A 72089-nucleotide genomic window follows, 5' to 3' on the forward strand; every position below is an offset into this window, starting at 1 on the left:
AAGGAAGGTCCCCCATGTGAGTGCCCCTCTGCAGTTCTCCCCGCCAGCTCTGATGGACCTTACGTGGCATGACCCAGCTGTGGAGGCCCTCCAGCATGCCACTGTGTAGGGCCCCAGCCACAGTAGCCAAGGAGGAAGGGAGGGACCTCCCTCCACCGCGCTGCAACTTCAGGGCCTCGTGCAAGGCCACTCACTGACATGTGGCTTGGGCCCCAGCCCCTGTTCCGCAGGCAGTCCTGCCACCCCTAACAGCCTTCAGCCCTTCAATCTGGTGCAGCGAGGGAGAGGAGCAGGCTCAGTATCACCCAGTTTCAACAGCGCCCAGAAGGCCGGGGGTCACGCCCGGCTGCCACAGCCATCCCAGTCTCCCGACCCAATGAGGGCAGATCTCCTTCTTTGGGTCTCTCTGTACACGGCATCTGCCCCGGGGTTCAAGGTGGCAGGCACTGGGAAAGGTTGATGATGCAGTCCCCCTGGGTGTGTCTGGTCTATCCTGGCCCCAGGTAGGGGCCGGTTCCAGACAGAAGTTTGTTTTTCCCTAGGCCGGCAGCAGAGCTCTCCTAAGGTGCTTCAACCATCCTGCACGGCTCGCAATGCCCTCCCCAAGACTAAGCCAAACACAAGGACTTGACAAATTTCATGCAGTTCTGTCATAAGGCGCCAAAGTTATTAGCATGATCTGCTTCAAACTTGGCATACCAAGGAGAAAATAAACATGCTAAAGGATTGCCAAGTTTTACTCTGAATCGTGAAACGGTTTCTCAGTTATTATTAAATTAACCTTTTTTGTTCCCCTCTCCCCCCTGGAAATGTCCCCGCTGATGAATCAGCACAAATTTGAAAACATATTAGTGAGCTGAGCCTGCTAAATGTCTGCCACATTTTGTACAGATTCGTCAAATGGTATAATCTTGTAAGCTAGAAAAGGGGGGATTCAAAAGTGGAATTTACCATTTTAATTCCCCCAGGACAGTTTGCTATCGATATAGAAAAACTGTTGAATGGAATTAAACCAAATTTAGCATGAAGTTAGAACTTTACTCAGAGAGGGGACTTTTTTATTTGGTGTAAACACGCCCTCTAGTTTGAGAAATTAGCATTTTAAAAGGTGCCATGTGAGATTAACCTTGAGAAAAAGTTAGACATCCAGACCGTTAATTTGTGGAGGATCCACTGTACCAGTACTGTGGATCCTCCACAAATCTAAAATTGAGAAAATACTCAGGAGCTTTTTCTTCTGTCTACCATTTTGGTACAACAAATCCAAAGAAGGATCCGTAGTACCGGAGAGATCTGATTGGCTGGCCACAACATCGGGAGAAAATGTTGCAGCCACCATTACAGAGCTCGGGAACTTGCTCTGAGTCCAGAAGAAAATTGAGAAACTGTCCACAAAGTGGCAGGGTAAGCATAACCTGGCATATGTGGGCGGTGGGGTATTATTTTGTTGCTAGATTTGTGGTACTACAGCGGAACCCATTGAGGCCCCTATGTGCTCCACAAAAACTACTGCAGTACTGCTGGAGCAAGCTTCACTGCCATGGTGTTGCGGTTCTATGCAAGCTTCCATACCATAGTACTGGATCCGTCGACCCAGTTCTTGTACCACGGATATAGCACCAATGAAGGAAGCTTGCTCTAAGATCTGTAGATCCAAAAAAATGCAAAAGCCGTATTTGTTTTATTCAGCCTTGAGCAGCGGGGTTTGGCTGCCTGCAGAGCATGGTCTGTGCAGAGGCCAGACCCTCAGGCCAACCTCCACTGCAGCCAAATGCCTTGCACAGCAGGGGTGGGCATAAGGCATAGCCAGAGGTTATCCCCTGTGGTCAACCATTGATGCGCATAGCCAAAGGCTGTATACAGCAGGTGTTAGCAGCATGTGGAGTTTTGGGAGCAAGGCATTACAGGAGGCCAGGCCCTGCCACCAATAACCACTGCATACAGCCAATAACCATATACAGCAAGAATTTACCACATTTGGAGGTTTGGGAAAAGGGCCTGGTTGGAGGCCAGGCCCTGCCGCCAATCTTCAGTGCCAACGACTGAAGGCCATCCACAGTGGAGGAGGCCCTGCTGCCAATCTTCAGTGTCAATGACTGAAGGCCATCCACAGTGGAGGCTGGGCGCACCACTAACAGACATGAGGTGTAAAATAAATTCACCTTAAAATATAATCAGAAAAATAGACCCCACGACCAATCCACACTGTGCATGTTATTTTGCTGTGTGCAGTGGCGTGGGGGTTCAGAGCCTGGCCTTTTGCCTGACCAGGCCCTACAGCCAAATGCCTGCAAGCTGCCAATCACTACTGCACCTAGCCTTTTGCTGTACACAATCAGGTTTAGCTGCACAGCCTGTCCTACAACCAGGTACTGTGCCCAACCCTCCATGGGCCGTCAACCCCTAAGACATGCTACCCTTTAGCCAAGCACCGCAAGGGTTGGCCAGAGGACCTGGCTTAGCCAAACCTTCAATGGTGACCAACCCCTACTGTCCTACTATGTACAGCCTTTGGCCATGTGCTGTAGTGTAGTTCCTATATTCCCAATAGGCTCTGCGCATTGGAATAATATACCCTGTAGATTTGACGTAGGACTTATATCTACTAGGTCTCTATCGAATATATTAGACTTAATTGTGAGTGCCAGCTAGCTCAGAGGTCACTAGAAACTTTCTCAAGTTCACAAGAAGGGATTTAGTTTCTGACAACCGCATAAACATGACAACTTTGTTTCCCCATGATAAAACTGATCTTCAGAGTCGTGGAAAGAATAGATAGATATTTCACTCAGTCAATTGTGCATGCTTCGTTTCATCAGAGGTGCAGCGAAATAGAGAGACGGGCGTTTTCAATAAAAGTATTTATTGAACAGTCTTCTTTCTCAAGCATAAGAAATGAACTGTTACAATCGTAAGACTGGTTGCAAAATATAATGCATACAGTAAAAAGAGTAGAATAAAATAATACTGTAAGAGCATTGTATGGTTCCTAAACCATAGATAAATACATACATAAATAACAATGGCTAAAAAGTACTCAACTGGTGCTTCTAAAATATGCCTATCCCGATGTACCTAAACTAAGCTTAGTATGAGGGAAGAAGTAAGTGAGGTGTAGCATAAATTTAGTAATCTTTACCAATAATCTCTCCAAGATTTCTCTTAGGGTCTAATTAGCTCCGTACCTTGATTTGGAATGAAGGTCAGGCTCACGACTCGATTTCCCAACAACCCGCAAGGGTAGCTTGGAAACACTGGAGCTGGATTTCTCGGCAGGAGAAAAGACAGCGTCTCTCTCAGTGCGTCTACTGGAGGGTCGGCTTCCTTCGGCACTTGCAGTAGCAGGGCGTGTCGGGCAAGTAGATAGTCGAACTGCTCCAAACCACTGTGTGTTTGCTATGGCAAGTGTGGGCATATTTATACCTTGAAGCTACCGAGTTTGACGTAAAGGTGGACTGAATAACGTCATCAAGGAGTCTCAATTCTTTGAAAACTCCATGAGTTCTTGGACAAGTCAGTTTTCGAGCAAGGGAAATCCCTAGCTGCTGAAGCTGAGTTTTCCAAGAAATCGTTGTAGATTTTCAGAACTAGTGGAAATAGCCCTGCCGTATTTGGACTGCATGAGCTATGTCTAAATATGGTTATGATTCTTATGCCTATATAAGGATATGGTGATTTATACCTATATAAGGGCATGAATCGGGAAAATTACAATAGGGTCCTAAAATGTTATACAACAGTGCTAAGGGGTGGGCCGCAGGGTCTGACCTATGCAATACCCGCTGTGCACAACCTTCGGTTGTGTGCAGTTCTGGTTGGTCACAGGGCCTGCCCTTCTGCCAGGACCTGCATTGGAATGTTTGTGAGTGGCCAATCTGTGCTGCACATGTCCTTCAGCCCTGCACAGCAGGTAAGTTGAAGAGCTTCACCAATGGGCCAACCCTTAGCCAGCTAACCCCTGTTGTACATGGTCTTTTGATGTGTACAGCAGAGTTTGTCCACAGGTACTGGCCATAAGCCAAGTCTTGCAGAAGCCCGTTCTTAAGGGAGGAGAGGCTAAGCCCCCCACCACCACCTTTTGGCCGACATGAAGAGTGTCTGTCAGGCTGAGCAAAGATCAGCCTGACAGATATTCTTAATGTTCAAGTCAGGCAGCCAGGTGCTAGACATGCTCTAAATGCGCAGACGCCTGACTTCCTGAGCTGAACTTTGCCAGGCTGAAGATGTCACAGCGCTATGGGCGTGACCTCTTAAGCCTGGGAAGGTGCTTTGAAGACCTCCCGCTCATGACGAGGAGGAGCGTCAGTGATAGCCTCAGACACGGGCGCTTCAGTGTTAAGCCCTGCAGTGCTCAGGGCCAAGTATGTATAATTGACACCTCTCACAGAGGAGGGTGGAGTCACCAAGTCTGTGACAACATCCCACTTTGTGATGAGGTAGAGACTTCCGCCTGCTCGTTGGCTGATCGAAGGTCAGCCAATGAGAGGAGGTGGCAGTCTGTCCCAATCTTGCAGGAACCTCGAGGCCTAGATCTCTGATGGTGCTGGTAAGTTATTTTTAGGTCGCGCCTGGGCAGCGCATGCGCTGCTCTGCAAGGCATGTGGTATTCATGTATGGAGATGAAGCTCCGCTCCCTCTCCACTCATATTTTTCATTGGTTTGTGTCATTGTCTGTTGTAAACTGTGGCTTTTTTTAATTTTTATTTTTCAAAGTTTTTATTGAAAAGAAACAGACATACAGATAAACAAACCAAACCTCACAAGGCAGAGACATAATAATACATTGTCATGGGACCGTGCAGGCAAAGCTCAAAGGCTAGATGAATACAATGCAATCAGATAGAACGGGGGTAGGGGCGGACAAGGAAACAAGCGGAACCATTAACCATAGATGACGAGTGAATGCCAATTAGGGGGACGAAAACACATCAATGGTCACATCCTGTGGGGGGGTACATATATTACCACGATAAGCATTCCACTAGGACCAGATTCTACCCCATTTCCTGGGCCGTCCCCGGGAAAGGTACACAGTCTTCTCCCGGAACATGCACCAGTCCATGTTTTCTTTCCACTTGGATAGGGTAGGTGGTCCATGTGAACCCCAGAGCTGGTCAATGTCCCTCTTCGCGACCATATTTCCAAGGGTCGCCCATATAATCTGTGCTGAGCTGTAGTCATTAGGCTCCCAAACATTCAACAAACAACGCCTGGCCTCGGGCAGCAGGGACACACCCGTGACACTTTTCATGACATCATGCACTCGGGACCAGAACCTGACCATCTCCGGGCATTCCCACAATATGTGGAGAAAGGAACCAGACATCCCACAGCCACGCTTACATAACCCATCCAAGGAAAAACCCATTCGAACCAGACAAGGCCCAGTGACATACACTCGATGGAGAATCTGAAGTTGGATGAACCTCAAGCGAGCAGGAATGGTGACCTCCCTGGGCGAGGACAAAGCAGATTGCCAGTCCTCATCGTCCAATTCAAGTCCGTCTGCACACCACGCAGCCCGGAGGCGGACCAGGAAGTCAGCTCTGTTATTGATGAGTTTCTTATAAATCAAGGAGATCGTGCTGTCGGGCACATGGCCATCCAAAATGCGGTCTCCAGAGGGGAAGACTCAGGAATATCAGCACCCGCAGCAAACACAGACAACAGAGCGTGACGGATCTGGGCGTACCTAAAGAATTCATTGTCACTAAGCTCATACTCCACTCGCAGCACATCAAAGAACTTGACAGTACCCTTCGACCACAAATCGCCCACTCTGCTGATACCAATCATGCCCCATTTATCAAAGCCTTTCGTTTTCCACAGATGGCCCAAGCATTCCGAATCGATAATTGAAAAAGCTTTATTCGAGTTATGCACTCATAAAAGCACACACATATAAAATTGCACATTTGAACAACACTACACATACATTAACACTAGATTTCTAATTAAAATACACAGTATAAACACATAAAATATTCACCAAAAAGTTAATATAAGCTTTCTCATAGGGTACATGAGCTAAATGCAAAGTAAAAAGCCGAATCGCCCACAATGTGGATCAAAACCAAAATTGAACAATCAAAACTTGTTACGTACATTTAGCAACATATTATAGCTAAAAATCATAGTTATCTCACACAAATACTTAGCATTGCTATTCATACGAGCATATAGGCAAGAAAACAAAATAACAAGATTCAAAACCTATTCAGGGATAGGAACCTCCGCCTTATGGACCAGGCCCACCCCAGGTATTTTGCCGTTCCTATTACTATAGGCAATTCGGTTGAGGAACAAATAATTCTCAGCCCCTCAACACCACTAAAGACACCAAGGTTCCTACAAACAGGTGCCAGCCACATTTTCCTTGGATTTACATAAGCCTCACACAGGAATAGAAAATGTGCTATACTTTCATTGGGGGCGCCACATGTCGGGCAACAAGAACTACTATTAGATCCCCAGTTAGACATCAATGACCTCAAGGGGAGTGAACCTGCCCTTAGCTGGAAAAATAATTTCCTGTCTAGTGGTACAGTTAAAGTGTCCCAATACAATTCTAGTACAGGTCTTGTTTTAATTTCCATAAACCTACCGGCCATAGATTCTGGGGTCGCATTCCTCCACAACTTCTGGTCAATGTGATCCCAATATATAGCTTTTATAGTTGTTTTACTAGGGAATACTTCCCCAGAGGGATTTTCCCACAGTTTGGATAGACCAAGCTCGGCAAGAACGTTCCTGAGCTTTTTTAGCCATGCAATTTTATGGAAAACATCAGATTTAGCTAGGGCAGAAAACCCCTCGGCATAGTGTCTAATTTCTGGGGTCGTCCACAGCCGTCTCCAGTAAAGGATGGGCCTTAGGCGGGCACGATCGCTGAGCGATCTTCTTCCTAAATCCAGGCCAAGTGGTATTAACGGGGTACTTTGAGGGAGACTAGTTATCCCTCTCAAAAACCTGTTCTCCGATCTTTGAAGCGTATCAAACCTCTCAAAGCCCCAGACCTCAGCTCCATAAAGGGCTGCGCCTAAGGCTTTGGCGTCGTATACCATGAGAACAGGTTTAATGGGCCTGATTTTAGATTTTGATTGTTCCACTCGAAGCGCTCCCGAGATCTGCTGATGTTTCAGAACTGCCTTCTCAATGTGTCTTGTCCAACCAAGTTTACTTGATATCTCCACCCCTAGGTAAGTAAAGACATTTACTACCTCTAGTCTGATACCGTTCAGAGATACCCTGGGTCGGACTTGGCGCTTTTGCCCAAAGACCATCAGCTTAGTTTTGTTTACATTGACTTCGAGACCCCGTTCCTTACAAAACATATCGAATATATTCAAGGCTCTCTGCAGTCCTACCGGGGTTTTGGACACAATCAGGGTATCGTCGGCGAACATCAGGATCGGAACCCTGATGCCCGCCAGCGAAGGTGCGTCGACCCTCGCATCCAACATCCTATCGACAATGCCATTGATGAACAAGGAGAACAACAGGGGTGCCATGGCACAACCCTGCCGTACCCCCGCTCAACGGGGAAATTGATGGAAGATTCCCCGTTCCGAATCATACAAAGGGGTGGCCCGAGTAAACCTGCCACACCAACCCAAGGCCGCATTCGCATCACGCCACACTCTCACTGCAATCTTAGTGGGACCGGTCAGTGTTCCACGGAGACTATAAGAATACAACGCTCTGCTGAAGGTCCCCCCAGGCAAAATAAATCTCTCCATGGAGAACGCCGGGGCAGGGCCCGGTGCGTAGGTCGCATGATTAATCGCACTTAACTGGGAAGCCCAATAGTAACGTCTGATGTCCGGGAGGGCTATACCGCCATCATACCATGGAAGCGTGAGTTTAGAAAGAGCAATACGGGCACGCCCATCCCTGACCAGTTGTCTCTGTAGGCTCTCCACTTCACGAAAATAGCCCGAGGCAATCATCTTGAAAAGCGCCGCTCTACCGAGGGGTGACAGCGGCAACCTACGCCAGCGAGCCACATCAAGCTTGAGCCGCTGAAGAGGGGGCAATAAATTAAGCTCATAACGCCTGGAGGGGTCCAAGGAAACATAAATCCCCAAGTACTTAAACCCGGTCTCCGTCACGTGAATCGGAAATCTACGCGGCAGTGGAGGGAGATCTCCAGCCAAAACGTAGACGCAGGATTTAGCCCAATTGATAACAAGACCAGAGTTCTTACCGAAAGAAGTAAGAACATCGAAAAGCACATTAAGGGACTTTTTAGGGGAGGTGAGATATAGGAGGATATCGTCCGCGTATAACGAGACTCGATCCTCAAAATCAGGAGACCATCGGATAACCCGCATAGAAGATTCCCAACGGAGCCACTCCGCCAGAGGTTCGAGAGCGAGAGCAAAAAGCAAAGGGGACAGCGGACAGCCCTGTCGGGTACCCCGTCCAAGCGTAAAAACGCAAGACACTCTTCGATTATCAACTACCTGGGCCAGGGGATTTTCATAAAGAAGTTTCACCCAGGCTATGAAGCCCGGCCCAAACCCGAATTTCGAGAGGGCCGCCTAAAGGTAGGGCCATTCGATAGTGTCGAAGGCCATGGTGGCGTCAAGAGAAGCCAAAATGGCCGGTTCAGTAAGCGTCTCGGCTCTCGCGAGAACCCCGTGGAGTCTGCGCAGATTCAAAGCAGTGTTGCGGTGCGGGATAAAACCGGATTGATCTGGATGGATCAAGTCCCCGATCACAGTTACTAAGCGATTGGCCAACAGTTTAGCCAAAATTTTGGGTTCGGCATTGAGTAAAGAGATGGGTCTGTATGAAGTACAACAATCCCAAGGCTTACCCTCCTTGGGAATGACGACGATGGTAGCGAGTCGTTGGTCCAAGGGGAGGGAGCCAGACTCCAGGGCCTCGAGGAACATGTCTCGTAAATAGGGCGCCATTTTGTCGGGTCGCAGCTTGTACAATTCAATGGGCAAACCATTGGGGTCCATCGCCTTACCCGAGCGGAGGGAACGAATAGCAACCGCGATTTCATCTACTGTAAGCGGAGCATCCATGAGGTCTCTGTCAGAGTCAGAGAGGCGAGGCAAAGCAATGTCCCGCAACAGCAAACGGGAGTCTTCCTCATCCCTGTCACAAACGGAGGTGTACACTGTCTCAAAGTGATCCGCGAAACACTAAACGATCCCAGCAGGGTCAGTGACACACTCACCATCAAGCCTCGCAATCACGGGGACCACACGATTCACTCTCTCCGTCTTGTCCAACCACGCTAGCAATTTACCCGCTTTATCGAATGTATGACGTTACAACGCATACTATTACAACGCATACTTTTACAACACATTTTTAACAACGCAAGTACCATTACAACGAATGTTTTTACAACGCACACCATTATAACGCAAGTGTATTAAATTATAAGAAAGTGCTATTACAACGCATTACATTACTCCGCATACCATTACAACGCATATATATATATATAAAATTATATAAATATAATTATTTTGTAACCTAAAACCTGGCACGGGATGCAGGGAAAATAGGGGTTTTGGGTGGGGAAGTGTATTAAAACGGTAAAATGATTTTAACGTTATTTTTGTAATATAACAACGCTATTTCTATAAAATAAATACTCGAGTACTCAAATTAATACTCGAGTATTAAAATTAATACTCGGGTATATATATATATAATTTTTTTCTCTATTAAACCTATTCCAATTTTTCAGAACATTTGGATATTCACAACAAAAATACAGAAAACAATTCCATTCAGAGTAAACAAACGTGAATAAAGGTAGCCACCATTTTAGAAACTTAACAATACCACAGTCCTACAACAGTTTCCATTACACTACATGGAAATCAAAGCAAACAAAATGGATGCGAATTGTCGAACCAAAACAGATTAAACACATATTTTAAAACAATAAATTAAAATATACATCGACACATCTATTAAAACTAAATAAAATTGTCAAACAAACGATTATTTTATAACATTTTATAATGAGACACAATAAAAACTATAAATACAGGTGACCCACCATTTTGAACTCAGTGGTCGGATGACTACGAGCGAGAGCAGACGCATTTTACGCTACTGCTAACGTGACTGACACAGAAGTTCTATCAGAGCAGTTACAGTACAATTTAAAGTAAGTAAGATATTAATTATTTAAAGTATAAGGTATTAAAATCTGCTTATAAAAAATATTAATATAAAGGTATAATTTTTACAGTTTGAAATTGTCATCAAAACGAATTACTTGGAAGAAAAAGGAGTATACATCAAACCATTAAAACCAGTAAGCAGGAATTATTATTAAAATGTCTTCTAAATAGTAATAATGTGCAAAAATACCGTATTAATATGTGATAGAAATAAATGTGTTCAATATTTAATATTTATATTAATTTGAAGCCTACATTTCCAATTAAAATAATTTGTGTTAAAAATACTGTCATACAGTAATCTATTTTTAAATAATGTGTAGAAATGTACAAGTAATAGATATCTTATTTCACATATAAATTAAAGGTCCAAACTTAATGCTTCAAAAGAAGACTTAAAGAACTGCTTCCCAAAAAATCACAAACTACTGAAAAACATCGATAAGTTAAATTAGTCGGTAAGTCCAATTTTAATTATTTCTAAATTTTTTATCAAACTGATTTTTTCACAGAGATAACTATTATCTTCGAAATGTGTTTTTTAAATAATATGAAAGTATTCATGTGGCTGTATAGTGAAAATCTGTATTAAATGAAAATAATAAAGCAAACTAACTTTTCTAACATGTTTATGTTCAAAATACATAGGGAAACTAAAATGTAGAAATAAACATCTCTTTTTTTTTTACTCAGAATGAGAAAACTGCTCTAATCTTCAAACAGAACACCTAAAGAAGAATATCTCATTTTCGACAACAAAAATTATTACTACAAAGGGTAAGTTACCACATAAAACCATATATTTATTAAATTGTCAAATCAAATCATTGTATATATTTAGCGATTTATAGGTTGTAATGTCATACATTCATCACAATGAATTCCTAGACTAGCTAAATATTTTTATTTAAAAATTTCATTGCAAATAACCTATTAAAAATAATATTTCAATCCCATTAAAATAGGGTATTGTAAATCAAATTTTTAACAACATATATTTTTGGATTTCATTCTACAGAACAACTTTTGAGAAATAAAAAGCCAAACCAGACAAAGAACAGGACTTACAGACCAAACCCAATCGAATCAATTCGAAAACAACACACTTCAAAAAGACAACTAACCACAAACAAGGTAAATTTCTTCAAAAAGTTTTTTCTGATGCTAAATGTACGCTAAAAAGAGCTAGTAAATAAACATAAACCACAAACATTTTCAACAATTTTTGTTTACATTTTTTTCGTTTCAGATCATGTCTCAAGATAAAGCAGCAAAATATATTCAAAGCACAAAAGGAAACAGCCTACTACAATATTCAGGTTATATTTACTGCAAGGAAAGAATAAGTGAACCAAGGAGACATTGGAGGTGCGTGGAATATTACTCATCCCATTGCAAAGGCAGAGCGGTTACTCTTGGAGACATCGTTGAAAAAACAACTGAGCATAATCACTCTGCCTCTGCAATGGAGATTGAAGTAAGAGAAACCATCAATGAATTAAAAAATATTGTAAGCACCTCCAATGACTCCTCTGGTTCAATTTTAAGGGAGGTAGCTCAACATGTTCCAGATCACATTGCTAGTAGTATGCCTATAATACCTAATTTGAGACGTATAATTCAACGTAAAAAACAGGCAAGTAACCCTCAAAGAGTTACACCCCAAACATTCAGTGACATTGTAATTCCACCTGAAATCTCTCTTTCTATTTCTAATGAAACATTTATCCTGCATGATAACCAAAACACTCAAAAACGAATAATTATTTTAGCACACCCCGTAACCTTGTTAAGTTGGAAAATAGTGATATTTGGATGATGGATGGGACGTTTAAAAGCACACCCCATCCTTTCACCCAAATATACACTATACATGCTAAAATTAATCATACAGTAGTACCCTTAGTATACAGTTTGCTGCCTGATAAACAATCCACAACATACACTGAATTGTTAACAGTGGTTAAATCTAAAACATCCAATAAAAGTCCTAGGAAGATTATAATTGATTTTGAATTTGCCATGATAAATGTTATTTCCAAAATGTACACGGATACCCAAATTCAGGGATGTTTTTTCCATTTCTCCCAGGCATTTTGGCGTAAAATACAAAAATCATCCCTAGTTGTGGATTACATATCAGACAGCAAACTGCAATTTGAACTAAAAAAACTAACTGCACTTTGTTTTGTCCCTCCTACAAGTGTAGACGAGTACTACACCGCAATTACCGAATCTGAGTTTTTTACTACAAACGAAGACAAATTGGCACCCCTGCTAAATTATTTTGAAGACACATGGATTGGTCATCTAAGCAGGTCGGGTCGCAGGAGGAAGCCACGTTTCCATGTGGAGTGGTGGAACTGCTACACGACCTGCTTAGGAGAGCCAAAAACAAACAATGCCATTGAGGGATGGCACAACTCCTTCAACCACACAATTGGCAAAGCTCACCCAAATTTCTATCATTTCTTGGAAATTTTGAGGAAGGAGCAAAGTTTTCAAGAAATGAGAATGTCACAATCATTAACAGGTAGCCTGAATCCACGCATCTCTAAAAGAACAAAAGAAATGTCTGAACGACTATTGGCAGTTTTACAACAATTTTCGTTGTGTGGGGCTTCAGACTACCTAGATAATGTTGCACATATACTACACTACTAATAATTCCTTCTCTTTTACTTTCCTGTTTTGCCCTAAATTACAATATAACAGATTTAATTTGTTTTTTTAATTGGCTTTTTTTTAAAAAAAAATTGAAACAAATTTAAAGTCGGGTCACCTTACCTTTGAAGTCTTCTTTTTTCTATTTTCTTTGCCTTTAATGCAATCCAAAATAATCCAAATCCATGCTTGTTTTTTATTCTATTTTTCCAAACCCATAATAAATTCCAATTTTGAAGATCGATTTACAACACAATTGTAAATTTCAAAACGTTCTTTTCTCCAATTAAAAGAAATCTCCAACGCCAAAACAATCGAAAATATATCCATCTTCTTTCGGTTGTTGAAATCCAAACTCTTTAAAACCCCAAAGATAGATCCATCTTCTTGCTTTTCTCCAAAGAAGCTCTTCTTCAAATCCCTTTTCCAGAAAATGTATATCCATCGAAATTCAAACCCAAAAAAAAAAATCCAATGATGTGTACCATAACTCCTTAAATCCCACGCGATTATCGATCCATTTTCTCCACTGGAAATCTAAACTTCGTAAATCGATCTTCTTCCGATGGAATCTCAAACGAAAAAAAAGCACAAAGATATAGTTAAATACTTTGTTTAACTACTTTATTTAATTGTTACTGCATACATTGCAAAAAAGTTAAACACACACATGACCCGACATAGGCTTACTCTTTCAAAACGATCTTGAACATGCTGATTAGAACCTAAACATCTTTTTGAAATATTCTACACCTCCCTATTCTTTCCTTGCAATAAATATAATCCGCTACATTATAAAATATAAATAAATTGTTTAATAAGTTTCCTACCTGAGCGCAGATCTCCATACATCAGCTCTCTCCAGCGACGCTCCACAATATGGCTACCTGCGCATTTGACGTTAATGCGTATACGTCATCAAAAACTGTAAAAAAAGAAAAAGGACTATTTTTTTATTTCACTTCATTTAATAATAAACATTTTTTTATTACATTACTTCCTTGTAATAAAGTTTAAAAAATTTGAAAAAATGTCTTGAAATTTACTCTTTTTGAAAATAAATAAATATTTATTTTTTCAAAAAATAAATTGCTCTTTACATAATTTTGTCTTATTTATTTTAAACATAAACATTTTGTAATTACTTCTATTGAATATGTATAAAAATATTATATTACTCTTACCTTATCCACGCACTCCATTCAAAGTTTTACGAACCCAGTCACTCTTCAGCCTGCTTCACAATCAAGGTACGCGATGTCTACAAAGAGACCTATGGAAATAAATGTAGGACAATTCCTTCCATTGCAATCAATGATAAAGCGTGTGAACTTTTTTTTAAATAGATGTAGCATCCTTTATCTTTTTTTATTAAATCATTTTTATGTCATTAAATAAAAAATAAAAAATAAAATATTTTAATATTAAAATTTAATATTTTTAATTTGACAAATTACAAATATTAATAAAAATATGTATTTAAATATTTCCAACTTCTTAGTGTATGAGTTAATAATACTATTCTAACTTCAGTTAAAATTACTATACTAACTCCAGGGGAGTGTAATACTAGGGTAAGTGCTGGATAGTGTTCAGGTTAAAATTACTATTCTAACTCCAGGAGGTTGTAAAACTAGGGTAAGTGCAGGATAGTGTTCGGGTTTAAATTACTATTCTAACTCCAGGGGGGTGTAATACTAGGGTAAGTGCTGAATATTGTACAGGTTAAAATTACTATTCTAACTCCAGAAGGGGTGTAATACTAGGGTAAGTGCTGGATAGTGTTCAGGTTTAAATTACTATTCTAACTCCAGGGGGGTGTAATACTAGGGTAAGTGCTGGATAGTGTACAGTTTAAATTACTATTCTAACTCCAAGGGGGTGTAATACTAAAGTAAATGCTGGATAGTCTACAGGTTAAAATTACTATTCTAACTCCAAGGGGGTGTAATACTAGGGAAAGGGCTGGATAGTGTACAGGTTAAAATTACTATTCTAACTCCAGGGGGGTGTAATACTAGAGTAAGTGCTGGATAGTGTTCAGATTTAAATTACTATTCTAACTCCATGGGTGTGTAATACTAGAGTAAGTGCTGGATAGTGTACAGGTTAAAATAACTATTCTAACTCCAGGGGGGTGTAATACTACAGTAAGTGCTGGATAGTGTACAGGTTAAAATAACTATTCTAACTCCAGGGGGGGTGTAATACTAGAGTAATTGCTGGATAGTGTTCAGGTTTAAATTACTATTCTAACTCCAATGGTATGTAATACTAGGGTAAGTGCTGGATAGTGTACAGGTTAAAATTACTATTCTAACTCCAAGGGGGTGTAATACTAGGGAAAGTGCTGGATAGTGTACATGTTAAAATTACTATTCTAACTCCAGGGGGGTGTAATACTAGAGTAAGTGCTGGATAGTGTACAGGTTAAAATAACTATTCTAACTCCAGGGGGGTGTAATACTAGAGTAATTGCTTGATAGTGTTAAGGTTTAAATTACTATTCTAACTCCAAGGGTGTGTAATACTAGGGTAAGTGCTGGATAGTGTACAGGTTAAAATTACTATTCTAACTCCAAGGGGGTGTAATACTAGGGAAAGTGCTGGATAGTGTACATGTTAAAATTATTATTCTAACTCCAGGGGGGTGTAATACTAGAGTAAGTGCTGGATAGTGTACAGGTTAAAATAACTATTCTAACTCCAGGGGGTTGTAATACTAGAGTAATTGCTGGATAGTGTTCAGGTTAAAATTACTATTCTAACTCCAGGGGGGTGTAATACTAAAGTAAGTGCTGGATAGTGTACAGGTTAAATTTACTATTCTAACTCCGGGGGGGTGTAATACTAGGGTAAGTGCTGGATAGTGTACAGGTTAAAATTACTATTCTAACTCCAGGGGGGTGTAATACTAGGGTAATTGCAGGATAGTGTACAGGTTAAAATTACTATTCTAACTCCAGGAGGGTGTAAAACTAGGGTTAGTGCAGGATAGTTTACAGTTTAAAATTACTATTCTAACTCCAGGAGGGTGTAAAACTAGGGTAAGTGCAGGATACTATACAGGTTAAAATTACTATTCTAACTCCAATGGGGTATAATACTAGGGTAAGTGCAGGATACTGTATAGGTTAAAATTAATTAATCAATTTAAGTGTCAAAGTAGAAACAATACTAGAGTATATTTTTAATACTACAGTATTATATTTTTTAACTAGGGTAATAATTTTTATAATAAATAAATGTTACTATAAGATAATATATTAATAATTATTTATAATATTTTTATACTGTAAGGTATCATAGTAAAAAAAATTACTAGAGTATTTTTTTCCACACTACAGTATAATTTTTTATATTATATTTTTAAACTAGAGTAATAATTTTTATAATAAATAAATGTTACTATAATATAATATATTAATAATTATTTATAATATTTTTATACTGTAAAGTATCATAGTAAAAAAATACTAGAGTATTTTTTTCACACTACAGTATAATTTTTTATATTATATTTTTAAACTAGAGTAATAATTTTTATAATAAATAAATGTTACTATAATATAATATATTAATAATTATTTATAATATTTTTATACTGTAAGGTATCATAGTAAAAAAAATACTAGTCTTTTTTTCACACTACAGTATAATTTTTTTATACTATAGTAATATTTTAAAAAATTCACAATAAAACATAAATATATTATATTAATAAATAAATTATATTTTTTATACTTACCCAAACATGCGTTGTATAAGTATGCGTTGTAATGGCATCTGCGTTGTATAAGTATGCGTTGTAATGACATGCGTTGTAAAAGATCCTGCATTGTAAAAGTTGCGTTGTAAAAGAATTGCTGTTGTAATGGTTGTAAACCGCTTTATCACCCACATCATACAGTCGTCCCTGCTGCTCCCTATACATCACTTTCGCAGCATCCGTTACAAGAGCCTTGTAGTCAGCTTGTTTCAAAGCAAGGGAGTGCAACTTGGTACTGGAGACGCCCAACCGAAGATCATCTTCCAAAGCGGCTATCTCGGATTCGATGCGCACAACCTCCACATTTGCAGCCTTTTTAGCAGCGACAATCAAGGATAAAGACTGACCACGTATAACAGTTTTAAATGCTTCCCATAACGAAACAGCAGAAAAAACAGACCCCACATTGTCTTCAAAATAATGCTCAATAGCTTTCACAAGGTCCGGGCGGGTCTTGGGGTTATGAAAGTACCACGGGTTAATAGGAGCTACTCTACCCTCATCGCCTGCCCCTACCTCATATTGGAGCCACAAGGGGGAGTGATCGGAAATACCCCTAGGGAGCTGACGAATTTCTCTGATGGAGGAGGACTGGACCGCCGGCATTAAGAAATAGTCCAATCTAGAAAGGCTGCTGTGTGCCCCAAAGTGGAAAGTGTACTGCAACTGTGTAGGGTGTAGTAGCCTCCAGGCGTCTACAAGCCTGAAGGTCTCTAGCAAATCACTCAACCACCTTTGCGCCCGGGGTAGATCCCTGGGAGGATGACGATCAGAGGTGCCAGAGACAACCGATTTTAAATCTCCACCCAGGATCAGAAGCCCTCGGGAAGGTCCAAAAGGACTCGACACAGATCAGCATAGGTTAAAGCCTGCAGACCCGGGGGACATAGACTGACAGTATGGACAATGTCTTCCCCTCCCACCTGCCAGTGAGCACAGCATAGCGCCCCCTGTCGTCAAGTCTCACCTCGTCAACTGCGAAAGGGAGAGAGGACCGAATGAGAATACCAGCCCCCCTGGACCCAGAAGTAAACCCCGAGTGGGCCACCAACCGATAACCGCGCCTATTCATTGCCTGACAAGCGTTGCCTATTAAATGCGTGTCCTCTAGGAGGACAATATCGGGGGAATGACGCCTAAGGAATCGCAAAACAATACTTCGCTTACTTCTGTCCCCTAATCCATTGACATTCCAGGATAACAGTCTCAACTCGCCGCCCCCATCCCCAAAAAGTAGAAAGAGCAGGACCCACAAAGAACCCCACGATCAATACAGATGAGAAAAACAATACGATGCCTTGCAAGTAAACAGAAACACACACACACACCCCCACCACCCCCCAACTTGACCCCGTTACTCCCCCCACCCTGCACCCCTGCGTAAGACTAATAAGCCACCCCAACTTGCAGTGTGCCTGTCGCCCCATTACTAAACTAAGCTACGCAAAGAACCCAGGAGGAGGAAGAGTCCCCATTTACCCCCGCCATCCCCAGGCTGATCTAGGCCTAACAAAAGACCCAAGTCCAGACTCAGCTGAAACAGCATAAAAGTTCAGACGCCGGGATCCACAGGTGAAGTCCTCATTCAGCCACACCTCCGTCGGCGCCTCCGGGGTACCCAGTATGTTCACTTCTTATAGGCAGGGAGTCGAGCCAGTCACTGACATTTTCAGGGCGATCAAAAAAGAATACACGTTCCCGATATTCAATCCGGAGCCTGGTAGGGAACAATAAGGAGTACTTGAGACCCAAGTCTCGCAATCGCTTCTTAACTCCCTAAAATCCAAGTCGTTGTTTTTGGACAAGCGGCGAAAAGTCAGGATAAAAGGAAACGGAGGCATCTTCAAAGTTCACTGGGCCCTTGTCCCGTGAGGCCTGTAGAACAGCGTCCCGGTCTCTGAAGTGAAACAACCGGGCAATAATGGGCCTCGGGTGTGCGCCCGGCTTAGCCTTCCCGCCGGGAACACGATGAGCGCGCTCAACCGCAAAGAACTTGCTGAGTCCAGCGGGAGAAAGATAGTTGGCAATCAAGTCCTCCACCAAGAGGTCGACCCCCATAATCTCGGGATTCTCCGGGACACCAATAAGGCGCACATTGTTACGACGGGCCCTATATTTGTAGTCCTCGAGACGACGAGCCATTTGGTCATGTGAGGAACGCAGATTGCCGATCTCAGCCTGGGCGTCTGTGACATCCGCAGTAAGACTAGAAGTCTTCAAGCCCAATGACTAAACTGTGGCTTTTCATTGGTCAGTAGGCTTAGTAGTCCCACCTTAGTATGGCCTATTCCCATTTTGTAACCTTCCATGGGACACCCCCTGTTACGTGTGTTGTTGCTCGCTAGGCTTTAATTACAGCCTCTAAGCACTATTTTCTCAAAGGAAAAAACAGGACACTCTCCCTCTCAACGCATTTGCAATGCCATAGGTCTCGCATTTGCTAAGGTTTAAGCTATTGGCATTGTAAATGGCAATGCTTTTCATGTAACTATTTTAAAAAAGCACATAAATAAAAGGCATTGTCATTTACAATGCCATTAGCTCAAACTCACGTAAATGCGAGACCTATTGCATTGCAAATGCTTGTTATTTTACTGTTTGATGTGTGCATGCATATGTATTTGCATGAGTATATGTGTATTTGTGAGTGTGTGATGTGAAATGGGTGTTTGTGCATTTGGATCAATGTATGCACGCTTGTGAGTGTGTGTGTGTGTGTGTGTGTGTGTGTGTGTCTCTGTGTCTGTGTCTCGCCCTCCTGCATGAAATACGGGGAACATCGTTTACAACGCAGGAATTACAACGAAAGTCGTTGCAACGACTTTCGCTGGAGGGCGCTGTTGGATAGGGAATAGTTTAATTTTCTATCCAACACTTTCCCTACTATCCACGGGGGCTGGAGTTGGAATAGAAAATTTAACTATTCCACTATCCAGCGCCCCCCAACGCAAGTCGTTGTAACGACTTGCGTTGTAAAGGCATGCATGGTAAAAGCATGTGTTGAAACGTCATACATCCTGAAATACTGGCCACCACAGTCTTGCACCCATTCCTCCACAGTCAACTCCTGCAGCATATGGCCATAGGCCTATTTTTTAGGTCTCGCCAGTTATATCCCGCAGGGATAAATAGGCGAGATTATAGTAAGCGGAAAATAAAAGTCTACCTAGCCTGGGGATCGCGTACAGTTCATGTGAGCTATACGCGCGCACAGAGCCAGCCACATCACACACCACCATTTGTCTGTGCCTCGGCATCAGATTTCAAAGAGTGCCGCTCCCCCGCCCCCCACTTGCACATCGCACACCACCATTTGTCTGAGCCTTGGCATCAGACTTCAAAGGAATGCGCTCCCCCGCCCCTCCCCGCCACAGCAATGCTGAGAGCTTGGGGTTTTTTTGCATCCATTTTGCGGGGAAGCCGTGTTTTGTTCGGCGTTCTCTGCACCTTTCTCGTTTTTTTTTTCTGGACAAAAGTGAAAGCCTACCGTGCTTGTTTACAGTAGCCTTGCTCCTCAAATGCTGTTGCTGTGTTGCCATCTCTCTAGGGACACTCAGCTTGAAAACATTCGACTTGCTAGCTGCAATGCTACATCCGCTATGCTTTGCCTCTAGACTCGGTGATCCCTCGCAGACTATGCTGACTCTGCCCCTCCTGATTCTGAAACTGACCAATGCAGTCACCACGCAGTCTCTTCTCTCTGTCTTATGATGTCTGCCCTGCCACCATTTACTTCAGACCCTCACCCTCACACCTCCTCACCCTCACACACCCTCACACACCCTCACTCACCCTCACACACCCTCACACACCCTCACACACCCTCACTCACCCTCACACAACCTCACTCACCCTCATTCTCACCCCCTCACACCCCCTCACCCCCTCACACCCTTTCACCCCACCTCACCCTCACCCCCTCACACCCCCACACCCCCTCACCTTCACACACACACCCTCACTCTCACACCCCCTCACTCTCACCCTCACACACCCTCACCCACACTCACCCTCTCACCCTCACACATCCTCTCACCCTCACACATCCTCTCACCCTCACACACCCTTTCACACTCACACCCCCTCACCCTCACACCCCTCACCCTCACACCCACACACACTCACTCACCCTCTCACCCTGACACACCCTCTCACCCTCACACACCCTCTCACCCTCACACACCCTCTCACCCTCACACACCCTCTCACCATCACACACCCTCACACTCACACCCCCTCACCCTCACACACCCCCTCACACACCCTCTAACCCTCACACACGGTCACCCTCACACCCCCTCACCCTCACACCCGCTCACCCTCACATACCCCCACCCCGACACCTTCACCCCTTAACCCTCACCCCCTCACCTTCAAACCCTCATCCTCACAATCCCACACCCTCACCCTCACAACTACACACCCTCACCTTCACACCCCTCACCCTCACACCCCCACACCCTCGCACCCCTCACCCTCACACACCCCCTGAACCCTCACACACCCTCACACAACCTCACAACCCCTCACCCTCACACACCTTCACCCTCACACACCCTCACCTCACACACCCTCACCCTCACACCCCCTCACCCCCTCAACCCCCTCTCCCTCACACACCCTCACCCTCACTCACCCTCACACACCCTCACTCACCCTCACACACCCTCACTCACACCCCCTCACCCTCTCACCCTCACACCCCCTCACCCTCACACACCCTCACCCCCTCACCTTCACACACCCTCACCCCCTCTCACCCTCACACCCTCACACCCCCTCACCCTCACACCCTCTCACCTTCACACCCCCTCACACCCCCACACCCACCCTCACTCACACACCCTCACCCTCACACCCCCTCACCCTCTCACCCTCACACCCCCTCACCCTCACACACCCTCACCCCCTCACCTTCACACCCCCTCACCCCCTCTCACCCTCACACCCTCACACCCCCTCACCCTCACACCCTCTCACCTTCACACCCCCTCACACCCACCCTCACTCACACACCCTCACCCTCACACCCCCTCACCCTAACACACCCTCACCCACACACCCCCTCACCCTAACACACCCTCACCCTCACACACCCTCACCCTCATACACCCTCACCCTCATACCCCCTCACTCACCCTCACACACACTCACACCCCCTCACCAGCATAGCATAACAAAACATAGCATAGCATAACAAAACAAAGCATAGGATAGCAAACCAAAACATAGCATAACAAAACAAAACATAGCATAGCATAACACAACAAAGCATAGCATAGCATAACAAAACAAAACATAGCATAGCATAACAAAATATAGCATAACAAAACAAAGCATAGCATAACATAACAAAGCATAGCAAAACAAAACATAGCATATTAGAACAAAACATAGCATAGCATAATAAAACACAACAAAACATAGCATAACAAAACATAGCATAACATAAAATAAAACAAAGCATAGCATAACAAAACATCGCATAACAAAACATAGTAAAACACAACAAAACATAGCATAGCATAACAAAACACAACAAAACATAGCGTACATAACAAAACATAGCATTGCAAAGCATAGCAAAACATAGCAGAGCATAACAAAACGCAACACAATATAGCATAGCATAACAAAACAAAGTTTAGCATAGCATAACAAAATATAGAATAACAAAGCATAGCATAGCATAACAAAACATAGCATAACAAAACATAGCATAGCATAACAAAGCATAGCATAGCAAAACACAACAAAACATAGCATAGCATAACAAAACACAACAAAACATAGCATAGCATAACAAAAAGCATTGGATAGCAAAACTAAAAATAGCATAGCATAACAAAACAAAGCATAGGATAGCAAAACAAAACGTAGCATAGCATAACAAAACATAGCATAACATAACAAAACATAGCATAACAAAACACAACACATAGCATAACAAAACATAGCAAAACACAACAAAACATAGCACAGCTTAACAAAACACAACAAAACATAGCATAGCAAAACAAAACATATAATAGCATATCAAAACATAGCATACCAAACACAACAAAACATAGCATAGCAAAACAAAGAATAGCATAATAAAACACACCAAAACATAGCATACCATAACAAGGCATAGCATAGCATAACAAAGCATAGCATAGCAAAACATAGCATAGCATAACAAAACATAGCATAGCATAACAAAACACAGCATAGCATAACATAACAAACCAAAGAATAGGATAGCAAAGCATAGCATAACAAAACAAAACGTAGGATAGCAAAACAAAATATAGCATAGCATACAGCATCACTCCGCACTACCACAGCATCACTCAGGGCCACCACAACATCACTATGTGCTACCACAGCATCACTGGATGCCACAGCATCACTCGTTCGCCATCACAGCATCACTCAGCGCCACCACAGCATCAATCTGTGCAACCATTCAACAACACATGGTTCAAATATGTTCTCTCAATGTTTCAAGCTTGATTACAAATGTAACAAAAAGAAGTTAATATTTCACTTCTGTTCTTGGATTTACGTCACAATAAAATACACTGAACATAATCTTCACAAAAGTGATTTACAAAACTTTAAGCTATTCCCATTATAAATTACAATAACTTTTATTTAAGTATTCATTATTGAAATTTTTTTTAAAAGCCATTGTTTTTTTGTTTTTTTATATATATTTTTATTAATTATAACACAAGAGTAGAAATGTACACTTCGGGTATCATTGGTATAACATATTACAGTGGCGAACGGGCAGATGAAATAAAGAAATACAATCCAATTGTAGGCCTCTGGAAAGCATCAATACCAGCCGAAGCTGGGTCAAAACAATACAAGACAAATAATCATAAGCAAACATTATCAGAATCTGCCCACCAAGGATACAGGATATAAAATTAGACACTCGACACCCGAATATGCATAACAACAGGCTCAGGAGAATATGCCACATCTCTTGTGGAGAGGGGAAAAGGGAAAAGATAGGTCATAGAACAAAAGAAAGGAAAAAAAAAAAAAACACAACCCCCCACCCTGCACCCCTGCGGATGGCTACGACCTAACCCCACTAGCAGTGTGCCTGTCGCCCCCTAAACTACACCCCAAGGAAGGGAAAAGACGGAGGAGGAATATCTTACGACCCAATGCGGGCTCCCGGACTCCCCTCCCCCCGCCGCGAACAGATGTTCCCCACCATGGTACTAAGAGAGGTAAAGCAGACTTATAAGCAAACTGATGGAGAAATCACCAGGAGAGAAAATACCATCCCGCCCAGCCCCAGACATAACAGAGGCAGCAAATCCCATTGTCGAACACAGTCAGTACACCAAAGCCAAAAAAGAAGAATCCCATATGGCCCTCACTCCCACCGATACCACCCAGCAGTGTCAAAGGAAGTCTCTGTACAGAATTAAAACAGTCAAGTTCAACCCTGGCCTCTACGATCCATCACACAAACCCTCTCCAATAGGACCAGCACAATAGCAAAGGAGTCAGAACGTTGTAGAAAGGGGAGAAGATCTATATAGCATGAAAGGGTCAGAAGAGTCAATTCTCGAAGTCTATCAGGGATACGAAAGTCAATCCAATGAATATCGATGGAGGTCCCCAGAAACGAAGAAAGAAAAAAGTCCTGTGAGGGCGATGACTTTGCCGAGTTTGCTGGCTGGTTAGGGGCTCCAGTCGCGGGCCGCTGTAGTTGCGCAGATATAATAGGCGTCAGATTAGAACGATGCTCGGGGTTCTCCTCCCGGATAAAATCAAACTTTGCGGGGGTCACCATATGGTGCGGGTCTGACTCTGGGCTAGGGTCCGGTCTCGAACAAACAGTCTCGATGCGTACGGTTAGGTTGTGGAGAGCAGCCTCCATTTGCCAGTGAAGAGCCCCGATGGCGGCCATGACGGTCCCCAGCGTCGGTCTACACGCCGTCCGATCCATCTCCGCTTAATCGATGACAAAGCAGGTCATCAACCCCGGAGGTCGGCTACTCCGGGGAAACCAACTGGAGTGGGGTGGGCGAAGTCGACTGGCGACTGTCAGGCTGTGCGCTCGTTACACCGCCGCCAAGAGCGGGGGGCCCCCCCGCGGACCCCGAGGGCTGCAGCAGGGTCCCAGGAACCGGACCCCCACTCACCACGGCATCCACGTCTCGTCGCTGTCTAGCGAATATACGCAGGGACTCGAGACAACCACCAGGATCGAGAATTTGTGTCACTCCAATGAGACCGGACCCTGCCAGGTACCCGCGGCCGATGTTGTTCAACTGAAACCCGGCTGGGTCAGTACTCGAGGCCCCGGCTTACAGTCTGGAGAAGGCCCGAAAATGACAGACGGTGTAACTTCGTCAAAAAAGGTGATAAAGACTCCGGGATTGCGTTCCTGGACTCAGTGACGATTCGGACACACGGGAGTCTGGCGGGAGGTCAGGATTAAGTTCAGGATATATCCACCAGCGACGGAGGTCGACGGAGCCGGGAGCTTATGCGGCCATCTTGGTTGCTAGCGTAGCTCCTCCCCCTTAAAAGCCATTGTTATTTGTAATATCAATACATGTAAGTCACGTAAATACAACACATATTGCATTACAAATGCTATAGGTGTCACATTTGCGAAAGTTATAACTATTGGCATTGTAAATGACAATGCTATTAATTTCGCTATTTTAAAGAACAAAACATAAATAAAAAATGTGTCATTTACAATACCAATAGCTCAAACTTTCCTAATGCGAGACCTATTGCATTGCAAATGCTTGTCCTATTTACTCCTGGTTGGAACCGTTGGCAGCCAATCAGATTGCAGGCACGAGATCGGGAAGGTTCGTGGATCCTCTGCGGCCATATTTGAGAAATGTTTAAATTTCTCAGGAACTACTGAACGGATGTACACGGTTTAACAAAATGAGTGCTTTCTGGACCAAGAGCTACCTTTTTACAAATTTGGTGTAATTCCGTTCAGCAGTTCGTGCTTATGCCGTGTCTAGAGTTTCAAATGGAAATTAACATGGGGAAAATGCGATTTGGGACACCCCCTTTTTCTCAGCCCCGCTCGATTAATCACCCCGAAATTTTCAAAACAGGAGCTGACCTGACCTTCCCATTAGTTTTGAAAATGTTACGAAGATTCGTCACACGGCGCCAAAGATATTGGCAAAAGAAAAAACGTTTTTTGAATAGAAACAAGGTACTAACTATAACTACCTACTGGCAACCTCCAGTAGGTAAAACAAATATTGACATAGCGACACCGCCACCATTGTCTCTAGTAACATCTTAGCAGCAAATTGTCATCCGGTGCAGCAGTACTTGTGCAGTAATGTGATGACACGGCTGTCCTCACCTGCACTGTCATGTTGCCTCATGCTTTGCTCTGCAACGAAGATAGTGCATTGAGTCTTCACTGCCACTGTGTGACTAGCCATCTGTGCAGACCAGAAACTCATATCCGAATATTAATGCTGTCTTCCTGTGGAATGTTGTAGCACAGAAAAAACGCTGAGGTGGTTAAGGTAGAATCTGAACATCTTATCATTATGGTTCAAAACTTGGAAGGAATCTATGTTACATGTATGGAATATATCTGCTTTAAACTCCTATTAACTTTGGGAGCTACCTACTTTTTTACATCTTTGAAAAAAAAATGCATCTCCAATGGGGTTTAAGTAGACCCATCTGTGAGTATTTGGGATTAGGAGCCGTTTTCACTTCCAACTTTTACTCCAGGGTCACTTATTGAGAGTACAGTCACTACTTCTGTTTTAGTTTGTTGTGATACTTTTTTGACATTTAAAGGATCATACCGCGACACATGTCATTCGTCATTACTTTACATTATGTCTAGCACACTCTGTATCCCATTCTTCATACTTACACCAGGTCAACCACCAATAGAGTGGAATGTATTGTATGAAGTGCTCCTAATTTATGTGGAAGTTTTAGAGGGAGACCAGGGCACACACCAGAGAAATCATTCCCTAATAAAGAACTGCTTGTGTGTGAGGCCGCACAAGATTCTGAACTGCTGCTTGCCTCAGAAAAGGCCTCACACTTGAATGCCTGTGAGACCGTGCCGTCAGAGAGCTCCTCAAAGATAAGACTGGAAAGTGACACCCTTATGGAATGCTTTAAGTTCTGTTCTAGGAAGCAAGGTTGCTATGAGTCAATCATAACATATGTTGCTACTCCAAGAACGTCACCAGATTATTGTGGCTTCAAGAATAATAATAAGCAAGTTCTTCGGGAGCAAATACCTATGAAAACTCACAGCAAAAAATATATTGAAAAGACATGGCAGGGTCTGACTTCATTATAAAAACAGGAATTGCATTGCCAAACAGTAGTGTTCAAGTGGAAATTTTTGGGGAGGAATGTAGAGGCTCTCGGAAAACTAAAGTTAAGGGAATTGGTAAGAGAAATAGTGGGCAAAGGTTTAGGAAGAAACATGATACTAACCTGAACCCTGAGCGACAGAACGATTTAACAGGCTATAGATGTGAGAGCACCAGCTGGTAACTCATACACGTGTCCCGCCTTTGAAGGATACCGCAAGAAATGTAGGAAGAACTTGTTAGCAGCGAGTGTACTGGCCGAAAAGGCAACATGATTTCTGACGTTTCTGAGGGAAATAAGGAAGATAACAGAGGCTTGAATCTCAGCGTTGTCAGTGTGGATATGGGAGGAAATTGCAAGGGTTTACCGAGATGGAAGTTTCTGATTAATGAGGCTATTAGGCTGAGGGTCACCTTAGGTGGGCTCCTGTGCATGTTTTATGGAAAAATAAGAATCTGTTGCTCACTGATATGTGCCCAGAAGGGTACACTGGGAATAAAATAAGATCTTTGGAAATATTTAAAGACATGATCTTTGAGAAGTAAAGACTTATGGCAAAATATATATGTTGGAAAAGGGGTACCCCATCTCAGGCTGGCCACATCTGAAGGACATGAGAAGCAGATTAGATCATAGGACAAAACCTTCTGTGTAAGTTATTGACTCTAAGAATATTTGTGATCACACTGATAATGATAAGTATATTACTAGAGGAATAACTGGATCATATTTGATGGATCACTGTGAAATATCAAATGCAGAATATCCCATTATCGTACAGAAGCAAACATAATGCGATCCTAAATGATCTTTGAGCTAAAACATTATTAATAGGAAACAAAAGAATGGGTCCCTAGCTCCCATGTTACAGAGAAATAAATGTGTGCGAGCTGAACCCCAATATTCATCTGAACCTCAAAATGTAATCACCCCAATATTTTACCAAAATATTTAGTCTCCAGTTTCTCTAGCTGATCTAGAGGTAAGAAACTACATTCATCAGGAATGCACGATTTAGCAGAGTTAAACAGAATAAACTGTAGTACGCATAAATGACTGAGTTCTAGATTTAAAAAAAAAGCGACAAATGAATTTATTACAGAATAGTCAAAATGTGGTAGAGAGAAAATGCATGAAATGCCATGAAGGCTCAATTACAGAAGTATAGATAATGCAAAATCATAAAACTTAAAAATCCCTAGTTAGGCAGAACTTAATCAAAAATTCTATGTGTCACACTCATAAAGAGCATTGACAGTATCCCAATAGAAAGTTTAACCCCTTTGGTGCTCGGGACGGCCCCCAGCCATCATGCGTCACGGTGGGCATGTGCACACTACGGCTGGGGGCCGTCCGAATCCCGTCCTCTGTTTAAAACTCCTGCACAGCGTGAAAATTTGTGCCGCCTGCAAGGGGTTAAATCAAAGAGGAGCAGGGTAAGTCACTCATGAAACGAAAAAGAGCCCCAAATTCTCCCAAAAGACAAAACCGAAAGGTTTTATAGACAAATCACAAAAGCTATTGATAGATTCTGCAAATTCAGCATGGTATGATCATGTTTAGAGTTGCACTGGTAAATCAGAAACAATAACTTAATTTTCTAAATCATTAGCAATAACCCATTTCTTAAGGTAAGACAAGTCTTCCATTTGCTTCAGCATCAATTGTATAGCACAAATTAAAATATTTTTTAAACAATGGCTCATAGAATTAGCATTACTACACTAACACTTCCAGCGGAAGTCTTAAAAATTATACTTTGAGCCCACGATGGAATCTCCATTCGCAATACATGTTTTCATACAATGTTGTATATCACTATTACATTGATGTAATTCACTTGATGCGCCGCAGAAACAAGGGGAGAGATGGTTTTCAATGGGACACTGATTGGGAGGGGGAATGAGCAGTAGTAGGTTGAGTAGAACACCAGAAACTACATCTATTAAATAAATATTTGCAGATTACATGAGAATGTGTCATAACTATCCATAGCATTATTCACACTTCTAATTTACCATGGTAACGTGCTTCAATTACAATATCATTAGTGCATCCGTTATGAATCTATGCATCATTAAAAACACTAATTATCAAAAATAATTTCCACACGGCATTTGCAAATTTTTGCATATTTCGAAAAGTCTTCAGTACTTTTATAGTGAATATTCAAAGTTATCACAATATCCATAAAAGCACTCATGAATAAAGGCATTCGTCTTTCTTAACTATAACTTTTTTAGAGAACAAACGTACATTTTAAACATGCATATCTTGAAAAAGACTGATTTTCTATTTGTGAACAAAGAACCACCACCTTTGAAACGCTTGTGAATGCTTGGTGTGAAGTGTGGTTTATATATAGAGTAAGCTATAATGATTCTATTAAATTAGTCTTCCACCTGGCCACAGGTTGACATGTTTTTTTGCGCATGACAAGAGGGCAAGGAGGAGAAATATTGCTTTGTTGCTCAGTTCTTAATGCTCCCTTATTGTGACGTGTCATCCAGAGGAGGAGGAAGAAGAGGTGGTAAATCCGTGTGCCATATAGGTGGATTCTTCTAGCGTTATATATAGCACCCGTTGTGTCTTAATATTTCTTGGACCAATTGAAATCTGCCATTGATGCGATCTGGCCCATATTATTGGTGGGTGGGTCTCCTCAAGATGGGGGTATGGTATGGACTTTCATGCTGTGGTTGTCCTATGTAAGCAAAAGAAAGAAACAGGGGTTTTTGCTACACCGTCAATGTAGTGCTTTATTATGTGGCAACCACAGGCAAGTCTGTACCTTAAATGTGGAGAAATTGAACATGGACATGGTCAGGAATTAATGGGTAAACAGGGAATGAGACATGTTGCATTAATAATGTTGGTAGCTCTGAAAAAGATGTTTTGTGATTTTATGTTAAGTTCATGAAATCCTTTTACTTGGGAAGTATGAATGGTAAACAATCTGAAAAGGGATCCTGTGGAACACAATTTAAGGAAACAGAGAAGCATAAATGTCAGCCAGCATTTCAATATAAGGGCGTTTTTGGTTGGATGGTGCACCTGGATAATTCCTGAAGGAGCCACGTCCTATCCTTTTTTATTGACGAGAGCGAGAAGTGGGCACACACCATTGAATCGGCGTGTGCTTGACCGGCAGCATAGCTTCCTGCTGTTGCCTGTCATGGAGGCAGGGATAGTCAGCCTGTATTACCATCTCAGTGTGTCGGATTCATTCTTTGTCCTTTCAGTGTGCCATTTAGAGCTCTCAGTCGATGCACATGGGAGTGGTCATGTGTCTACCTCTGCCAGATATGTTGGTACGGTGCACAAGGGAATTGTAGTCATTCTGGCAATAAGATGTTGAAGTTGCTTAGTGTGACCTATTTAAAAAAAAAAAAGATTTTTGGTTTCAAGGAGTAGTTACATGAATATCTCCGCCGCTAGTGGTGGCACCGTGCTCATAGGGATTGAAACAAGGATTGAGAATTATGAGGAGAGGTGACATCACTGATTCTGCCGAATATAGCATTACAGTGCTCATAGGAACTGTAGTCAATCTATAAAAATGGAGTCTCATTTACCAAATGTGACCTGATTAGAAAATGTGTGTTGTGGAAGAAATGGTTTTGAAGGAATCTCTGCAAATGTTGCATTTTTATCATAATGTGTTAAGATCTATTGGGAAGTGTGATCGTTAAATCTGTTTGCATGTTGCCACTGGAGTGCTTCTTGTCTTATGGGGCATGATGTTCAGGTAGTGTTATTTACTTAGTGGGAGGCTAAAATGTAAGAAATATGGTAACGCAAAATGAATCATGATATTATTGCATGTTACAATCAAGGTCTCCCTAAAACCTCAGGGTAATGTGAATCAGCAGGTCAGGTATGCAAGTGCTGAAATGGCTCACATCATATTCGTAAATGTAAGAAGACTGCACAAGCATCAGTAGATATTAAATTCAATCCAATATGGAGGCATGTGTTTGTGGTACAGGTGGAGGAGCAGAGGTAGAAACATCAACCTTAATGATTCAAATATTTTGTCTTTTTTTTTAAAAAATTGGTCATGTTTCATTTAAAGGATCACCTCACTTTTAAGTGACAGGTCATCCAGATTTTCTCCTCTTGGTCCTGTCTTAACGTCTTCAAGAACCTTCCAGTTTAGTTGCTCCTCAAGGTGTTTTTCTTGTAGACAGTGTTTGACTAACGGAGCTGTCATCATCTTACACCGGATTCTAGACTTGTGTTGGCTGATCCCTTTTCAGACCTCTGGACTAGTTGTTCCAATGTAGAGTCTTTGTCATGGGCATATGTTCCTGTACATAACATTCTTATATTTACACTTCTAAATGTGTTATGTATGGCCTATTTATTTTTTGTTTTAGCAGAACCTGTTACCCTCATGGTTTGTTGTCAAACAGAGCAGCTTCTGCATGGCAGGAAACTCACGTAAAGTTCTCTGATGAACAGGTTCTGGTCCTCTGTATGCTCGAACTGGAAGATTATTCAAGCTGCTCTTTTTGTAAAGCCAAAAGTCGATGTTTCAGGTGCATTTCAATGTAGGTTGGAAATGCCAATTTTGAGTGATCTTCTAGAATATATTCATACTGGGACTGTATGTATGTAGTTGTGCATGTCAATGTTAGCTTTGTCTTTATTTTTCTTCTTCAAAAGAACCTCCCTTGGAGTGAATCATGCCTCTGCAAAAGTGTTGTATCAGATTTTTTCGTAACCTCGATCCATACTTTTTTTGGATAGATCGTCTGAATGTTTGAAATAGCTTTATTTGTTATACCAATCTGCCTGATTTTCAGGCATTACACATATGGAAGGGTGCCCCCTTAGGCTTCTTTGAAGGAAGCGGTCATATCTTAAAAGACTGTTCCTTTTAGTGTATTTGTATACAGGGAGGTTATCAACAACTTGTATTGTTTTTTCATCCAAAACGTCTAAAAAACACAAATTCATGTGAATTATGTGCTATAAAGAATCTCTCCTGAGGCGGAAGCCGGGAGAAGGAGCTATCATGCTGCACTTTTTAAAATTGAACTGTCACCTGTTTATTTGTGTTTTTAAAACTGAGCACACCGCCTGAAGCACTTTTGGGGCAGATGCCCGAACTCCACTCTGACGCACAGTCGATATAAACGCTGTTGCAAATCCGAAGGAAAACAAACCCGAGCTGCCGCCATCGCAGGCGTGCACCCTGGCCACGCCCCTTCGAGGCCACGCCCCCTCCCGCTCAGTTAAAAGGCTGCTGCTTACGAACGCCTAATCAGGTAAAGAATCTCTCCTGAGGCGGAAGCCGGGAGAAGGAGCTATCACGCTGCACTTTTTAAAATTGAACTGTCACCTGTTTATTTGTGTTTTTAAAACTGAGCACACCGCCTGAAGCACTTTTGGGGCAGATGCCCGAACTCCACTCTGACGCACAGTCGATATAAACGCTGTTGCAAATCCGAAGGAAAACAAACCCGAGCTGCCGCCATCGCAGGCGTGCACCCTGGCCACGCCCCTTCGAGGCCACGCCCCCTACCCTTTTCAATAAAATGTGCATCGGCCGGAAGCGCAGCGGACGAGCGCAGCGGGAGCGCCGTTTGCGCGCCGAAGGCGCGCCTAAGGCAAGCCCGTCTGCGCCTGTCTGCGCCTGCCCCTCGCCTAGCACCTGTCCCCCTGCCCCTTGCTCCCAACCCATCACCTGGACCAGGAACAAACTTCTTACTCTTAGACAAGGCGCTTGCACACCCACGGTCTGCTGCTGCACTTTGGATTTGGAAAAATCCTCTTTTAACTGCGCTCAGTGTAACTATTCTATTCCTATGATGCGGAAACGGGATCCGCAAGCTCGGTTACCTGCTAAACCGAGGCCTTCGTCTAGTCTAAAGGCAGCTCTAGTAAATTGTCGCTCCCTACCCGCGCACTCAGCGGACATATGGCTCTTGCTAGATACACATAAATGGGACGTACTTTTTCTTACAGAAACGTGGCTTAAAGATTCCTCAAAACCAGATATATACTTGGCCATCCCCACTGGCTATCACCTATTGGGAGTTAATCGTGCCAATTCCAAACCTGGAGGAGGCCTTGCTGTTATTGCTAAATCCCACTTTACCATTAATATAACAAAATACCTAACCTGGGGCTCATTGAAGCTATGTATCTCACAATAATGGACTCCGCCTCCACAATCTTTGCTGGCATCCTGGTTTACAACCCTCCCTCCGCTTCTTCCGCATCCCTTAGCGCCCTGCTACATTCAATTGCAGATTTTTCCCTTAAGCACTCGTATTTTACAGTGCTGGGAGACTTCAATCTTCACGTTGACAATCCCGCCTGTACCCAAGCCTCATTTCTGCTCGAAACTTTACAGGGCTTGACCCTGTCTCAGCTTATTAAGGGTCCGACCCATAAAGCAGGTCACACGCTTGATCTTATTTTTTCCAACCACCCTGGCATCTCTTCTTCCCCCCCCTTACCCCTCACGTGGTCAGACCACTTCCTCCTCCCTTTTGAATTCAGCACCCCCTCCATGCCCCCCCCCTCCTCCATGAACAGAGATATAGGACGCAAATGGTCCAAAGTTACCAGTGAGGCCATTAAGCCCTGTTTGGATTATCATTTTAATCCTTTGGAAGACCTGGACAAGGAAACAGCGAGATTTAACTCTGCCCTCTCTTCTGCACTAGATATTATTTCCCCCCTGGCCCCTATGACTTCCTTCAGATCTCGCCCATCTGCTCCTTGGTTCTCCCCCACACTGAGAGAAGAAAAAAGCAGATGCAAACAGCTGGAACGAAAGTGGCGCAAGTCTTACGACCCTACCAGCAAATCAGCCTACAAAACGGCATTAAATAAATTTCAAAAACTTAAGAGGTCCATAATGAGAGCTTACTTCTCAAAACTTATCCAACAGGCGGAGAATTCCTCAAAAACTCTCTTCACAATCGTTAAGGATTTTGTGAAACCGACTGCATTGAAAGCCCATTGTATTCCCACTCAAGGTCTCTGTAACGGACTATCCGATTTTTTTCCAGGAAAAAATCATTAAACTCTCGTCTTCCTTTGAGCCCGTACCTTCCAGTCTCCAGCCAGGGCCATCAGACACCCAGCTCTGTTCATTTAATTCCTTTGCTGAGCTGACCTCTGATTCAGCCCTGTCACTTTTAAACCAGGTGAAGACTGGATCTCCTCTGGACCCAGTTCCGGCGAAAATGATGGTCAATCTGGCCCCTGTTTTAATCAACCCTCTCCTCGCTATATGGAACTCTTCTCTGAATCATGGCCATTTCCCTTCAGTTTGGAAACATGCCAGGCTGCTCCCTGTCTTAAAAAAACCAGATGCAGAACCCCTCCCAATTCAACAATTACCGTCCCATCTCCCTTCTGCCTAAACCTGCCAAAATTCTGGAGAAAGTGGTCCAGAAACAACTGGCCCTCTATCTAGAAACTAACCAGCTGCTGCATGATTCACAGTCCGGTTTTAGAACTGGATACAGTACTGAGACTGCTCTGCTAGAGGTATCGGAGACGATTAGGGAATCGGTGGACAGGGGCGAGGAGGCCATGCTGGTCCTCCTAGACCTGTCCGCTGCATTCGATACTGTGTCTCATGATATCCTGGTGACTAGGTTGCAGCAGTTGGGGATTGGAGGCACAGCCCTGGCCTGGATCAAGTCATTTCTCTCAGGGAGATCTCAAAGGGTACTCCTCCGTCCTTTTGAGTCAGAAGACAAACCCCTTCTTTGTGGGGTGCCTCAGGGCTCTGCCTTGAGCCCTCTTTTGTTTAACGCGTATGTGGGCCCTCTTGCCAGGGTAGTCGAATCGTGGGGAGTCAAGGTGGTCTCTTATGCTGATGATACCCAGCTCGTTTTTTCTTTTAGAGACCATTCTGACTCACATTTTTCCAACTTTCGTAACTGCCTTGGCAACATCTGCACCTGGATGGCTTCTAGTCATCTGGCCCTAAATACAGACAAAACCGAGGTGCTTTTCTTTAGTCAGAAACCCACCCCCCCAGCCAACCTGTGGTGGCCTACTGTGCTGAACCCCCCTCCCAATCCAGTAGAGTCAGCCCGTAATCTCGGCTTCCTTTTTGATAACACCTTGTCCTGCAAAGCCCAGGTTAACAAAGTCACCGCAGCTTGCTTTGGCAAAATGCGCATGATCAGGAAGATCTTCCCTTACCTTCCCCAGACTTCCCGCAAAACAATCGTCCACGCTCTCATTACGGCACATCTGGACTACGCCAACAGCCTATATGCTGGAGCCCCCCTCTATCTCATTGACCGATTGCAAATCGTTCAAAATGCGGCTGCTAGGCTTATTGGAAACATCCCTGCCCGCAACTCAGTCAAAGCTTATCGTAAAGATTTACACTGGCTCCCTATTGCTCGCAGAGTTCAGTATAAAATCCTTACCCTTGCCTTTCGAGCCATTCATGGAATTGGCCCATCCTACCTGAGCCAAAGACTCAAACTATCTAAGTTTGAAAGAAACCTAAGGTCCAATAACCTACGCTTACTGGTTGTTCCCAGATTCAGGCTAGCCCGGAGTGGTGGCAGAACGTTCGGTGTGACGGCGGCTAAATTCTGGAACGACCTCCCTTTGAACCTTAGGCTCATCGAGTCTGAGCAGATTTTCAGACGCAAATTAAAAACCTGGCTGTTCACCCAACCTTGAGTGGGAGGGCTTCTGCTACAATGGGCTGGAAGGCAGGACCCTGGTATACTCCTCTGGTGATATTCTTGCTCTCTCAGCGCCGGGACACCCCCGACGGGGGTAGCTGCGCGCTTTATAAGCTTCTTAAATAAATAATAATAATATATTGAACTTGATGTCTGGATATTTTGTGTTTAACCAAAATAAAAATTGGTTCAGTTCTTTAATAGTTGCATAGCGGATGCAAAAAACATAGTCAATTCTCAACAATATGAAGATCATTTCAAAGTATGGGTTATTATTGAAGATGCATTTCTCTATTTGCTTTCCGACATTAAAAGAATAGCTACTTCTGGGGTGAATGAGCCGCCCTTTGCAATTTCTTTCGTTTACAAGAAGAATTCACCATTTGCGAGAAACTGAGTTGTTGGTTGATTGGGGTATGAGCCCTGGTCAAGCAACAGCCACAATCCTTTGCAGTGTGAACCACAAACAGTCACTAAATTAACCAATGCTTAAAACTGGGTAGCTTGGCACACAAGCAGTCAGGCTTAACTTAGAGGCAATGTGTAAAGTATTTATGCAGCACCCAAACAGTAATAAAGTGACAACACATGCAAGAAAAATCCCAAACCAAGGGGCCGATTATGATGACGGGCGGACCTGAGTCCGTCCGCCACCATAGAGTAGGAGGGACCATCCGCAGGGGCTGCGGCGGTCCCTCCGTGCAGATTAGGATGTGACTGCCAGGGTGGCGGTCACATCCTCAATCTTTAACATTGCGGCGGGTGCAGCTTCAAGCTGCACCCGCCGCAATGTTAAAAATGCATACATTGCATTTGTATGCAGCAAGCGGCAGGCACCGCGCGGTGCCTGCCGATTACTGCATACAAATGCAGGGTGGTACCATAGGTACCCCCCATGTGCACCCCCCACCCCCCTTCACCCAGGGGGCCCGCAACGGGCCCCCGCAGTGAAGCTCCGTATGCTTTTCCATGGCGTAAAACCCGCCGTGGAAAAGCATTTCTTTTCGGGCATCCTAATTTGACTGACGGTGTCTAAGAGACACCGTCACCATATTAGTGCTTTTCCGCCGCGGTTGTAAGCCAACCGCGGCGGAAAAGCTGCGGACGGAAACCAGGACCCACCAGCCATCCTAATGTGGCGGTGGGTCTTTGGTGAGTCCGCAGAGGATTTTCCGCATCCTCCGGGCCGGCGGTGGCTTCCGCCGGCCCGGAGGATGCGGAAAATCCTCCATCATAATCGGCCCCCAAGTTAGAAAAATAGGTTACAAATTTAATAAAGTATTTGAGACCAAAATGACAAAAATCCAATCAGTAAAACAGAGGTATTTATTTTTAAGTTATCAAAGAAAAATAGCTCCAAAAAGCAATACTTACCAACAAAAGCTATCTGGTCGCGCTGGTCTGGTAGAAAGTCAAAGTTCAAACTGACTGCGATGCAGCGCCGGCCAGCTGCAGTGACCAGACTGGGCCCGCTGTGTAAATGTACCTTAGTCCGGGTTGCATCGAGGATCCTGTTGATGAGGATGATGTGAAGCAAAGAGAGGGCGATGTAATGGTCCTGATCATGGAGTAGTGGCGATGCGTCAGCTTCGGCTGAGGGTGTTGATGCGATGTGTAGTTTTAATGTCATCGTCGAGCATATCATCGACGGAGATGTGAAGACTTTGTTTAGTAGAGCATTGTGCAGTGGTTGTTGCGAAGGTGGAGCGGTGTCTATAAGTCATGCAGCAGCAGCAATGCACTGGTTCTGGTCAACGCAACTGGGGAAATGCAACGGTTTCGGTTTGCGCATTGATGGCGATGTGTAAGGTGCTGACCCACACAGTGATGACGATGCAGAGGTTCTGTTCTCCTCATTGGTGGTAATGCATTGGTTCTGCTGAGTAAGCACCATAGGCCCATTTTCAAGGGTCCAGGACTGGGGTGGCACGACTTGGCAGGGTAGACTTACAGATGGCAGAGTCCAGGTGCAGAATCAGGGTAGTTGGATGTCTTTTATGTCCTTGAGACTTAAAATCAGGAGGCCAGTCCACTAGCCCTTGGAGTCAGTATGAGTTCTGTGGGTCAAGTGATGCTGGTACAAACCTTCTCACCCTGTCTAGGAGGGCTGCAGGTCAACACAGTAAAAAAAGCAGTTCTTCCAATAGTTCACTCGGGCCCTGGCATACCCGCAGCACAACCCTTTGTATACCAACCAATAGAAATGGGATGGCGACATCGGACGGGCCCTAACGCAAAAGGAATGGGAAAGGGTCTTAGCGTATCCATGCAAACTCTCCCGGAATGCCAAATTCCAATACACTCAGCATAACATTCTACATAGGGCATATCTCACTCTGGCGCGCTTACATTGCATCTATGGTACTACCTCAAACTGCCCAAGATGTGGAACACATGACACTGATATGGCTCATGTTCTGGAACTGCCAGGTGGTGGCGACGGTGTGGCGGGACGTCACAGACACATTGACAGATATTATGAGGTGGGAGGGGATGTGCTCTATAAAAAGTGGAATACTGGGACTTTTCAAACATAGAGCATTGGGAAGCCAACCAATCATTTTCTAGACTTAGCTCTGCTGCTCGTATGGAGATTTATTGCGATGCATTGGAAGACTAGCAGTCTACCAGGGTTGCAGTACTGGTGTGCAGCCACTTTCAAATGGGGAAAGGCGGAATTTGTGGCCCTCCAGGGAGAGAAAGCCTGTGGCTTTTGCAGAATCGTCTTTGCAATTGAATGAGACACAATTCTACACTGTTTGCAAATACTTGCTGAAGAGTCACAGTCAGAATAACCCCTCGGCTGTCTAGTCAATTATTGTGCGCACTTGCTATTCCGCCTGTATCCAGAACTACCTCCCCCTATACATGAATTGATACACGTGGTACATCAACACTGAAAGTAAATCTGTTGTACATCTCCATTCTGTAAAATGTATTTCAGGGTTTGGGGTTCACCCCATTTGCCTACAAAGTAATTGCATCCTAGTAGCTTCTTTTATGACCTGGCAGTTCATGTAGTTCTTTTACTTACACACTGTTTGAACGAATGCCTCCTGTTGTACCAAGCAGCAGCCCAGCAGAGTGGCAGTCCTTCAGCAGGACAGCAGTCCGTCTTCCTGGCAGAGTACCCACAGGTCCAGAAGTGTACTGATGTGGTAGGATCTGAGGTCCAGTTCTTATTCCCAATGGTGCCTTTGAAGTGGGGGAGACCTTTAAGAAGGGAATGTGACGTGCACAGTGGTCCTCCCTTTCTGCCCTGGGTCTAGACTCACAACAGGGGGGTATGCAGTCCTTTATGTGGGGGCAGGACACAGCCTATTCAGGTGTAAGAGTGAGGCAGTGACCAGCTCCTCCCTCCCATTTTCCCAGGATGGCACTCCAGGCCAAGCTCCTATTGTATGTGTCTGTCTAGGGGGACAGCACAAAGTCCATCTGTCACTCTCTCAAAACGTGTATCAGAGACAGGCTGCAGGTACACAGGGCTAAGAGCAGGAAAATGCCAACTTTCTAAAAGTACATAAAGACCATGTTCCTGGAGGAGTTATTTAAAGAATACTTATCAGTTCGTAGGTCAATGTATCACAGTACTGTAATTAAAATCAAAAGTACAATTTTCAACGTGCAACCAAACAATACCTGCATTAACAATAATTGAAACTTCAGGCGTGCTAGCAAGAAAAGTTGTATTTTCTTATATTCTTATTTTACAGTATCATAAACAATCACTTTACAATGTACAGTGTAAAGCATACAGCTTGGACACATCAATATAACAACACTGTCCCTCTCCACGTGGTCTGATAACACACTTTATAAACATATTCTCAAAAAGATCATAGGGGAGTGATATATCCTTCTAACTATGTATGTTCACAGATCTAAAGTCCAGTTGGAGTTATTCCTTTCTATTTAAAATTTTCAAAAGGACTAGTATCCATAACAGCACTATAAATGGCGTTAGAGTGGAGGGATTGTCGACGTTTCAGTCTCTTATGGCCAACAGGTGCCAGACTCTTATGGCCAACAGGTGCCAGAGATCATCATCAGGGCACAGTATTGAACTACCCAACAGCGGGACACACCCCTGAACAACCTCTTGTTAGAAAATCAATGCCAATTACACCATTGAGCTTCGTAATATCAAACCAATATCTCGAGCCGTATAACTTAATCAAGAACTTGTTTCAAAATGCATTTGCCATAGTCCAAATCGCGGCACACATTCATTCCAATTCTACGGTGTAATTGGGGTTCGCCATAGAGACCAAAATGTCAAAGATCCCTCCTCTCTAATACCCTTTGTGCCTTTTCTCTTTTTCAGAACTAGAGATTGGTAACTTATAATGCTTTGTCTTGGGGTAAGTTTGTATAGAGCGAAACAACACCTAATGAAACAAGCATTTATGTAGACAAGTCCAAACGGGTGCTTTCAATCTTCTTGATAAAGCCAAAAGATTGAGCCAGTTGTATCATTTCCTTGGGTCACCGTATTGGTTATTTCTCTACAGATCTCAGGAAATGTACATCTCGCTATTGACCTATAAAAAAGAATCCCATTTGGATATCCACTTCCAACTATGCATGAAATGTTGTCAACTTTGCTAGAAGTAGCAGTGTTCTCTAAACTGAACCTCATGAGTGCCTAAGATCAAAGTTTACTGGAGGATGAATCAAAACATAGTAGAGCATTTGTACTGCAGCTTGCCATTACAAGGGCATGCTTCTTGAGTTTGCAAGCACTGCGTCTGTCTTTCAGCAGTAATGGAGGAAATACTAGAGGGAGTGGATAGCGCTGCTGCCTTCCCAAATGATGTTTCCATGTGTAGCTTCCGACCTCCTCTCCCTGGTAGCATGTAAATGAATCACGCCACACACGGAGCTTGGTATTACACGTCTTTATTCTCTAGAGTGTAACTGTTAACTGCCACATTCTGCATCATTAATGTTATTGACCACACCCACTCACTTCTGTCACTAAACTACGTAGTACGTTAGGAAGCAGAGGGGTCCCAGGCTCTATAATGCACAAGGCACTACACCGTGTTTGGCAAGGATTGAGGATAACTTTGAAATAGTACTACCGACTCTGTCAGACATGGTCTAGCACTGAAACTTGAGAAGTGTTAATTTGAATATGATACGGTTGAATATTTGGACCATGCTATCTCCAAAGATGGGAGAAGGCATAGGAGGAGCCACGTAGAAGCAATTATTGATACTTAAAGCAGTGTATCCACAGAACGGTTAATTTCCTTTTTTGGGGATTCACAGAGATTTAATCTAAGTTTATCCCGTCCTTCTGCTAACATTGAACACTTGATGCTGCTCTTACACAGATGTTAAATTTGAGCAGGAGATGGGGCAAGGGAAAGCTTTCAGATTACAAAAAGAAGAAATTGTAAGTGCATCCTGTTTCAAAGCATTTGTTATGGATAGGCAATGTATTGTGGCGGTCAGTGCCAGCAACTGTGTTTTTTGTGTCCATTTTACAACAACGTGATAGAGAGAGTGGACTGTGGCATATGGAACAAGAATAAAATGGGCAGGGCTGGACTAAGGAGCCATCGGTAGGCCTGGCAAAAATACTCCAACCAGCCCCACGTCCTTCCTCTCCTCAGGCAACCTCTCTATTCCCATCACTCCATTCTCTTCCTTCTTCTCTCCTCTCTGATTGCTTTCTCTCTGCCTTCCCCTCCCTCTCTTTCTTGAATCCTCCCCATGTCTACTGTAATTAACATCAGAGAGCTGTGGAAAGTAACAGAGGCCCCAGGAAGCAGCCCTCGTCTTTCAAAAACTGCCTTCAAGGAAGGGCTCCAGCCCACCAGGGAATGCCCAGTGGAATAAAGACAATACTCTGTAATCTTCATGAGCAATTGAACATTTACAGTTGTTTTTCTCTAGGAAAATGTATACTTAGTTAGGATTAGTGATTTAGGGTTGCCTGGTGGATGTTTGGTGGGGATGTCATTAATGATCAGGACTGGGATCGTGCTTGGAATGGAAATCCTGTTTTTCGAAGAGTCAAAGAGCACACTACTATGGAGTGACCAAAGAAAATGAATCTGCAGGATGAACTAAATTCCTCAGTCAAGATTCAAGAAGAATTGGTATTGGGATAGTGTACTCTTACGAGGAGGTAGAAGGTAGTTGTGCTAACATTTCTAAGAAATTACATCATTAAAATGAGGAATGCAGCACATCTATGCATGGTATTAAATGGGAAATATGTGAATACATGTTTTAGGGTTGGACCACATGGTCAATAAGTGGGTAAAATAGTACAGACTTTGTGACAGAAGCTATACGTCTGCCAAAGTTTGTGTAGTACATGCCAAGCCTCTGTGTATTTTGGTGAGGCCATGGAAGAAATTGGAATTGGACGTATGTGACCCATTCCACATTCCCTTAAGGAGAAGTTCTTATGTCATGGTCCTGTTGAACTCATATTCCGAGTGGGCAGAATGAAAAATTCTGAAGAAATTGACCTCTGAGTTAGCCATCGTTTCATGATGTCAAGCTTTTGTGCCGAGGGACTTCCAAAATACTTGGTATCTTGTAATGGGCCACAGTTTAACAGTGCTACCTTTGTTTTAAGTGTTAAGCCAGAACAGGTATTCAGCACAAAATAATAGTTTGGTGCCACCCATAAGTAAATGAGCAGGTGGAATGATTGAATCAAATGATCAAGGAAGCAATTTAATTAGCGGTTAATGGAGGAATCAATTGGAGTAAGGTGCTAAAAGCAACGCTACTTTGTTGTAGAATCTCACCAATCTTGGTTCAACCCATTTGAGCTTTTCAGGTGACACAACTCTCGATCCTTACTGCTCCCTGGTGGTTGAAAGACTAGTTTGGAATTTTGCTGTATCTGTGTGACTCTAAGGCAGAGGTCTTCAAACTTTATTGCTTTGAGCCCGCTTACGCAAGATGTTTTGAAGTCGGGCCCCCCTACAAACTTTTATGAGAAGGATTGGGGGAGCAGTAGAACAGGGCTGAGCACAGGGGGCAAGACGTATGAAATCCTTTCAGTGGTACTTTTTCTGTAGCTCATAGTCCTCAATGAATATGAGCTTTATAAAACAGTAAATACATTGAACAAAACCAGCAAATGACCCAAAAATACTGCTCCCTATAATTGGGGTGTTGTGAGCCCCTCGCACTCCTGGGCCGCAGTTCAAAGGCACCTGCTGCACCAATGATAACTGAGGCCCTGAGTAGCAGGCTATCACCTCTGCCGCTTTCACATCTTCCCCACATTGCGTGACCATCATGCCAACCTTGCAACAGGCTCTCAGTCCATTTCAAGAAAAAAAGGAGCTCCCACATGATATTCCTCTTTTTTCTGCAAGGGTGCCCTAATTCTAAATATGACAATAAGTCCTCATGACCCCTTTTCAAAGTGTCAGCACCGTGGACTGCTGCACCTGCTTCACTAATGATAGCCCGCTTTTCATGGCTGAAGCTATATCTGTTGACATTTGGTAAAACATGGCTCCCATCTTTCCACATACCCTCCCTGCCATCTCTCTGATGGTAAACTAAGGTGCCTCCTCTGTTTCAATTTCCCCCTCCCTTGAGCCATTGCTCAGAGGCTGAAAGCAGCACTGACATAGCAAGTGTGCATTGGACCTTAATGCACCCCAAGAAGGGTGGTAAAACTGCCATGATTGGGGTTTACTTGGTTCCTAATGCCAGAGGGCCCTCGTGCCTCTCTACCTGCAGCTCCAATAATACTTTCTGCCCTCGAGTGTTAATAAAAGCAGGAAGGGTGACTCTGGCTCTAATGCTTGCAAGGACCATGGGCCCCACAGCACCTTTTTTTTATTTTTTTATTTTAATTATTGGTGTAAGATGTTCTTTGCACTTTTCATCACACACAGAAGAAGGAGAAGCATAAACAGTGCATCCGCCTACATCCGCAAAGGGCCGGCTACATGCATACAAAATTAAGACCATCAGTATTAGTAGTACACGGCCCATCAGCCGACATCCAGCGGACCGGCGGCGTGTTGTCTGATAGCACCCATTTATATATCAGTGCTGTACTCGCTCACTTACACAGCAGTAATCTTACATTTTAAATTTTTTGCTTAACCGAAACAAACTGAACAGTATATTCCCCAACTTATAGTTCTCCCCCTGCTATAGTCTCTCTGCATCACAGCATCCTCCCTCCTCAGTACCATCATTACATAAATTGTTCGCTCCGAGTAGTCAGCGTCAGACGTACATGTCACTCAATCTCCGCCTCTGATTCAGACTCACCATGTGCTAGTAAATACTCCCGTAAGTACCCCCAATAGTCTTTGGATCTAGAGCTGCCTGGCAGCTCTTCCTCATATGTGGTGAGCGTGTCTCGACAATAGACCATATCCTGTATCCAGCTCTTTACATCAGGGGCCCTCCTGCTGTTCCAGTGCATAGACACCCTTCTCTTAGCCAACAGTAGCGCAATAGCACAAAATTTGCGTTTCAATGCTCTAAGTTGCGGAACAATGCCCAACAGACAGATCTTCGCGTCGCACAGCATGGTAGTCCCAAGCATAGTGTACAATATTTGTACGACTTGTTCCCAATATCCCGCCACCTTACGACAGTGCCACGCTAGATGCATGAAGTCCGCATCTTCTTGTTTACACCTGCAACATTTTGAATCTTCCCTCAAGCCATATTTATACAATCTCTGAGGCGTGTGATACACCTGATGCAAATACTTATAATGTATGATTTTCAAGTTCCCGTTTGATGTCAGCATACCCGTGAGCACACAGGAGGAATCCCATTCTACATCTGTGAGGGGTTCTGCCAGCCCAGCGCTCCATTTGTCCCTAGCCTTGTGTGTATCCGCCCCCACTGCCTCTTGTACATTCGCATATAGTTTGGAGACTAGGTGAGACGCTGTGGGTGTAGTGAGGAGTAGTTGAAGGGGTGCAAGGGTAGGAGGTTCCTCCGGATGTGTCGGGTAGTGTTCCCGAAGTGCTCTTTGTAGCCTATAGTAGTTGAAACTGAAAAGTGGAGACGGGTTCGTGATGTATTGTAGCTTGTCTAGCGTCAGGAATACCCGACCATCGTACAGGTCCCCAAGCGTGTCTATTCCCGCTCGTTTGAACAGATCCATGCCGACCTGCTCCTGCGTTACCGAAAGAGCCGGGTGATGTGCCAGTGGAAGTGATGGTGCATATAGCGGTAGGCTGTTTGTTGCTTTGCCTATCAGCCGCCATGCCTCCGAAGTAGTATTAACTGGATTAATGTCACGGACATGTTGTTTAGTGCGTTTGTGTGTCAGTATATTGGCCAGTGGGATTGGGTCTGTGTCGCCTGCTTCCACGGCCACATGTGTCAAGAAGGGCACCTCGTGGTACCAGAAATGTGCGTACTGCGCTTGCGCGCATAAGTAATATAAGTAGAAGTCTGGCACCCTGAAGCCCCCCCTAGCATACGGCAGTGTCATGGTGCGTAATTCCATCCTCGCCTGCTTCCCCGCCCACAGCAAATTAAGGACCAGCGTTTTTATATTACGGAATACAACTGCCGGCGGTTTTATAGGGATATTGTTAAATAGGTACAGAAACTTCGGCAGAAGCACCATTTTTACAATCGCCGCTCTGTCCGCTAACGACAGTGGAAGTCTGTTCCATCTCTTTATCTTGTCTTCTAGGGATGATATGGTCCGCCCGTAATTCGTTCTTATCACCAATTCCGGGTCTCTGTGGAACCATATGCCCAGATATTTCGTGGGTTCCTCCTGCCACTCTAGTGGATAGTCTAATTTGGTCGGGCCAGTACTGTCTGTTAGGGATAGGACAAGGGATTTATCCCAGTTGATCTGCAACCCGGATTGTTGGCCAAATTTTATGTACTCTCGTAGGAGTGGATTGAGGTGTTGTTCAGGATTTTTTACATATAGCACCATGTCATCCGCGTATAACGAGATATGTATGGGTCTGGAGGGCATTTGAATCGCCGAATAGTGGTGATGCTGTCGGATTTTACATGCTAGCGGCTCAAGCACCAACGCGAAAAGCATCGGCGAGAGCGGGCACCCTTGTCGAGTGCCTCTGCATATTTGAATAGGTTCTGATATGTACCTGTTTACTCTGATGCGTGCCGTCAAGTTTGAGTATAGCATCGCTATCCACCCCAGAAATATCAGCGGAAAGCCCATACGCACCAGTACTGCTTGGATAAAGGGCCAGCCGATTGTGTCAAATGCTTTAGCTGCGTCTAGCAGCACTGCCACAGCTTTTGTCTCCGGTGCCAGGTAGTGAGCTAAACCAAACAGTGTACGGGTGTTATGTGTGGTGGCCCTGTCGGGGATAAATCCAGACTGATCCGGCCTGATCAACAACGTCATAAGTGGTTTTAACCTGTCCGCTAGCAGACTGGCTATGATTTTAGTGTCCACATTTAGTAATGAAAGGGGGCGGTATGAATCGCATTTATCTACCTCTTTACCCGGTTTCAATAACGTGATGAGAAGTGCTTCCCTCAGAGATGCTGGCAGCATCTGGGCTTCATGCGCCGCCCCGTATAGCCGTACCAAATGTGGAGCGAGTAGGTCGGCGTACTTTTTATAGAATTCCGTTGCGAAGCCGTCCGGCCCCGGTGCTTTGTTATTAGGTCTAATGGTGTCGGTAACCTCTTCCACTGTAACCGGGCGTTCTAAATATTTCCTGTGCCCTTCAGCCAGCCACGCCATTTCTATATCCTCCATATATTGCAGTAATTCTTCCTGTGTTGGTGTTGGGCGTGCCTTATAAAGTGTGCCGTATGTATTCATAAATTCTTGCAATATCCCCTTGGTGTCTGTGATCACCTCCCCAGTGTTTGTACAGATGGATGCTATATGTTGAGGCGCTCTACCTGCGCATATCTTCGCGGCCAGTTCCCTTCCCGGCCTACCTCCTTCCCCATATCTCCTCGCTGTAGCACGCTTTGTCACATAGTTAAGTTCAGCCGTCGCGAACTCATTGTATTCTGTTAATAGTGCTTGAATTTCCCCCAATACAGCAGTGTCTCCTGTCTGGGTGTATGCCTGCTCCAATATTTGAATGGCCTTCTCTCGTGTGTGTATTTGTTGTCGGATATCTTTGAGGATGCCCGAGGTTGTACTGATACAGACCCCCCCGAATCGTGGCCTTAAAGGCCTCCCATAATAAACCAGGGTCCTCAGTGGTCGGGCCGTTGAGATCAAAGTAATCTACTATTGCCCTATGAATTGTGTCAACATATATGGGGTCCTGCAGTGCAGTTGCGTTGAAGCGCCAAGTGAAGGGTGGTGGGACGTAATATGGAATGGCAATGTCCAACATTACGGGACCGTGATCCGATAGTGTCCGTGGTAAGTGTTTGATATCCTGAACCCATGGGAGTACCTCCTGTGTGCCCAGCCAGTAGTCTAGCCTAGACCAACTGTTGTTCGCCGCATTTATGTGTGTCGCTATTGTCAACCCTGGGTTGCGTGTCCTCCAGAGATCTAACCCCACAGCACCTTTTTCATAGTAAGGGAGACATAATTGTGGGACAGTGGCCACTTAGTCCCTTGCCTCAGTACCTGTGCACTAAGGATTGTGATGGTCCTTTTAAAAATAAATTAAAAAGCCCCTATTACCACAACCTTCCTAGGGGGCATCTCTGTGAGGAAGTTGTCTCTGTACATTTGTCAATTTTAAAAAATGAGCCCCCACATAGTGCCTCCTCCTTTGGGCCATATCTTGGACACTACCCACAGATCTTGTTCCTTTTGTGTTTCTCCTCTGCCATTACTAATTCATTATGACGTGCATATTGACAGTGCTTTCTGTCACAGGCTGGGACTCCATAGCACTATAAATTCACTATCAAGTCAAATGTCTGTGCCTATCTGTGGAGGGGGGGAAGGATGGGGGAGGAAACAGAAAGACAACAACCCCCCCCCCTCCAACAGTGATCACATTAACTGACTGGGATGTCAAATTTGACACAATAAGATTATTTATGTTTTTTTGGTAGTTTTATATAGCACAAATTTGACCCAAGACATCACAGCACTTTACATGAGCACAAATTACATCGTACAAGGTCGCATTCGTTTGTAGGTATGGGAGATTAAGTGATTTGCCCAGAATAACAGGATGTTTAACTTGCATTTATTTTTTATTTCATTGTGTGTGGGCTACTTTATTGCCTTGTACGTGCATATAAAATCCTTACAGAATAGTTTGCTCTTCTTAGCCACCTTTTTGACCCTGCCACCCAGCTCAGTGACCCAAGTCCCCATAGCACAGTTTCTATACTTTACACCTCAAGTCTGTATGTAAATGAAAGCGGCCTGGAAATGAGTCAAATAAAGAAGGCCACACTTCCAGGTGATCTTCATTTACCCTTCTTTGCTGAGGCATTTTGCCCTTGGGAAAGCAGTCAGGGACCCGCAGGGGGGCGCACGCCTCAGTTTGAAGACCTCTGCTCTAAGGGGAAATTATAAGAGTAAGAGATGTGGTAAAATGGGATGTATTTGTCCTAAAAAAAAAAAAGTGAAGCGATCTCTCAAGATTCCACATGATGATTTACCAAATTGCCCAATTAGCGCATGCAATATTGTCCTGTTTGGGTCATAAAATGTTTCAATTGTGCTGTAAAGGTAGCTGATGGTGGAATGTGAGTACAGTGTTGCTTTATAAAAGGGGACATTGTGGCAGTGTCTTCAGATATTCGGAGACTTCAGCAATGATATTATGGTGTAGAAGTCCCTGGAGGTGTGAGTGATCTCAGGGCAGGCCCAGCACCACTACTACCTCTTGTTTTCAGGGAATCAATCCATCTACACCATTGGGAAATGTGCCACTTTTTTAGGTCTCGCTGAAGCAATGCGTAAGCATTGTTTTCGGCGAGATTATAGTAAGCTGATTTCAAAACTCTACCCACTGCGTATCACATACAGTTCATGTGAGAGCCAGGCGCGTGCACAGCAATTTGCTCCCCCGACCCCTCCCACAAAGCAAGACAAGAACATCAAAACCATTTGCCAGCAGCCACTTCACGTGCTCCGCAGGTCATAAACAGGCCGCTCCCCCGTCATACTTCAAAGCTGCCGCTCCTCCGCCCGCCGCATCAGACTTCAAAGGAATGCCCCTCGCTCCCTATACAGTGTCTTACCCTGCTCTCGCGTTGGTCTGGCCGTGTTTTGCATCTCCAGCCCCCTCCTCCCACACCGTGTCTAGGCCCTCCCCAGCCACCCCTCCCCAGCCCCCTCGGCATCGCTGGTTCACCCTTATCTCCCTCCCCCTGTCTCTTGTTACCACGCAGGCTGAGCTATGCTGCACACAAGGGGTCTCTCTCCGCTCGAGACTACTGCCCAACGCATACAGGGTTCCCATTTGTGGCATATGTTGTCGGGCTCAACCTGCCCATTATGCATATTTTGTGCCGTATACCTTCAGGCACAACCCGCCTGAATTATATATGTATATATCCCCCGCTCCGCTTGGTTTCAAACTGTCGGTTTATCTACTTTCAAGCCGGCAACCATTACTTCCTCGTCCTCTCACGCTTGACCGATCTGGACTGTGGTTCTCACTCTTCCTTGCCCTGGCCTATTAAACCTATATTTTCCGCATGTGCCTTACCTCTTTAGGCACACCCCGCTCCATATTTTATATACTCCTCCATGCAGCCTGGGCTGGACAAGCATGTGACACAGCGATTCCTCCTGTTCTGTTAAGCAACGTTGCTTCTCACACGCCCAGTCCTTTCTCTCCCGCCGTCCAACGAAACCACGAACGGTATGCACAGTTTTCATCCTCTTACACATTGCTTTGTAATTTGTAATTTGTAACTGTGTTTTGTATCGCGCCAACTCACCTACAGGTCTCAAAGCGCTACTGAACAAGTACAACAACAAAGAAGGAAAAGAATATAGAAGTGTCTGATCTGGTAGCCGACTATCGAGATGGGAATGCGTCTTTGAAGAGTAAGGTTTTCAGGGACTTCCTAAAAAGGAGGAGATTAGGTTCTCTACGAAGTGCCTCCGGTAGCTTATTCCAGATGGTCGGAGCCTGAACTGAAAAAGATCTGCCTCCTTTTGTTGTTAACCTGAAACGTGGACAGGATAGCAGAAAAGATCCGGATGATCGCAGGGCGCGCTTAGGTTCGTATATCTCAAGCCTTTCTTTTATGTAGGCTGGCGCCTGTCCGTGGATTGCTTTGTGGCAGATACACATGCTTTTAAATTCTACTCTCTGCGTCATGGGCAACCAATGTAGCCTATAGAGCAGGGGGGAGGCATGAGTCCTCCTCGGCAGTCCAAAGATCAAACGTGCTGCGTCGTTCAGAATAACCTGAAGACGATTGATGGAATTTTTTGGAAGGCCGAGGTACAGCGCATTGCCGTAGTCTATTCGAGACACTATAGTGGCGGAGACAATAGTTCGCAGCATGTTTCTCGAGAGCAGGGGGGCGAGTTTGCGTAGTTGCCTGATCAGGTTGGTACAGGAACCAACTACAGCAGATACTTGGTTGACCATCGAGAGTTCCTGGTCAATTTTCATCCCAAGACTCTTGACACTACGGCACGGTTTTGGGGTGGGTCCTAGTTCTTGTGGCCAAAATAAATCATTCCAGGGGGAAGTAGAGGTTGAAACTACAAGCACTTCCGTTTTATCTGGATTGATTTTCAGCAAATTGGACGACATCCAATTCACAGTAAATCGTAGTATGTCTTGGGCCAAAGACTGAGCCGATGATGTATTATCGATACTCAGCAACAGCTGCGTATCGTCAGCATAGTTAAAGACTTTACAATTCATATTTGCCAGGGACTCTATCAATGGTTGTAAGTACAGGTTGAATAAGAGCGGAGAGAGTGCTGATCCCTGCGGGACTCCACAGGCTAAAATGCCCACATCTGAGACCTGGTCTGCCAGCTGGATCTTCTGTGTCCTTCCTGTCAGGAAAGCTGTTAACCATTTGAGGGCTTGCTCTCCTATCTCAAACCTAGCCAGTCTGTCCAGGAGCAGTGCATGGCTGACGGTATCAAACGCCGCTGAAAGATCTAATAAAATCAGGGCGCTTGGCTTTTTACCGTCAGCCATGCATCTTAACTCATCTAGTACTGACAGCATTACTAGTTCCGTGCTATGGTGGGCACGGAAACCAGCTTGCCGCTCCTGGAGGAGGTGGTGAGATTCCAGGAGGGATGACAGAGATTTTAATACATGCTGTTCTAGTACCTTTGACAGAAATGGCAGCTGGGAGATTGGCCTGTAGTTCTTTAAGCTAGTTGGATCTGCTCCAGGCTTTTTTATCAGGGGTCTGACGCGTGCCTCTTTGAAGGTAGATGGTAGTGTTCCAGTGGCTAATGAAGTGTTTAAAAGATCTAAGATTTGGTCTTCTAGAATCGGCATTGCTAGCCGAAGGATGTCGGGCGAGCAGGGATCAGCGGGGGAGCCTGATTTAGTGGATGATACAAGTTGTCTCAGAATGGTGGAGTCAATTTCAGGAAAGCTGGTGAAGACAGGGATTGAAGAACATGGAGGAGGCGGTTGGTCGATATAAGAGACTGGGTTGTCCTTCTTGATATCAGACAAGATGGTCGCTACTTTTTCGAGGAAGTAACCTTGAAAGGTATCGCAATCGATCTGGATATCTGCCTTTTCCTCCTTCTTACTCAGCTCTTTCAGGATTTGAAAGGTCTCTCTCTGGATGTTAGTAGCATTATTAATGCGTGTCTCGTAGTAATCCTTTTTAGCTGATGTAATGAGCTTTTTATATGATTGAAACAATGATCTATATGATTCCCTGTCAATATCCATTTTAGATTTCCTCCAGCATCTTTCGAGGTAGCGAAGTTTTCTTTTTTGTTCACGTAAACCTTCGGTGAACCAGGGGGCTCCTTTCTCTACACCTTTTACTTTTTGTACTTTTTCAGGAGCTAGCTCATCGATTGATTGCCTAAGGGTGGTTGTTATCGCGTCATACTTTGAGTCTAGGTCTATGCTATCAGAGAAGGTAGTGAAATCCTGTTTGTATTTAGGCAAGACTTTGGTTAGGGTTTCTGAATTCACTTTCTTCCATTGGCGCACTTTTTTTGTTTTTAGCGGTAATTTGGCCTGGTAGATATTTTGCGGTAGGTCGTATAAAATAAGGTGGTGATCCGACCAGATACAAGGTGAGATACTTGTAATGACCGTTTTTGGTGTCGAGGACCAAATGAGATCTAAGATATGGCCTTTTATATGAGTTGGAACTTCCACGAGTTGTGTCAGTCCAAGGGCGGTCATGATAGTCTGTAAAGTCTGGACGGATGAGTTTTGATCACTTTTATCCCAATGGACATTAAAGTCACCCGTTACCAGAATGTTTTTATAACGTGTACATAGATCTGATATAATGGGAATGAAGAGATCATTGAACATGGGGGTACTTTGAGGTGGGCAGTATACTGTTAAGATAATAAGACAGGAGTTGTTCGAGGTAATTTTTATCCCCAGTAGGTCAACGGTGTTTATGGTCTCTGCTAAGATTTTGGTTACCATAAGTTGCCTTTTAAAGATCGTTGCTACACCCCCACCTCGGGCCCCCTCTGGTCGATTATGCCAGATCATATCATACCCGCTGGGAAGGGCGGCAATGATATCCGGGGAAGAAGCATCACTCAACCATGTTTCGGTGAGTGTTAGGATATCGATAGTCTCGTCCTGTAAGAGGGTGAAAATTTCCAAATGGTGTTTCTGCAATGACCTGGTGTTGAGGGTGGCTAGCTTTGTGGGGGTTGAGCGGCTTAAGTTCTTACGGCTAGGGGTGTGCAAGATATGATTTTCCTTAAGAGTGGCACATATAGCAGGAGATAGAGTATACCTATCAGATTTCAGAGTTAGGAGATCTGCTGAGGAGTAACAGGTGCGCGTGCCAGAGTCCCTAAGCCCTAGGCCCGGTCGTGCGCGGACGGGCGCAGACGGGCAGGACTCTGGCACGACTCCGGCGCAGATCCGGCGCGTCCGCTGGTCGCGTCCGCTGCGCGGAGCCATTATTGCCTGTTTTTATAGCGCTTGTCTATGGCCTCCCCAACCCAGCCCGACCCAAGATGGCCGCCAAAAACCGGCGCCCAGCCCTCGGCGTCAATACTCAGCCGAGGGTGGGCCCGGAGCTACAGGGAGGGGGTGAAAGAAGATTTTTAAAGCACTGCTAAGCGCTGGGGGGTCTCTACACTCTGCTTTAACCTGGATAATAAAATTAGGAAACACAAGTGTCCAGCGAGTAAAATCACGAAAATACAAATAAAATTCCAGAAAAGGCAAGAGACCTCCCGGCTTCCGCCTCAGGAGGGGAAAGGTGTGTGCAAATGTCAGAATTACCGCTTTCCTGGTAACTGGCGCCTTTTATAGCGCTTGTCTATGGCCTCCCCAACCCAGCCCGACCCAAGATGGCCGCCAAAAAACCGGCGCCCAGCCCTCGGCGTCAATACTCAGCCGAGGGTGGGACCAGAGCTACAGGGAGGGGGTGAAAGAAGATTTTTAAAGCACTGCTAAGCGCTGGGGGGGTCTCTACACTCTGCTTTAACCTGGATAATAAAATTAGGAAACACAAGTGTCCAGCGAGTAAAATCACGAAAATACAAATAAAATTCCAGAAAAGGCAAGAGACCTCCCGGCTTCCGCCTCAGGAGGGGAAAGGTGTGTGCAAATGTCAGAATTACCGCTTTCCTGGTAACTGGCGCCTTTTATAGCGCTTATCTATGGCCTCCCCAACCCAGCCCGACCCAAGATGGCCGCCAAAAACCGGCGCCCAGCCCTCGGCGTCAATACTCAGCCGAGGGTGGGCCCGGAGCTACAGGGAGGGGGTGAAAGAAGATTTTTAAAGCACTGCTAAGCGCTGGGGGGTCTCTACACTCTGCTTTAACCTGGATAATAAAATTAGGAAACACAAGTGTCCAGCGAGTAAAATCACGAAAATACAAATAAAATTCCAGAAAAAGCAAGAGACCTCCCGGCTTCCGCCTCAGGAGGGGAAAGGTGTGTGCAAATGTTAGTCACCATCTCTGTTATCTCCCCTCTTTTTCTCTCCCTTTACCACCCCATGATCACGCCCTGTTTTGCCCTTAATGCCGCACCCCTAGACTCATGTCGCCAGCACACCAACATAGTAGGCCACATGAGACGCTACATTACTACTACAGTTCCACTGTTCAGTCTTCAATACACCTATCCTATCCTTATGTTTATTTACAGGCATGCCTTAGCGATGTTAGCTCTAACTTATATCTTGTCAGCACGCGCGTGCGCACAACTCGCGTCACCACTTGCGTTTTTTTGTTTTATTATTATTTAATTTGGCAGACGAGACAGTGCCTTTTAACTTGGCCTTTAAAGCCTTTTGTAGGGCCGCGTTCTGTGCTCTCAGCCGCCCACACCCGGTACTCCCTTGCTTTGCTGACACAGTCTTTTCCGACCGTATTTTCTGTTGTACAGTCCCCCCTCCCCTACGCCCTCGAGGCCACGAGAACAGGATGGGATGGGATTGAAGCTGGCATGAACAGGAAGTTCACAATAATATCAGTGAGCCAGTAACAATTTCTCTTCAACTTTTGACAATGCAGACGTAAAAAGGGACACCTTAGGACAAACTCTTTAGTTTCTAACTATTGGAATGGCAGCCAATCTTCCATCTCAACCAGTGCTGGAAGAAACTTCGCTTCGGAAATACATACATTGGGGGTCAAGGTGTGGCAACAAAAAGGGGGTGGAGTTATGAAGGGCGGGGTAATAATTGTAACATAACTGGTGATTACTGCATATACTGGAGAGATCTGTGTTTTGTCTAGTCATAGATTTGACACATGGTGTAACAGGCAGATCTAGATTTTTATTTTATGTGGTCAGGTAATTGGGCAATGGCTTTTGCCAGCGAGATCCTTTTATCAATACAGACAACCCCAAGCATTACATTACATTTGACATCCTGAGTTTGTGTTTCTCCCAGCCATGAACTATTGACATATAGGGCCTTTTTTATGAGGCCTTGTGACACACATCAATCAAAAAAGGAACACAAGGGGGGCGTGGCCGGGCAAGATGGCCGAGCAGACATGACCTGCATCGGCTCCCGGTCCGCGCGCTGTCTAGCGTGAATTATTGGCGGCTTTCCCTTACGGAATCATCCCCTCGGCATATCCGCGGGTGGCGGAATATGTGAGGCACCGGCTGCGGCGTTCCAGCGGCTCTCCGAGGGCTCGGGGAGCCCCGTGCGCCTGTTCTGAAGTCGGAGGGGACCACGAGGACAAAATGGCGGCCAGGGATCGGCACTGAGCGGCGGTAGTCTAATGCTGCTCTGCGGCAGAGGTGACGGCCGCGGAGGACTGCTGAAGGCTTTGGAGCAGCAGGGGTGAGGGCGGTGAGCTCCGATATTACTGCGGCAACATAGGTACTTGCCAGACACTTAGAGGTGGCAGGCTCTCACGTTGCCTGTCCTCATAATGGAGGCAGCGGCGACCTCTCGAGAAGCGCTGCCCCCGGCCTGAAGGTGACGATTTAGGAGCGCTGAAGTGGGGCTGGGATGAGCTACCCCCAGGGGCACTACCACTGCTGTGATTTGCGGTACGAAGTGATATTTGCGGAGACGTCCCTCTCAAGACAGCCCATATCGCTTAGAAGGGGCGCAGTGACGGACGGGTGGTCTCGAGGTTTGCGCTACTGATTCCGGGGCATCACCATTTGCCGTTGCTCTGTTCTGGAGGGCCCCGGTCACTCTGGGCAGATTGGGATCTAGGGCTGTGGCTTCTTAGCGGTGCCAGCTATCTAGTGTAAGGCGCATAGCCCCAGCGCAGATGCCCACCCGGACAGCCTGTTCCCCGGTGGATAGAGTGGTGACCTCCGCTGAGTCCTGAAGTCGAGCCGGGCGCTGGAGTAAGCTGTCGCTCTATCTTCCCCTGTGTCTACGTTAAGTACAGGATGGGTGACCCTGCGAGGACTGGTGGGGCCCCCTCCTTATGCCGCCAAAGAAGGGCACGAACAAGGGGACCGGCAAGGTGTCGGATTTCTTCACCTCCGCTGACAATCGCCCAGCCCTCAAGGGAGACACTAACAAGGCGACCATGGCCCTCACGAAAGCTGACTTGCTGTCCATGTTTAAAGATTTCAAATCCCAGCTTCGAACTTAACTCAGTCAAGACATCAAGTCCTCTATGGATCAACTATGAGCAGATTTATCGGAGCGACTGGCCTCTCTGCAGCAGGACGTTGACTCGGTGGGCACCAGAGTCCTGGACTTGGAGACGCAACACCAGGAACACAAGCATCTAGCTGGGGAATACCGCGACGATATCCAAACCCTTAAGGAACAACTACAGCAGACGCAACTCTAGGCCGAAGATCATGAAAACCGTGCACGGTGGGAGAACATCTGGATTAAAGACCTTGAAGAAGGCGCAGAAGGGCCGGACATAGAAGCATTCCTGAGCCCCTAGAAACGTAAAATAAAATTGGACAGAGTGCACAGAGTAGGTCCTCCGCAGAAGGGTGATCGAAGACGGCCTCGCGACGTGCTGGCAAAGTTCCATTCCTATAAAATCAAAGAGGCGGTTCTGCAGGCGGCCTGGGCGAAGGATTCTATCTCCTTCCAGAACTTTTCATGCGCTGTCTTCCAGGATGTCACCCCCTCCACGTTGGCTCGCAGGCAGACGCTGCGCCCTATCACTACCAAGCTCCAAGCGGATGGTATCAGATACCGTTGGACATAACCTTTTGGTCTTAGTTTCGAAATCTGCAACAAGAGGCGACATATCACCGACTTGAAGGATGGTCTGAGTCTTTTGGGCCTCCCATCGGAGGAGGGGGGTCCTTCTTCTTAGACGTCTGGTGATTCTTCACAGGGGGCTACATCCAATTCGACATGGGTGCCGAGCTCGAGAAGAGGGAGACGCTGACAACGATCAAAAGAGCTTCCGCTGCTGTGAGTCTACTGGGCCCCATGGGAGGGCTCCGCTTTGCCTCGAGCCCTCGCACCCAGGGCTAGGAGATTCCGAGGGTTCCAGGGCTTCGGCAAAGGTGAGACTGTATACTTCCCATGACAGATGCAGCGTTCCCCTCTGACTGACTTTCTCTTTTTAGGATCTAATATGAGGGGACAGGACCTTTTGTTGTGCATTTCAGGCTGTTGATTGATAAGTGTACTTTCGCTAGAGGCCTTAGGTTTTACCCTTGCCCCTATCGGGGGCGAGAGAATGGCCTACACCTCGAGATGGCATGCTTGTTAGAGGTCATAGACTCATTGAATGTTGATCCGCAGTATATCTGAAATTTGTTGGATGCAATCGAGCTGCCTTATTGCCACAATGATTCTCTCATGAGATCACGCCGAGATGGGGCGCGGACTGGGCCCCAGAACCCATTGTCCCCCCTGGTCCATGTGGAGGTGTATTCGCCCTGCAATGCGACCGAGCACTAGTTTTTGTTTACTGGTTTGGTTCCTTCTTTTTTGGGTTTCTGTGTGGTTTGAGGGGGGGGATGAGTGGGGAAGTGGTGGCGGTGTTTCTTTGGTTTTTTTGCAGAGTGTTTTCATTCTGGTGGTCTATGATTGTGATGAAGATGCAAGGTGGGAGGGGGAGGAGCAGTGAAGGTGCCTATTCACTTTGGGAGAGGGGGGAGACATATGGGCGTCCTCAGGGTCCAGTGGGACACTCAGGGAGGGGTGATATCATTGTAGGTAGCCCCTCAGTAGATTCTGGGGAGTGGAGAGATTCTGAGCCTCTCAGGGCGCAGCGACTTAGTCCCAAACTCTGATGCCGATCACTATTGGGATGTGGAACATCAAAGGGCTGAATTCTCCCCAGAAGCGCCAAAAACTTTGAAAATAGGTCATAGACCACCAGCTGGACATATTTGCCCTCCAAGAGACCCACTTGGTCAAGACGGAGGACTCACGTCTCAGGCACAAACAGTTTCCAGTCATTTATCGGTCCTCTGCCTCCACGAAACAGAAGGGGGTGGCCCTTATGTTTTGTTCGGATTTACAATTTCAACCTTTGGGGGTCCAGAGCGATAAAGAAGGACGCTGGGTCATGGTTAAGGGCTGACAGAGGGGAAGAGTGTGTACCTTCATAGTGGTGTATGCTCCTAATACTGGTCAGACTGGGTTCCTCCACACTCTCCTGGGGAAAATTACAGTCTTTGCTGAGGGGCCATTATTTCTTCTGGGTGACTTTAATCTGGTGTGGCAGAAGGACCTTGACAGCACTCACTCACAAAGACCAGACATGAGCTCATTTTCCCAGGACACACAACAGAAGATTCGAGTCATAGGTCTTGTAGATTCTTGGCGGGTTCTGTAATCCCAATCCCGGGATTACACATTCTTCTCCCACGTCCATCGGTCCTATTCACGCTTGGACTACAATTTTCTTAGCCAGTCACTTCAGGGTGATCTCCGCGAGGCCAAGATCTTTCCGCTGTCAAGCTCAGATCATAGCCTGTTCTCGATCTGTCTTGACTGAGGTGTGGGGGGCCGGACTACACCTTGGTGGTACTTCCCGGCATCATTGGTTCATGACAAAACCTCTCTCGATAAGCTGAGGGGGGCCATCACTGACTTCTTTTCTCTTAATGACCCAGAGGACACATCTGTATACAACACGTGGGACGCCTTTAAGGCGTTCTTTAGAGGACAGTGTCTAGCCCTCAATGCCGCTCTTAATAAGCAGCGGGGCTGGGAGAGGGAGCAACTGGAGGAGGAGCTATCCACTCTGGAGAAAGCCCACAAGACGAACCCCACTAGACAGATACAATGCAACCTGACAGCGGTTAGGAGTAAACTCCGGGCGCTCTATAACAATAGGGCGGAATACACCTTGCTGAAATTGAGGCATTTATCCTACTAGCAAGGTAATAAAGTGGGTAAACATCTGGCTAGGCAGCTAGGGGACAAAAGAGAGCGAGAATATATAGGGGGCATTCAGGATACTTTGGGTGAAATTACGCACAGGGAAGAAGTCAAGGCAGAGCTCTTTGGTGCATTTTATGAGCACCTGTATTCAGGGGATTCTCTGGATCCGGCCTGCAATCTGAGTACCTTAGGACCCTGCCACTGCCCCAGGTCTCTGCGGAATGGAACAAAACGCTCTCGGCTCCTATCATTAGGGAGGAGGTGATGGCTGCCATTAAGGCTCTGAAACCTCACAAGGCCCCTGGGACTGATGGGTATACAGCTATATTCTATAAGACTTTCTCCTCTGACCTCAGCCCGTATTTGGTGGTCTTGTTTAATCGTATGGCCGACGATGGTGAGACCTCTGGGACTATGGCGGAGGCCATGATTTCAGTTATACCTAAACCAGGGAAGGACCTTAGTAGATGTGCCTCCTACAGGCCTATTGCCCTCCTGAATCTGGATGCGAAGCTATACTCCTCCATAATCGCGAAAAGGCTTAACGACCTAATGCCAGCGCTCATTCATCCAGACCAATCTGGATTTATTAAAGGACGTCAGACCCATGACAACACTCGGCGTGTAGTGCATCTGATTGAGAAGGCCAATAAGTTTAAAATCCCGGCAGTACTGGTGTGGCTCGATGCCGACAAGGCATTCAATAGGGTGGATTGGGGCTTTTTATTTCAGACCTTGACAGCATTCGGCTTCTCCCCTAAATTCTTATCCATGATCTGTGCTAACTATCTATCCCCTCGAACTAGGGTCGCGGTGAACGGGTGCCAATCCTCCATTTTTAATCACTCGAGGGGCACTAGGCAGGGGTGCCCCCTTTCGCCACTACTTTTCGCCTTAAGCATAGAGCCTCTGGCGCTGGAGATCAGAGCTAACTCTGATATCCGGGGCCTGCCCTTTACAGGAGAGTCACACACAATCACCCTATTTGCGGACGATATCCTTCTATCCCTCTCTGAGCCGGCCCACTCCCTCCCGGCGGTGCAGTTGGAATTAGAGCTATTTGAAGCAGTGGCAGGCTTTAAAATCAACTTAGATAAGTCATACATACTCAATCTCACTCTACCCCACTCCGAGGTATTTAGGCTTGGGGCACTCACACCTCTTCCATGGGCGGGGACCTCTATTCAATACTTGGGGGTACATCTGACACCTACGCTGGGGAAACTGTACTCTGACAATTTCCCCCCTATACTGACACGGATCCAAGCTGATCTTGCTCGATGGAAGCCTATGTTCATATCATGGATGGGTCGGATCCACGCTATCAAGATGTCCCTTCTGCCTAAGCTGTTGTACCTGTTCCAAGCCCTACCCATTGAACTAGACGGGGAGTTTTTTTGGTGAGTGAAGACCATGATTCTACGCTTTATCTGGCAAGGGGGACGGGCGCGCTTTCTTTTTCTATTCTGCGCCGTCCAAAGAAGGAGGGAGGGGTGGGGCTCCCAGATATCCGCTTATAATATAAGGCAGCTCAACTTCGGGTGTTGGTAGAGTGGGCGCAGTTAGAATCGGAAAAACAGTGGCTTTATATGGATCGTAGTGTTGCAGGGAGGACCATCTGGGATCTGGTCTGGAGGCCCAAATGCGACAGACCTAGCAATGTGTATATCAGCACACCCACTTGCACAACCTTGAGAGTATGGGACTCGGTGTCCAGGGACGACAGGTGGAGTACCTTCCCCTCCCCATTCACACCAATCCACTTCAACCCTGCTTTCCCCTGGCATTGGGGGAGGACCCCTTTGTGGCTTGGAGGGAGGGAGGGTGCCTTGCATTAACACACCTCTTCCACAACTTCGACCCACTCACTTTCGATAACTGTAAGCGGGACTATGGGGTGTGAGACACAGAGAGGTACCACCATGCACAACTACTCCACTGGGCACTCACCCCTCAGGTGCGGGATGCGCCTACATGCCCCCTCACGAAATTCAAGGCCTTTCTCACTAGGACCTCCTCGATGAAGGGTGTCATCTCATTCATCTACGGGTTCTTGCTCTCCACGGCAATCACACCCCGGCCACGATACATGTCTATGTGGGAGGGGATTCTCCAGCAAGATATCACTGACGAGGAGTGGTTGCACTTATGGGCAGACATCTCAAAGGTTTCAAGCCAGTGGGCTGGAGGTCGACACACGGGACGCCGATTTTGTCAATAATCTGATGGTATCCGAAGTACATGAATTACGGAACCACCTTGGCTTAGTAGCAGACTCCTACATTAGCAAATACCTTTTTACATCTACCGTGTGCCTTTTTGAAGATATTTTAACAGTACATAAACTTCTATTGCATATTTACTTGTGTGCCCAGCAGTTGTATCGCCGAGACTGTTCTGGTTCACCTCATCATATGGTGTCACCTAGTATTCAGCAAGATTGCAGTTCCTGAGAAGTTTTTTAACTCGCTGGACGAGAGATGTTTTTTTAGCATAAGAGGTACCTACCCTATGCGGTTACGCTTTGATAGAAACCTCTGAGAATTGTTGGGAAGACATTTCATGTAACCCTGATGAAGGTGGTTTAATCCTATGATCCACCGAAACGCGTCGCACTAACAAAAAGGAGGATTGTGTTTCAACTATTTAGAAAATAATTGACACTTTTGTCGAAATTAATTTTCTGTTTCTACCTCCTTTTTTACTAATAGGAATTTATTGTTTCCTTACTTCTAATGTTCTTCCTTCTTTTTAATTATTGTTGAATTATTATTTTTAAACATTGCATTGTGTAATAAATTGTCCAGATCTTTTCATAATTTCATTTGTGTTTTGCCTCATAAGTACAGTATTTTTTTAATCTATGTGTTTTTGGTTTAAACTATGTATTGAACGTTTGTCACTTGAATAAGGTGTCCCAAAGGGAATTTTTGCTTGACTAAATAGTCTTCTTGGTACCCTATCCCTTTGGCTGTGGGGTCCCTCTCTCTTTTATTAGAGCCCACATGAAGACCATGATGGACTGGTACCTACATCCGGCCAGGCTCCGACAGATTTTTCCCGGTACCTCCGATAGGTGTTGGAGGGGTTGTGGGTTCTTAGGGGACTTTCAGCATATCTGGTGGGACTGCCCCATTATTCGCCCCTTCTGGGAGGAAATTGTAGCCCACATTAAAGAGATGCTAGGTTACCCCATCCCCACATCTATGGCCACTACCCTTTTGGGACTATGAGACTCGGCCTTGGAACACCAGACTAAAGCGGATAACAAGATTATGTGGCTCAGTATTGAGGCGGCCAAGCTCACCTTAGCGGCGGCGTGGAAGAAGAAAGAGGCTCCGGCCATCTCCCTTTGGCACTCCCACTTATGGAAACTGTTGAGTTTAGAGCGCATGGCTGATATTTTTAGGGATGACTTTAAGAACTTTGAGTTTCGGTGGGGTCCTCTGGTATCTTTCCTTTCAAGAGGCCTTCCATCAGCAGTTTTCCCTGCTAGTGTTAGGGCCCTTCACCTCTTCCAGCTCTGAGACCTCGGGGCTATAGAAGTTCGATCCTTAGACCTATGCATTGCCGCCACCACTGGGGTGGGGTTTGGGAAGGGGGGTTTGTTTTTTGATCTTTGCCGTTTTGTTTTTCTATTTTCTCTTTCTTTAATGACAATGCCCATAGGGAGCATTACACGGGGAGGCGCTCTGACCTCACGCTTCAGACTGAGGCGGATGTCGCCTACTCTTGGAAAGTGCAGGACATTCTACCTAACGACTAGAGCATGGACGTCCTAAAGTACTGATACTTACCTTCTCCATATAGAAGGCTACAGAGCAAGCCCCGTTCTTGTTAGAAGCTGTAACCCTTAGAGAGCTGCATTGTGGTCTTTGTTTAGGTGGCGTTCTTGGCCTGTTCTGGTCTATTGTTCTATGGCTTTGTTATGATTGCCCCCCCCCTGCGTGGGATGATGCGCGGGATTGTCGCATCTTACTTGTTAAAACAATAAACATACTTTTGACAAAAAAAAAGGAACACAAAAGCAAAAAAAAACTAGACCGCAACACTAACTAACGTAACTATCGTTAGGGGACATTGGCACATCCACCATTTTCATTTACATTACAAGGATATACACACACACAACAACACACACACACTACAAACAGCACACACAATGAGATAAAAACATACACACCCAACACACACACACAAACACCGAACACTACAACTCCACATACACAAACATACACACTCACACCACCACACACACACAAGACCCCCACACACATCTGCAACACACACTAACACACACACAGACAACACCACACACACACCCAGCACCATAAAAAACTACAACGCAAAAGCACACAACACACTGCAAACACACACATACAACAAACACACACCCACAACAACACACTCACAACCACACACTAACACCACACACACAAATCCCCACACACAACCCACACACACAACACTACACACGCACACACACCACACACACACACCACACACACACACCACACACAAACTCCCACACACAAACCCAAACACACAATGCCACACACATACAACACACACATACAATCCCACACACATACAACACCACACACACAACCACCCTTAAACACACCCACCCACACACACCATCCACGCCCACACACACACAAACCACACACGCACACTGACACACACACACTACAAACAGCACACAATGAAATAAAAACACACACACAACACACACACACACACAGACACTGAACACTACAACTCCACACACAAACATACACACACACCACCACACACACAACACCCCCACAAACATCTGCAACACACACTAACACCCACAACAAACACACACACACACAGACAACATCACACACACACCGAGCTCCCAAAAAACACTACAACACACCGCAAACACAAAGAAAAACAATACACATACAACAAACACACACCCACAACAACACACACACAACAAACAAAAACACACATCACACAAAACAAAACACATACAACCACAACACACAAACACAACACTACACACACACAACACCACACACACACCACACACAAACTCCTACACACACACACTATCCCAAACACACAACGTCACACACATACAACACACACATACAATCCCACACACATACAACATACACACAACCACCCTTAAACACACCCACCCACACACACATCCACACACCCACAAACACACACCATCCACACACGCACACCGACACACACACACAAACAGCACACACACCACGCACACACACGCACACACACCACACACATACCCACCCCCCACACAAACACACGCCCCCAAAAAAATACCACACACAAAACACACACACAAACCCCCCACACACAAAACACAACACCCACACACCACCACAACACACACAACAATCTATCTAACTCTCTATCGATCTATCTAAGGCACTCACTCTATATATCGCCCTCACTCTATCTGTCGAGCAAGCGCAATAGCTACATCTGTCTATTTATCTATCGCACTCACTCTATCGCCATAACTCTATCTATCAACAACACTCTATCTAGCGCACTCATTCTATCTATCGGCCGGACACTAACTATCTATCGCACTCGCTCTATCTATCTATTGCACTTACTCTATCTATCACCATCACTCTATCGACCGTTCGCAGTCAATCAATCTATCGCCATCCCTCTATCTAACTATCGCCCTCACTCTATCTCTTCTCTCGTGCTGATCTGCTGTTCTCTTCCACCCCACCGCCTTCTCTACCTCCCTGTTCTCTACTCCTATGCTGATCTGCTGCTCTCTTCCACCCCACCTCCTTCTTTAACTCCCTCTTATCTTCTCCTGTGCTGATCTGCTGATCTCTTCCACCTGCCTCCATATTTAACTCCATGTTCTCTTCTGCTGTGCTGAGTTGTTCCTCTCTTCCACCCACCTCCTTCTCAAAATCACTGTTCTCTTCTCTTCTGTCGTGCTGATCTGCTACACTCTTCCACCCTGCCTCCTTCTCTAACTCCATGTTCTCTTCTTTTCTCCTCTGCTGATCTGCTGCTCTCTTCAACACCACCTCCTTCTTTAACTCCCTGTTCTCTTTAGCTGTGCCGGTCTGCTGCTCTCTTCCACCCGAATCCTTCTTTAACTCACTATTATATTCTCCTGTACTAATCTGCTGTTCTCTTCCACCCGCATCTTTCTATAAATCCCCCTTATCTTCTACTGTGCAGATCTGCTGCTCTCTTCCACCACGCCTCCTTCTTTAACTCCCTGTTCTCTTATCCTGTGCTGATCTGCTGCTCTCTTCCACCACGCCTCCTTCTTTAACTCCCTGTTCTCTTTTGCTGTGCTGATCTGCTGCTCTCTTCCACCCATCTCCTTCTCTAATTCCCTGTTCTCTTATCTTCTACCGTACTAATCTGCTACACTCTTCCACCACCTCCTTCTCTAGCTCCCTGTTCTCTTCTCCTGTGCCAATCAGCTGTTCTCTTCCACCCGACTCCTACTTTAACTCCCTGCTCTCTTCTCCTGTGCTGGTCTGCTGCTCTCTGCCACCCGCCTCCTTCTTTAACTCCCTGTTCTCTTCTCCTGTGCTGCTCTGCTCTTCTCTTCCACCCGCCTACTTCTTTAGCTACTTGTTCTCTTCTCCTGTGCTGATCTGCTGCTCACTTCCACCCGCATCCTTCTTTAACTCCCTATTCTTTTCTACCGTGCTCTATCTATTGCCCTCACTCTAGCTATACATCGCATTCACTCTGTATCTATCTATCTATCTATCTATCTATCTATCTATCTATCTATCTATCTATCTATCTATCTACCTAACTATATCTATCTAGATATCTATCTATCTATCTATCTATCTATCTATCTATCTATCTATCTATCGCCCTCACTCTACCTATCTATCGCCCTCACTCTATCTATGTATCTATCGATCTATCGCCCTCACTCGATCTATCTATCTATCTATCTATCTATCTATCTATCTATCTATCTATCTATCTATCTATCTATCTATCTATCTATCTATCTATCTATCGATCTATTGCCCGCACTCTATCTATCTATCTATCTATCTACCTATCTATCGCCCTATATCTATCAATCGCCCTCACTCCATTGATTGCCCTCACTCTATCTATCTATCGCCCTCACTCTATCTGTCTATCGCCCTCCCTCACTCACTCTACCTACCGCCATCATTCTATCTATCTGTCTATCTATCGCCCTCACTCACTCTATCTATCGCCCTCACTCACTCTATTGCCCTAACTCTATCTATCTGTCTATCTATCGCCCTCACTCACTCTATCTATCGCCATCATTCTATCTATCGATCACCCTCACTCTGTCTAGCTATCTATCGCCGTCACTCTATTTATCTATCTATCTATCGCCCTCAAACAAACTATCTATCTATCGCCCTCACTGTATTTAACTAACTATCGCCCACACTCTATTTATTTATCTATCGCACTCTATCTATCTATCGCATCACCACAGCATCACTCAGGGACAACACAGCACCACTCAGGGGCAACACAACAGCACTATGCGCTACCACAGCATCACTGCACACAACAGCATCCCTCGTCGCCACCTAAACATCACTCCGCACAACAGCATCAATCTGTGCAACAATTCAACGACTGATTCAAATAAGTTCTCTTAATGTTTCAAACTTTATTACAAATGTCACAAAAAGATTTTAATATTTCCCTTCTGTTCTTGCATTTTCTTAACAATAAAATACACTGAACATAATCTTCACAAAAGTTAATTACAAAAGTATAAACTATTTCCATTATCAATTACAATAAATGTAATTTAAGTATTAACACTGAACATAATCTTCACAAAAGTTATTTACAAAAGTATAAACTATTGCCATTAAAAATTACAATAAATGTAAGTATTAATTATTTTAAATAATTTAAAAAAATGGTGATTTGTAATATCAATACATTTAAGTCAAGTAAATACAATACATGTTGCATTACAAATGCAATAGGTGTCACATTAGCAATAATTATAAGTATTGCCATTGTAAATGACAAAGTTATTATTTTCAATATTTTCTAAACTAACACAAAAAAAATACCATTTACAAGACCTATAACTTAAACTTTACTAATGCGAGACCTATTGCATTGCAAATGCTTGTCCTTTGAGTGATGCACTGCCTATCTCTCATTGTGATGCATCCCCACGCTCTCCTTGTGGGATTGGGATCAGGCGTGGCACCAGGACTAGAGTATTTCCTAGTAAACAGAAGGAATATTTTTTGTCTTGGGAGTTCAGTTTACCCACTTGTTCTTTATTTTTTATTTTTTTATGTATTTAAATTTTATTTGCAGAACAAGAAAAAGATAAAATAAGAAACAATTTAAAAGAAATACCATCTGTCCAGGATATCATTGCATTTGAATACAGAATAGGAGGGTGCAGCATATTTTAACAGTGCATTAAGTTGCGGCCATTTGCAAACACATTTCACTGCAAGCTATGTGGACACCAAGGAGGCTGAAAAAAGCCTCACTTATGACAGCCCGTGGACCCCAACAGGGAACATTTCCCAGTCGGTCTGCCTCCTCCTATGCCCTAGGCCCTCACGAATCAACAACTCGGAGCATCCTCCGCCCTGCCTCCCCCGCCGACATCAGCTGCTCAACATACAGTAACCCAACCATCATCTATACCGGGGCCTCAGTGCACCCACCCACTTGTTCTTTTTTATTACACTCTTTTCCTTCCTCCTTCCAATTTCTACTCTTGTCGCCGCACTCCTGCTCCTTATAGATTCTGTGGTTGGAGGGTGTGTGGTGTTCTGACCACCTTACCTCCTCGGTTGACCGAATGCTCTAGTGAGCATAATGGAAACCATCTGTATGCAACTATTAGAGCATGGGAATAGAAAGTGGACCTCTCGTTATGGTGTTGCCTCCTGGCAGCTGATGAGAGCCACCAGTCCTGGATGTGCCTTCCCTCCATTGCTTGTTATGCTGATCTTCTCTATGCTGAAAGGACATAAACGTCCATTCGCACAAGCGTACCTGTGCAGCTTTGCTTCATGAAGACCAAACTGGAGAAACTTTGATGGCATCATAATCCTCACCAAAGAAGATATTTTCGATTTCTGCTCTTATGGACCTAGCGAGTTAAGAAATCTGGAGGGAATCGCCAGGGTAAAAGTGGAAGTGACTGCCTGTGTAGGCACTGAAACCTGCGCAAACTTAGATCATAACAAGAAAGTCTTTTGCAGGAGCAATATTCTGCCTCCCCCACTCCCGGAGATATTCATTATATATCTATCGGGCTTTATATGTAATCTTATCCGGAAACGAACAGAAGACTATATATCGACTGTGACAGAGGGGAAGAACACAAAGGAAGGGAGTGAGAGTGGATTTAGAGACAGGGTGAGAGGAATGACCAGCTCCACTTCATCTGGCTGAGGTGCTGCTTGAAGAGGTGAGTTTCACGTCCCTCCCGAAGAGCAGCAGTCTAGGGTCGTCCCTGATCTGGGTGTGTGTGTGGTGTTAGAGTTCGTGATCTTTGGAGCAAAGCAAGAGGTTTGTGTCTTGTCTTCTCCTTGCAGCATGTTTTTGTCTCAAGACAGATGAGGTTGCTGCATTATGTAGCCTTCTGCAATCTTGCCAGATCTAACGAAGTGCTTGAGTTTACCAGTTTGTAGGTGATACAGCCGACAGTCAATAGGAGATGCCTGCGGAGTTTCTTTTCAGGTGGTTGAGATACTATCAGACTTCTTGAGACCAAGCTAAGGATGGTGTTGTGGTGTTTTGGAGTGAAGCGGTTATGCTTATTTCTGAGCACATATTGGTTGTCACTGGATTTTAGTCTTGAAGGGGTGAAGCTTCCAATACAACTTACACATCCAGGCCTGGGTGATTGTCAAGGCACTCCTTGAGATGTGTGATGTGGTAAATAAATAAATAATACCTCTATTTTTGAATGGATAAATGAATAACAGATAGCTCAATAAATAAGAGTCAAGATTCGAGGTAGTAGGAGTTTGCAGGTTTAATACAGCATAAAGGACAGGAACAGGACAACCTGCACAGGAATAGGATGGCAGAGCCCGGCAGGGGGGCCCCGACAGCTGCCGGGCAGGATCTGGGATGAGCGCGCTAACCTTTAATAACAATACACGATCATATATACTAAAACAGTTGCATTACAATACATACGATAGGCGGAGCAGTGGGTGTGGTCAATAGCAGTCGCGAAAGATAAGGGTGAAAGTAGGTGTAACAGAGGCGTATACATAGACATGTGATGCAAACGTAACAGAATATGTCATGAATGGGGTGGAGACATGGAGGGGGCTACCTAAGGAGCCGGGACCTCTAACCTGGTGGTGCGCGCAAACTTGGCAATGACGTGTTACTAGGAGAAGCTGGGGGCTATGAACTCTGTGCTAGGAGCAGAGACTGAAGTCTGGAGAGTCTGGAGAGTCAGGGCGACATGTAACTAAGCAGTATCTAGTATCTGATGTTTAGAGAACATGTTGATAGAATCCAAAAGTTATCAGGGTAAAGGCTAACAGACTCTAAGACTGGAGCATGCATTATTCTACATGTAGTGCGTGATGAAGAATATTAAATGACCATTAATACAGTATTTCCCTTACATGGAGACGTAAAGGCTAGACAATGACGGAAACTATTGATGCAGTTCAGTAGCTTAGGAATGCAGAGAAGGAGGACTGAACTGATAACTGGAATCATAACATACTCTTGGCAGACTCAGAGGCAGAGCCAGGCTGAACCGGGCACTGTGAGGCAGGAAGTAAGTGAAGGGTCAGGAACACAGGTGGGGGCTGTATCGCTCTTCAGCGAGGGCTCAGGAGACAGAAGCTGAAATCTGGTGTCCGGGCCCTTTTGTGGCCTAGGAACGGGGACTTTATAATGAAATAACGTGCACACTGAGAAACGTGGCAACGTAGCTTTACATAGGCCTGATATTCGTAGCTTTCACGAGAACTGGAAATAGACATACTAGAGATGGACACAACTAAAATTGCGTCTTTAATCGAACATGGGGAATACATATGCATATTTAATCATGCACACATAACATATGATGGAGGACGCGTAGGGACACAGAACATGGCAGAATTTACTTTTCCACATTCCCTCCTTGTCACTACGTTTCCATCAGGAAACATCAATATTCATGATACCATCTATCATTTCATACAGTATCATTTGCTCGTCTCGAATTTTCTTGGAACGGGATTTAGAACGGGGCTTGGGACTAGGAATACAAGAGGTAGCACAAATGCCGCAAATCGCAGGGCCACATTGTATACAGAGGCAGCAGCTGAATATGATCGCTACTGCAATACCTAGAAAGGACAAGACTTTCCATCCCCAGGCGGAAATTATATTCCAGAACCAACCGGACCATGTCCAGGTGCCTGGATCTTGGTGTAACAGATGGGCAATTTTATGGAGTCTGGTTATAGCTGAATAAACAGACGGCGCGTTATTTGGAATGAAAATGCAGCAACTAGATCCGATGACTCTACAGGCCCCGCCCCTATCGGCCAGTATGACGTCAAGGACGAGACGATTTTGCAAAACGACAAATCTCATAGCAGATTGCTCTTCAGTTAAGTTACCTAGAGCAGAGGCAGTCTCATTAACTACTGCTTCAAGGGTTCTGGTTAACCTACGGATTAGCTTACTATTCTGGATAGGTCCTATAAAGAAGAAGAAACCTCTATTGAAATCTGTATACTGTTCTAGAGCAGTTTCAGTATAATCGACAATCGGGGACTCGATCTCCCTTTTATGTCTAATGTGTACTAGATGTGTGTTTCTGTGATAATCAGATGGAGCTAGGAAAACAGGTGGCAGTAGGAAGGCAATGTAACAGGTTCCCTCCCAATCGAGGGGCAGACGAACATATGCAGTTTGACCACAAATAAAATAAGAATGACGTGAAGCTTTGAAAATAGATTTCCTACTGTCACTATACTTGACAATAGTAGTACAATCACTATGTCCTACATGTACGGAACCATAATTTCGGACACATAATTCGCCTTTGACTGGTAGTACTGAAATAGCAGGTAAGTCTGGCGTGGACTCAGACTGAACATTCAGGACCATGAAATTCGAAGAATAATTACCTAAATTGTAAACTTCATTCTCTAGATCTAACCCTGTTCTGTGGGGAAGACCTTGCTTGTCTGGGAAACATGTACTGTTAAGAAAAGACATATCTGTTGAGGATGACATTAACGTGGACCATGCTCCACACGAACCATTATGTGAAAATGGATAAGGAAAGAGTGGCAGAACTCCCTTCGGGGTCTGGAAAGGGGGGAGTCGACCACACACCCAACAATTAGTGGCATTGCTGGTCTGGTGTGAATAATGTAACATGCGGATAAAAGAATTGTTACGCATAGCGAGGCGGTAAGAGAGTTCATGAGGAGGCAGATCACTAAACGTGTGCTCTACTGTAACATTAGAAGACTTATTTACATGAGAAACTGGAAAATACAGGTAAAATGCATAACTGGTGCAGGAAATCATAATGCTGAGAAACAATATGAAACTTAGAAAAACGATACATCGAATTGAGTTTTGACTAACTCTCTCACTATGGGGGTCTATTTTATACATGTCAGAAACCGGTCTAACCGTTTCACCTAGGGGAGGACAATCAAACTGGCTGACTTATTTTACTAGACCTTAACTTCAATTTATACTCCTGTTGCAGAGTTTTCTCTAACAGGGAGGGTGCAGTATCATTGTTCTTTGCGGGACAGTCCTTAAGAATAGTACTTTGGCAGTCTTTAGAATCCTCGGAAATGTTCTTTGAGACAGGTTTCAGTCCATAAAACTTTTTAATATGCGAAAGATGCACCCAGCCTTTGCGTCCCTCCAACTTCACGGCTGTACGGGTGGCGAGGAGGACCTGTCGGGGCTCCTTCCAGCGAGGCTCCAGTGGACTTGAGCGATCGAAATTTCGCACTAGGACCATGGATCCGGGAACGATTTCATGCGGTGCCACCTCGGTATTGTCTGGAAATGCGGCGGCAACCTGTGAACGACAAGAGTTGAGGGCAGACATCAAGGAAGCTAGGTAATCTGTCAGCATATTACTTGAAACATCGGTAATACTTCGGGGTCTAGGTGTACCCCACATGTTAGGGGGGCGGCCGAATACGACCTCGTACGGGGACAGACCTGATCTGGAATGTGCGACCATGCGCATGTAGAACAGAGCAACTGGCAGAGCTACTAGCCAGTCTACACCTTTCTCTTGACAAACTTTTGCAATACGGATTTTCAAAGTCTGGTTATGTCTCTCTACGAGACCGGCTGCTTCAGGATGGCGTACACAATGGAACTTCCACTGGTACCCTAACAAAAGGGAAACGTGCTTCATGAGTTCAGATGAGAATGGCTGGCCGTTGTCAGAATATACGACTCTAGGGAGTCCGTAACGGGGGAAGAATTCACGAACCAACTGCTTGGCAGTGGTCGCGGCTGTGTAATCTGGGACTGGATATGCCTCTGTCCACCTGGACAAAGCGCATACAACTACAAGGACATACTTGAAACCTCGACATCGCTCCATCT

This window comes from Lissotriton helveticus, chromosome 7, assembly GCF_964261635.1.
Source record: "Lissotriton helveticus chromosome 7, aLisHel1.1, whole genome shotgun sequence".
Lineage (NCBI taxonomy): Eukaryota > Metazoa > Chordata > Amphibia > Caudata > Salamandridae > Lissotriton > Lissotriton helveticus.